This window comes from Rutidosis leptorrhynchoides, chromosome 3, assembly GCF_046630445.1.
Source record: "Rutidosis leptorrhynchoides isolate AG116_Rl617_1_P2 chromosome 3, CSIRO_AGI_Rlap_v1, whole genome shotgun sequence".
Lineage (NCBI taxonomy): Eukaryota > Viridiplantae > Streptophyta > Magnoliopsida > Asterales > Asteraceae > Rutidosis > Rutidosis leptorrhynchoides.
This window is the reverse complement of record NC_092335.1, coordinates 519864657-519936745: the sequence shown is the minus strand read 5'-3', so window position 1 is coordinate 519936745 and position 72089 is coordinate 519864657. Positions and strand designations below refer to the sequence as shown.

Here is a 72089-nt window from a genome sequence, read left to right as displayed (position 1 = left end):
ACCTAAAAAATAAAAATCTAAAAGTGCCAAATCAAACTAACAAAGCATAAAAACTAATAATACAAAAAAAAAGTATTCAAAAGCTACATCAAACCTGATTTTAGATGGAAATCGATTAAGAATTTGTCCACAACTTCATTAAACTGAAAAAGCATGAAGAAATCCTGTTATTGTGTATGTAAAAGATGGAATTAATGAAAAAAGTGAAATATGTAATGACCCTGGATTTTCCAACTATTATTTATTAATATTTATTATTATTACTTGTGTTTTTAATAAATGTATTCTTGTACATTTTACTTGTTATCGTAATTGACTTTACATGTCCCAACTTGTCTTTGTGACACACGTACTTTTCACGAATAATATTTTGAACATTATTTACATTCATAATTAATTATTATTAATTATTTTTAATTAACTAATGCAAGTAGTTAATTACTTGGGCTTTATTTATTTAATTGTTAAATACTTAGACTTGGGCTTGTATTAATGGACTTGGAAGCCCACCCTACTTCTCTTAATGGACTAGTTGTTAGCCCATCATTAAGCTAGTGACTTATTAAGGCTTAAACTTAGATTAATTAAGTTAATGGGGAGATAAAGTTGTCACAAGCATGCTAGTAACTCTTTCACATACATTTAACTTTAATCCATTCTAAGCATTCACCATCACCCATGCATGAAAGAAGCAAGTTGACCTTCCTCTTTGGGAGCCTTGGCCGTCGGTTTTGGAATGGGTGTGAGGGAGTTCCATTTCGAACTTTTTGTTACCTATTTGCTAGTCTTCATTTCATTTCACACACACACACACACAAAATACTTACACTTTTCTCTCCTTTCTTGTAAGTGATATGTTCTAGTTTTCTTCTTCTTTTTCCTTTAACAAAACTAAAGCTAGTCATCATCATTCTTCTTGTTTAGTTACTTGATTGTTGTTTGTTGTTGTTAAAGATCAAGTTTTCTAACTTGTATCTTCATGTAATCTTGGTTACTTCCATCTTTTTTTTGATGAAGAACCAAGAACAATAATCTAAACTTGTTAGTTTATGGTTCTACACTTAAATATTTTAAAAATCTAAAATTCATAAGCCTTGAGAGCTTACTTGTGTTCATGTGTTGTAAAATTGAAGTTTATTTTCTTAAGATCCAAACTTTGATTTGAATCTTCTTAAGTATGAAACAAACATGAACATAATACTTGTAGATTTAGTTTATTTCTTTCTTTTGTAAGTATTTAATTTCGTGATTTGTATTATTTTGGTCAAGTGTTACTAGTTAATCTTAATCTCATTTTTCTTGAAACTAAAGTTAAACTTTGTAAGTTCAAGAACATGGAAGTATAACTTTCTAGTTATAACTTCATACACTTATGTTGGATCTAAGTTTCTATAGCTTATGGTCTTCTAATTTTGTTGTAAACAAGAGCTTATAAGCTTAAATCCATTTTACAAGATTAAAATCTAAGTTGCATAGCTTATGGTTTTATTAAAGTAAGGATCCAAGTTTTATAACTTAGGATTTAACTTAAGAACACTAGATCTAGACTTTCTAGTCTAGGATCTTTAAGATCTAATTTCTACAACTTAAGATCTTGTTTATTTAGTTTACTTTCAAGTTTATAGTTTAATATTACTAGTAGAACTCATGTATGTGTCGGATCTAAGATCTTGATGTAACTTTGGTTCATCAAACCTACTTACAACCCTTAAATGAGTTTTGCTACTTATCTTAGATATACACTAGTGTTATGATGGTCAAACCTTGGTTAAGATGATGCAAACACATCAACGAGTTGTACACTTGAAGCTACAAGCATCAAGGATGAGAACCGTGATGAGCATCAAGCACCAAGAACCCACCGGAACACTTTACCTACTGTTTTCTGGAACTGATCAGTAACCTAGACTACTGGAAAATTTAATTTTCAGATTTTTCGGTTTGATTAGATGACTTTTCGTTTAAGACTCGTCTTAATCCGATTTACGGTTTAGGATTTATAGCCATCCGAAAGTCACTACACCCTTTTAACGTTGTGCTGAAATTTTTGACCTACTCGCACTTAAACCATCGCCACAGTCAAACAAAGATGAGTTTGGTTCTATAAATTGGTCAGCAACTATGGGACTCACATACGGAGCCATAGCCACTGATTACGCATCTTTTCGATTTACGTAGAGGTCGTAGCAGCTGATCAAAGTCAGCCTTTGCTTCGGTCTGTATTCTTGAATGAAACTTACTTTACTCTTTTTTGTTTGATAATGAATGATGATGATACTTAAGACCTAATTTACATACTTTTAAACCTTTGGAAATGATTTACTGACTTAGTAACTTTTGACTTAGGTTGAGGACCTTTTGGACAAACTACTTGCTTACTTTCCCGAATCAACTTTACTACTTTTCACTGTGAGTTATAGCATCCCTTTTTACTTTAACTATATTGGAACTGAGAATACTTGTGCATTTTATGTTTTACATACTAGGCACAAGTACTTAAACTTTATATATGTGTGGGTTATACAATGGCATAAACTTTCTCCTTAGCTCGGTAACGTTTAGTCATTGGTCTTTGAACCGGTGAACGCGAATCTTAGATATGGATCCATAGGGTTTGACATCCCCACTCGGGCTAGTCGCGCTAGAATTTAACGGGTGTTTAATACTTTGTAAACTTACGCACTCTCCAAGTGTACTTTTAGGGGGTGTTATTTACGTTAAGTTAGTTACCAAGTGCCCACGGTTATACATATACTTTTCATACTGTTTTGAAACACTAAAATCTCGTGGCCTACCTTACATTACTGTTATACTTAAACTATAGCTCACCAACATTCGTGTTGACGTTTTTAAGCATGTTTTCTCAGGTGCTTAGAGTTTGGTTGCTTCCGCTGTACTAGTCTTGCTGTAGACTCCCGCTGCTTTTAGAGATGTCTCCGCATGAAACATTTATCTTGCATTCAAACTATGTTACTTTTGAAACAATGAATTTGTAACGACCTATGAGTCACGTACTATTATTATTGCCTTCTATTCGTAGAAGCACACTATCTGTTGTAAAACTTTTAATGTTAGTTAAGACGTCACTCGGTTTTATGAATGCAAACTTATTTTAAAACAGCATATAGTGTTTGACCTTGTAATGATCCTGTTGTTGATGATCCGTATACGTTGATTTTGTACGGGGTGTTACATTTGGTATCAGAGCATTGGTTGTAGGGAATTAGGTTGCATTAGTGAGTCTAGACCGGACCGAGTAGGATTCACTAATAGGACTAATCTACAACTTGCTAGTTTACTTATTTCTGCGGAACTTGCTGCATGCTGCTGCTTACTTTTACTGCTATATGTCGTATACTGCTACTTGTTTTCACTACTGCATGCTACTATCTGCTTTCGATTGCATGATATTTGTCGTTATTACCATGCTACTTACTTCTATAGATGATCTAGACTGTCATAGTTACTTTGCCTAATACGTGCTTGCTTTATGACTCACTGACATGGAAAAAGTTATTTTTCCTTGTTCAGATGTAGGATGTCCCGCCCGTTATCATTTTGGAGAGCGACTCAGACTCATCCGCCACCTCGCCTGCTACTGCTGCTAACACACAGATCCCGTCCTCCTTACCCTCCAGTGACTCTGGCGCTTCATCCTCTGGGGACAGTAGCCATGCACACGACCCAGTGATCATCTCAGACGGACACGAGGATCCACCGGAGATTCCAGCTCCACTTATCCCAGGGCCTTCGGAGCCACAACACCATTCCGGTGGTGCTGTGATTCCTGGGGATCATGGAGAGGGTCCGTTCCGTAATGAGTGTTGAAATGTCCCGTTCTTATTGATTAAAAACGTTCCATATTAATTGATTTCGTTGCGAGGTTTTGACCTCTATATGAGACGTTTTTCAAAGACTGCATTCATTTTAAAACAAACCATAACCTTTATTTCATCAATAAAGGTTTAAAAAGCTTTACGTAGATTATCAAATAATGATAATCTAAAATATCCTGTTTACACACGACCATTACATAATGGTTTACAATACAAATATGTTACAACAAAATAAGTTTCTTGAATGCAGTTTTTACACAATATCATACAAGCATGGACTCCAAATCTCGTCCTTATTTAAGTATGTGACAGCGGAAGCTCTTAATAATCACCTGAGAATAAACATGCTTAAAACGTCAACAAAAATGTTGGTGAGTTATAGGTTTATAGTCGGAAAAATAAGTTACAAGTCGTTTTTGTAAAGGTAGTCATTTCAGTCGAAAGAACGACGTCTAGATGACCATTTTAGAAAACATACTTCCACTTTGAGTTTAACCATAATTTTTGGATATAGTTTCATGTTCATAATAAAAATCATTTTCTCAGAATAACAACTTTTAAATCAAAGTTTATCATAGTTTTTAATTAACTAACCCAAAACAGCCCGCGGTGTTACTACGACGGCGTAAATCCGATTTTACGGTGTTTTTCGTGTCTCCAGGTTTTAAATCATTAAGTTAGCATATCATATAGATATAGAACATGTGTTTAGTTGATTTTAAAAGTCAAGTTAGAAGGATTAACTTTTGTTTGCGAACAAGTTTAGAATTAACTAAACTATGTTCTAGTGATTACAAGTTTAAACCTTCGAATAAGATAGCTTTATATGTATGAATTGAATGATGTTATGAACATCATTACTACCTTAAGTTCCTTGGATAAACCTACTGGAAAAGTGAAAAATAGATCTAGCTTCAACAGATCCTTGGATGGCTCGAAGTTCTTGAAGCAGAATCATGACACAAAAACAAGTTCAAGTAAGATCATCACTTGAAATAAGATTGTTATAGTTATAGAAATTGAACCAAAGTTTGAATATGATTATTACCTTGTATTAGAATGATAACCTACTGTAAGAAACAAAGATTTCTTGAGGTTGGATGATCACCTTACAATATTGGAAGTGAGCTAGCAAACTTGAAAGTATTCTTGATTTTATGTAACTAGAACTTGTAGAATATATGAAGAACACTTAGAACTTGAAGATAGAACTTGAGAGAGATCAATTAGATGAAGAAAATTGAAGAATGAAAGTGTTTTTAGGTGTTTTTGGTCGTTGGTGTATGGATTAGATATAAAGGATATGTAATTTAGTTTTCATGTAAATAAGTCATGAATGATTACTCATATTTTTGTAATTTTATGAGATATTTCATGCTAGTTGCCAAATGATGGTTCCCACATGTGTTAGGTGACTCACATGGGCTGCTAAGAGCTGATCATTGGAGTGTATATACCAATAGTACATACATCTAAAAGCTGTGTATTGTACGAGTACGAATATGGGTGCCTACGAGTAGAATTGTTGATGAAAGTGAACGAGGATGTAATTGTAAGCATTTTTGTTAAGTAGAAGTATTTTGATAAGTGTATTGAAGTCTTTCAAAAGTGTATAAATACATATTAAAACACTACATGTATATACATTTTAACTGAGTCGTTAAGTCATCGTTAGTCGTTACATGTAAGTGTTGTTTTGAAACATTTAGGTTAACGATCTTGTTAAATGTTGTTAACCCAATGTTTATAATATCAAATGAGATTTTAAATTATTATATTATCATGATATTATCATGTATGAATATCTCTTAATATGATATATATATACATTAAATGTCTTTACAACGATAATCGTTACATATATGTCTCGTTTAAAAATCATTAAGTTAGTAGTCTTGTTTTTACATATGTAGTTCATTGTTAATATACTTAATGATATGTTTACTTATCATAGTATCATGTTAACTATATATATATATATATCCATATATATGTCATCATATAGTTTTTACAAGTTTTAACGTTCGTGAATCACCGGTCAACTTGGGTGGTCAATTGTCTATATGAAACATATTTCAATTAATCAAGTCTTAAAAAGTTTGATTGCTTAACATGTTGGAAACATTTAATCATGTAAATATCAATCTCAATTAATATATGTAAACATGGAAAAGTTCGGGTCACTACAGTACCTACCCGTTAAATAAATTTCGTCCCGAAATTTTAAACGGTTGAAGGTGTTGACGAATCTTCTAGAAATAGATGCGGGTATTTCTTCTTCATCTGATCTTCACGCTCCCAGGTGAACTTGGGTCCTCTACGAGCATTCCATCGAACCTTAACAATTGGTATCTTGTTTTGCTTAAGTCTTTTAACCTCACGATCCATTATTTCGACGGGTTCTTCGATGAATTGAAGTTTTTCGTTGATTTGGATTTCATCTAACGGAATAGTGAGATCTTCTTTAGCAAAACATTTCTTCAAATTCGATACGTGGAAAGTGTTATGTACAGCCGCGAGTTGTTGAGGTAAATCAAGTCGGTAAGCTACTGGTCCGACACGATCAATAATCTTGAATGGTCCAATATACCTTGGATTTAATTTCCCTCATTTACCAAATCGAACAACGCCTTTCCAAGGTGCAACTTTAAGCATGACCATCTCTCCAATTTCAAATTCTATATCTTTTCTTTTAATGTCAGCGTAGCTCTTTTGTCGACTTTGGGCGGTTTTCAACCGTTGTTGAATTTGGATGATCTTCTCGGTAGTTTCTTGTATAATCTCCGGACCCGTAATCTGTCTATCCCCCACTTCACTCCAACAAATCGGAGACCTGCACTTTCTACCATAAAGTGCTTCAAACGGCGCCATCTCAATGCTTGAATGGTAGCTGTTGTTGTAGGAAAATTCTGCTAACGGTAGATGTCGATCCCAACTGTTTCCGAAATCAATAACACATGCTCGTAGCATGTCTTCAAGCGTTTGTATCGTCCTTTCGCTCTGCCCATCAGTTTGTGGATGATAGGCAGTACTCATGTCTAGACGAGTTCCTAATGCTTGCTGTAATGTCTGCCAGAATCTTGAAATAAATCTGCCATCCCTATCAGAGATAATAGAGATTGGTATTCCATGTCTGGAGATGACTTCCTTCAAATACAGTCGTGCTAACTTCTCCATCTTGTCATCTTCTCTTATTGGCAGGAAGTGTGCTGATTTGGTGAGACGATCAACTATTACCCAAATAGTATCAAAACCACTTACAGTCCTTGGTAATTTAGTGATGAAATCCATGGTAATGTTTTCCCATTTCCATTCCGGGATTTCGGGTTGTTGAAGTAGACCGGATGGTTTCTGATGCTCAGCTTTGACCTTAGAACATGTCAAACATTCTCCTACGTATTTAGCAACATCGGCTTTCATACCCGGCCACCAAAAATGTTTCTTGAGATCCTTGTACATCTTCCCCGTTCCAGGATGTATTGAGTATCTGGTTTTACGAGCTTCTCTAAGTACCATTTCTCTCATATCTCCAAATTTTGGTACCCAAATCCTTTCAGCCCTATACCGGGTTCCGTCTTCCCGAATATTAAGATGCTTCTCCGATCCCTTGGGTATTTCATCCTTTAAATTTCCCTCTTTTAAAACTCCTTGTTGCGCCTCCTTTATTTGAGTAGTAAGGTTATTATGAATCATTATATTCATAGATTTTACTCGAATGGGTTCTCTGTCCTTCCTACTCAAGGCATCGGCTACCACATTTGCCTTCCCCGGGTGGTAACGAATCTCAAAGTCGTAATCATTCAATAATTCAATCCACCTACGCTGCCTCATATTCAGTTGTTTCTGATTAAATATGTGTTGAAGACTTTTGTGGTCGGTATATATAATACTTTTGACCCCATATAAGTAGTGCCTCCAAGTCTTTAATGCAAAAACAACCGCTCCTAATTCCAAATCATGCGTCGTATAATTTTGTTCGTGAATCTTCAATTGTCTAGACGCATAAGCAATCACCTTCGTTCGTTGCATTAATACACAACCGAGACCTTGCTTTGATGCGTCACAATAAATCACAAAATCATCATTCCCTTCAGGCAATGACAATATAGGTGCCGTAGTTAGCTTTTTCTTCAATAACTGAAACGCTTTCTCTTGTTCATCATTCCATTCAAATTTCTTCCCTTTATGCGTTAATGCAGTCAAGGGTTTTGCTATTCTGGAAAAGTCTTGGATGAACCTTCTGTAGTAACCAGCTAGTCCTAAAAACTGGCGTATGTGTTTCGGAGTTTTCGGGGTTTCCCACTTTTCAACAGTTTCTATCTTTGCCGGATCCACCTTAATACCTTCTTTGTTCACTATGTGACCGAGGAATTGAACTTCTTCCAACCAAAATGCACACTTTGAAAACTTAGCGTACAATTCTTCCTTCCTTAATACTTCTAACACCTTTCTCAAATGTTCACCGTGTTCTTGGTCATTCTTTGAGTAAATAAGTATGTCATCAATGAAAACAATGACAAACTTGTCAAGGTATGGTCCACACACTCGGTTCATAAGGTCCATGAACACAGCTGGTGCATTAGTTAAACCAAACGGCATGACCATAAACTCGTAATGACCGTAACGTGTTCTGAAAGCAGTCTTTGGAATATCATCTTCTTTCACCCGCATTTGATGATACCCGGAACATAAGTCAATCTTTGAATAAACAGACGAGCCTTGTAGTTGATCAAATAAGTCGTCGATTCTCGGCAGTGGGTAGCGATTCTTGATGGTAAGTTTGTTCAACTCTCGGTAGTCGATACACAACCTGAATGTACCATCTTTCTTCTTGACAAACAAAACAGGAGCTCCCCACGGTGATGTGCTTGGTCGAATGAAACCACGCTCTTAAAGTTCTTGTAATTGGCTTTGCAGTTCTTTCATCTCGCTGGGTGCGAGTCTGTAAGGAGCACGAGCTATTGGTGTAGCTCCTGGTACAAGATCTATTTGAAATTCAACGGATCGATGTGGGGGTAATCCCGGTAATTCTTTCGGAAATACATCGGGAAATTCTTTTGCGACGGGAAAATCATTGATGCTCTTTTCTTCAGTTTGTACTTTCTCGACGTGTGCTAGAACAGCATAGCAACCTTTTCTTATTAGTTTTTGTGCCTTCAAATTACTAATAAGATGTAGCTTCGTGTTGCCCTTTTCTCCGTACACCATTAAGGGTTTTCCTTTTTCTCGTATAATGCGAATTGCATTTTTGTAACAAACGATCTCTGCTTTCTCTTCTTTCAACCAGTCCATACCGATTATCACATCAAAACTCCCTAACTCTACTGGTATCAAATCAATCTTAAATGTTTCGCTAACCAGTTTAATTTCTCGATTCCGACATATATTATCTGCTGAAATTAATTTACCATTTGCTAATTCGAGTAAAAATTTACTATCCAAAGGCGTCAATGGACAACTTAATTTAGCACAAAAATCTCTACTCATATAGCTTCTATCCGCACCCGAATCAAATAAAACGTAAGCAGATTTATTGTCAATAAGAAACGTACCCGTAACAAGCTCCGGGTCTTCCTGTGCCTCTGCCGCATTAATATTGAAAACTCTTCCGCGGCCTTGTCCATTCGTGTTCTCCTGGTTCGGGCAATTTCTAATAATGTGGCCCGGTTTTCCACATTTATAACAAACTACATTGGCATAACTTGCTCCGACACTACTTGCTCCGCCATTACTCGTTCCGACACCATTTGTTCCTTTCGTTCTATTAACCCCTGGTCCGTAGACCTCACACTTCGCCGCGCTATGACCATTTCTTTTACACTTGTTGCAAAATTTGGTGCAGAACCCCGAGTGATACTTTTCACACCTTTGGCATAGCTGCTTCTGATTGTTGTTATTGTTGTTGCGGTTATTATTGTTGTTGGGATGATTGTTGTAGTTGTTGTTGTTGTTGTTGTTGTTGTTGTTGTTGTTGTTGGGCCGTTTGTTGTAGTTGCGATTGATGTTGCGATTGTTGGGATAATTGTTGCGATTATTGTTGTAATTGCTGTTGTTGTTGTATTGGTGATTCTTATCACCGTTTTCCTCCCACTTTCTTTTGACTTGCTTCACATTGGCCTCTTCAGCAGTCTGTTCTTTAATTCTTTCTTCAATCTGGTTCACTAGTTTGTGAGCCATTCTACATGCCTGTTGTATGGAGGCGGGCTCGTATGAACTTATATCTTCTTGGATTCTTTCCGGTAATCCTTTCACAAACGCGTTGATCTTCTCTTCCTCATCTTCGAATGCTCCCGGACACAATAGGCACAATTCTGTGAATCGTCTTTCGTACGTGGTAATATCAAATCCTTGGGTTCGTAACCCTCTAAGTTTTGTCTTGAGCTTATTGACCTCGGTTCTGGGACGGTATTTCTCGTTCATCAAGTGCTTGAATGCTGACCACGGTAGTGCGTACGCATCGTCTTGTCCCACTTGCTCTAGATAGGTATTCCACCATGTTAACGCAGAACCTATGAAGGTATGCGTAGCGTACTTCACTTTGTCCTCTTCAGTACACTTACTTATGGCAAACACCGATTCGACCTTCTCGGTCCACCGTTTCAATCCGATCGGTCCTTCGGTTCCATCAAATTCCAAAGGTTTGCAGGCAGTGAATTCTTTGTAGGTGCATCCTACACGATTTCCTGTACTGCTAGATCCAAGGTTATTGTTGGTATGTAGCGCAGCCTGTACTGCGGCTATGTTTGAAGCTAGAAAAGTACAGAATTCCTCTTCATTCATATTCACGGTGTGTCGAGTAGTCGGTGCCATTTCCTTCAAAATAGTCAAATGGAACAAGTTAATCATACAGAATATTAAGAGTAGTTAATAGTACTTCGTAGCATAATATGAACTTATTTATAAAAGCTTTTTCTTCATATTAGCATTTTATAAGTTTAAATTCGGGTAGTACCTACCCGTTAAGTTCATACTTAGTAGCTAATATACAATTCAACTACTACAATTCTATATGAAAAACTGATTATAATAATATTTCGCATTCAAACTTTTACACAATATTTTACAAACTTACAATACCGCTTATTTTACATATAGCATGAAATATAACACACAATAAATTTGATACAAGATGGTTGTGAAGATAATTCTAGCTAGTACACAAGTCGTTCAGCAAAGGCAATAAAGACACGTAATTCATACGTCCAGAAACAAGTCATGCATTCTAGTTTTACTAGGATTACTTCCCATCCTTGGTCTTGTGGAACATAACCGTTATGGCCGTTGATAAGACAGCGTGTTGTAACATCGTCAAAGGGACGAGGGTTACATAATGTCCAACAGTCCCGTAACAATCTAAAAACCTCATTTCTTACCCCAATTACCGACTCCGTCACTTGTGGGAACGTTTTGTTTAATAGTTGTAGCCCGATGTTCTTGTTCTCACTTTGGTGAGAAGCGAACATTACTAATCCGTAAGCATAACATGCTTCTTTATGTTGCATGTTAGCCGCTTTTTCTAAATCACGAAGTCCAATATTCAGATATATTGAGTCAAAATAATTTCTTAACCCATTGCGTAAAATAGCATTTGGGTTCCCCGCAATATATGCGTCAAAGTAAACACATCGTAACTTATGGATTTCCCAATGTGATATCCCCCATATTTCGAACGAACGCCTTTTATAAACCAAGGCATTCTTGGAACGTTCTTCGAATGTCTTACAAACTGATCTCGCCTTAAATAGTTGTGCCGAAGAATTCTGACCGACTCTAGACAAGATTTCATCAATCATGTCTCCGGATAGGTCTCTTAAAATATTGGGTTGTCTATCCATTTTGTGTTTTTATACTGTAAAATAGACAAGAGTTAGATTCATAAAAAAAAATACTTATTAATACAAACAATTTTTACATATATCATAAAGCATAAGCACACTATATTACATATATTACACCATACGAATACAACTATCTTATTCCGACTCGCTTGTTTTTTCTTCTTCGGTTTTGGTTCGTTTTTCCAAGTTTCTAGGGATATATGATGTTCCCCTAATACGAGCCGTCGTTTTCCACATTGGTTTAGAAAAACCTGGTGGTTTAGAGGTTCCCGGGTCATTGTTACAACTTAAGGACTTCGGGGGTTGACGATACATATAAAGTTCATCGGGGTCGGAATTAGATTTCTCTATTTTTATGCCCTTTCCCTTATTATTTTCTTTTGCCTTTTTAAATTCAGTTGGGGTAATTTCTATAACATCATCGGAATTCTCGTCGGAATCCGATTCATCGGAGAATTGGTAATCCTCCCAATATTTTGCTTCCTTGGCTGAAACACCATTGACCATAATTAACCTTGGTCGGTTGGTTGAGGATTTTCTTTTACTTAACAGTTTTATTATTTCCCCCACCGGTTCTATTTCTTCATCCGGTTCCGATTCTTCTTCCGGTTCCGATTCTTCTTCCGGTTCCGACTCTTCTTCCGGTTCCTCTTCGGGAACTTGTGAATCAGTCCACGAATCATTCCAATTTACATTTGACTCTTCATTATTATTAGGTGAGTCAATGGGACTTGTTCTAGAGGTAGACATCTATCACATAATATCAAACGCGTTAAGAGATTAATATATCACATAATATTCACATGTTAAAAATATATAGTTTCCAACAAAATTTGTTAAGCAATCATTTTTCAAGTAAACACGGTCGAAGTCCAGACTCACTAATGCATCCTAACAAACTAGATAAGACACACTAATGCAAAATTCTGGTTCTCTAAGACCAACGCTCGGATACCAACTGAAATGTCCCGTTCTTATTGATTAAAAACGTTCCATATTAATTGATTTCGTTGCGAGGTTTTGACCTCTATATGAGACGTTTTTCAAAGACTGCATTCATTTTAAAACAAACCATAACCTTTATTTCATCAATAAAGGTTTAAAAAGCTTTACGTAGATTATCAAATAATGATAATCTAAAATATCCTTTTTACACACGACCATTACATAATGGTTTATAATACAAATATGTTACAACAAAATAAGTTTCTTGAATGCAGTTTTTACACAATATCATACAAGCATGGACTCCAAATCTCGTCCTTATTTAAGTATGTGACAGCGGAAGCTCTTAATAATCACCTGAGAATAAACATGCTTAAAACGTCAACAAAAATGTTGGTGAGTTATAGGTTTATAGTCGGAAAAATAAGTTACAAGTCGTTTTTGTAAAGGTGGTCATTTCAGTCGAAAGAACGACGTCTAGATGACCATTTTAGAAAACATACTTCCACTTTGAGTTTAACCATAATTTTTGGATATAGTTTCATGTTCATAATAAAAATCATTTTCTCAGAATAACAACTTTTAAATCAAAGTTTATCATAGTTTTTAATTAACTAACCCAAAACAGCCCGCGGTGTTACTACGACGGCGTAAATCCGATTTTACGGTGTTTTTCGTGTCTCCAGGTTTTAAATCATTAAGTTAGCATATCATATAGATATAGAACATGTGTTTAGTTGATTTTAAAAGTCAAGTTAGAAGGATTAACTTTTGTTTGCGAACAAGTTTAGAATTAACTAAACTATGTTCTAGTGATTACAAGTTTAAACCTTCAAATAAGATAGCTTTATATGTATGAATTGAATGATGTTATGAACATCATTACTACCTTAAGTTCCTTGGATAAACCTACTGGAAAAGTGAAAAATAGATCTAGCTTCAACAGATCCTTGGATGGCTCGAAGTTCTTGAAGCAGAATCATGACACGAAAACAAGTTCAAGTAAGATCATCACTTGAAATAAGATTGTTATAGTTATAGAAATTGAACCAAAGTTTGAATATTATTATTACCTTGTATTAGAATGATAACCTACTGTAAGAAACAAAGATTTCTTGAGGTTGGATGATCACCTTACAAGATTGGAAGTGAGCTAGCAAACTTGAAAGTATTCTTGATTTTATGTAACTAGAACTTGTAGAATATATGAAGAACACTTAGAACTTGAAGATAGAACTTGAGAGAGATCAATTAGATGAAGAAAATTGAAGAATGAAAGTGTTTTTAGGTGTTTTTGGTCGTTGGTGTATGGATTAGATATAAAGGATATGTAATTTTGTTTTCATGTAAATAAGTCATGAATGATTACTCATATTTTTGTAATTTTATGAGATATTTCATGCTAGTTGCCAAATGATGGTTCCCACATGTGTTAGGTGACTCACATGGGCTGCTAAGAGCTGATCGTTGGAGTGTATATACCAATAGTACATACATCTAAAAGCTGTGTATTGTACGAGTACGAATATGGGTGCCTACGAGTAGAATTGTTGATGAAACTGAACGAGGATGTAATTGTAAGAATTTTTGTTAAGTAGAAGTATTTTGATAAGTGTATTGAAGTCTTTCAAAAGTGTATAAATACATATTAAAACACTACATGTATATACATTTTAACTGAGTCGTTAAGTCATCGTTAGTCGTTACATGTAAGTGTTGTTTTGAAACATTTAGGTTAACGATCTTGTTAAATGTTGTTAACCCAATGTTTATAATATCAAATGAGATTTTAAATTATTATATTATCATGATATTATCATGTATGAATATCTCTTATTATGATATATATATACATTAAATGTCTTTACAACGATAATCGTTACATATATGTCTCGTTTAAAAATCATTAAGTTAGTAGTCTTGTTTTTACATATGTAGTTCATTGTTAATATACTTAATGATATGTTTACTTATCATAGTATCATGTTAACTATATATATATCCATATATATGTCATCATATAGTTTTTACAAGTTTTAACGTTCGTGAATCACCGGTCAACTTGGGTGGTCAATTGTCTATATGAAACATATTTCAATTAATCAAGTCTTAACAAGTTTGATTGCTTAACATGTTGGAAACATTTAATCATGTAAATATCAATCTCAATTAATATATGTAAACATGGAAAAGTTCGGGTCACTACAAGTGTAACCATTGGGTTAGATGCCTTCCTGATGGACGTGTCGTGCCGATCCCGCCTTGCAGATACCGACTGATGACCATTGATCGAGCAGAGCCACCCTCAGATAGGTCAGACGACTCATCATCCGATGACTTCAGCGAGGATGATTCCGACGAGGATTCCGACGAGGACCCTGAGGAGACGCCCATGCAGCCGCCCTCTACCCCGCCAAAGAAGCGGTATCGTTTTGATGGTACTGTTATTCCAGGGGTTAACGGAGGAAGATCGTTCGTTAACGCACATGGACTGAAGGTTAGGGTCACCGCCGCAAGCGGGTTGTGCCTTAACCTGCCGATCCATTCGTGCGTAAGGCTTCCCGGTACGCAGCATCTACTTCTGGTGCTGGACCGTCTGCACCACCAGCTCCACCTGCACCATCAGCACCGCCTGCTCCACCAGCCTCTCCCTCTGTCGAGGAACTAACAAGGGAGGTGGATACCCTCCATGCTCGGGTAACTGAGCTTGAGGACCAGATGTCCCACATAATGGACATCCTTTACCCACCGTCACCATATGGCTTTTGCATTAGATTTCTTTTTGTAATCCCATTTTTAGTTTCATGTTTCACTCATGTATTGTACGAATCTTATGCGAATGTATGCAACTTTTTATTAATGAATGGAACTTAGTGTTGTTTAATCTTTGTACGGTGCTCTATTTACGTTAATGTATGATGATTTTGTGGTATCTGTATCTAGTTGCATTACTTAATTAACACGTGTTGTGTTAATTCCGTGTTAGTTACCATATACTGTATTATTAATATTTGAATGCTGGATTTTGACTTGAGTCAAAAAATTTATTTAGAAGATCAATGGCCAACGGAAGATCAACACCCACAGCAGCACAGATTGAAGAAATGATAGCCGAACGGGTGGCCGCAGCTATAGCAGAAATGAACCCCCAAGCTCCACCGGTTATCCAGCACAATCATAACGGGTGCACATACAAGGAATTCCAAAGTTGCAAGCCCCATAATTTTAGTGGTACTGAGGGGCCAGTTGGACTTACAAGGTGGTTTGAGAAATTGGAAGCTGTATTTCGTGTAAGTAACTGCTCAGAGACGAACAAAACCAAGTATGCCTCATGTACGCTGTCTGACAGCACCTTAACCTGGTGGAACACACTTGCTCAGGCTAAGGGTATCGACGAGGCATATGCTACCCCGTGGGAGGAATTTAAGGGGGCCATGATTGAAGAGTATTGCCCCAGGACAGAGATACAGAAAATGGAGGTTGAGTTCTGGGATTTGAAGGTTGTGAGAACCGATCTCAATGGTTATAACCGTAGGTACCTGGAATTAGCTTTGATGTGTCCCACGATGGTTACCCTGAAATTTAAGCGCATGAAAAGGTATTTGTGGGGACTTCCCAAGTCCATCCAAGGAAATGTCACCTCTTCAAAACCAGCTGACGTCCCAGAAGCTATGCGCATGGCGCACACCCTGATGAACCAAATTACCAGCAAAGAACCAGAAAAGGCTAAATCCGAATCAGGTAGTAGTGAGAAGCGTAAGTGGAACAACAACAAGGGGAGGGTCTTTGAACAAAACCCTGCTAAGAGGCACAACGACGGAAGGAACCCCAACCCGAACCCTAGCTCAAACTCTAACTACAAGGGTAGTCTGCCGCAGTGCAAGAGATGCTACAAGCATCACACCGGGTACTGCAACGTGGTTTGCGAAAAATGTAAAAGGACTGGGCATATTGGCAAAGACTGCAAGATCACCACCCTGAATGTGAAGACAAACCCTATGTGACAACCCGGAAATTTTTGACCAAATTTAAACTTTATCTTTAAATGATTTAATGTTTTCGACACGATAAGCAAAGTCTGTAATGTTGAGTCACGAAAGTTTTGGAACTATATTCATGTAATCAATTATTCTTTGACTGTTCTCGAAGATTCACGAACAATATATATATAACTTAATGTGCATATATATATATATATATATATATATATATATATATATATATATATATATATATATATATATATATATATATGATTTCAAGTTATTTAGTAAATGATAGTAACATTCGATTATTGATTCGATTGATATTTAGATAAGTTAACTAAAACGTTTAAGATGAACCAGAAAAACACTAATTTGCTACAGTATTTTCGAATTTCTACAGTACCCGAAAAGCTACAGTATTTTCGAAAATCACTATTTGCTACAGTAAAAAACTTTGCTACAGTAACTTTGCTACAGTAAAACACTATTTTAAAATGAAAATGTATATATGTATATGTATATACTACGAGACGATGATTTATAGAAGCAAATAACCAAAACACTTAATTGATTAAAGCTACACTTCGAGTGACATAGTTTATCAATGATTAAGTTTAATTTTTGATAAAGGTACACGTCGCGTAACGAAAAGTACTAGTTTTCTAAGCGTACGAAAATGCGTTCGAGAAACCGGAACCGGGACATAAGTCGAGTGACAACGTACGAGTCATTGGAACAAAAATTACAAGTCAACTATGCACATGAATTTAATATAATATATAATTAATTATATAAATTAAATATATTATATTTTTATTATTAAATTATGTCGACAAACAAAACGTTAAAACAATGTGAGCTGTAAATCCTCCCCATGCGATCGCATGGGAAAGGTGCTAGAAGGCCATGCGATCGCATGGCAGTCTGGTACTGGAAATGTCCTATAAATTCAATCGATTTTAGTTTGTGAGAAGCATACATCCTTCTATCTATCTCTCTGTAAACATATATAATTATATATATTATAATTAAAATTATTATATGATTATTATTATAAAGATTATTATTAATCTTAGTATTATTATTAAGCTGTATTATTATTATTAGTATATTACATAAAATACTACGACGAGGTCTTGATTGAGTTATTTCAAACTGTCACACCCTCCAGATAGGGCCTGGGGTATTTGTGTCTAATTATATCAAATCACAGTTGTATAAACGAGAACGACTCTACATGAGACGTTTTGATGAGTTGTACAGCGAAATATAAATATGTCTTTAATTGATATGATATGTAATGAAGACTCCAAGCATAGCAAGCAATCATCATCAAAGCAGTAGATATACAGCGGAAGCGCAATATTTAAGTACCTGAGAATAAACATGCTTAAAAAGTCAACACGAGGTTGAGTGAGTTCATAGGTTTGTCATAAATAATGATTTCAGTAATAGTGTTAAACCACAAGATTTGTTTTTCATAAGTAGATCACTCAGATCCAGTCAAGTTGATCTCCCGCAGGATCAAAAAGTTATGCCAGTGCGTGATATTTAGACTAAACGTTATTTACCCCGTGACAAGTTGTTCTGTCCTTGTCGTTTAATTTCATTATCAAGTAATACAAAGACTTAGTCAAATGTATCTGGGACGTTACTCCCGATAGGCCTATCCCCAATAATTAAGAATGCCGCAGCAATTAAAAATATCACTGTAGGGACTTAGTCGGACATAGCCGGGTATAGCATAGTTTAAACAGTTGGTACTGATATTTAGACTAGACTTTCAAGTTTGCCCCGTAACAAGTTATTGTTTATATTTGTCGGTTGGGGACTTGCTGGTCATAGCCCAACATATCACAGTTTAATAGTTGGTACTTGTATTTAGACTAGACTTTCAAGTTTGCCCAGTAACAAGTTATCGTTTATACTTGTCGATTGGGGACCTGCTGGTCATAGCCCATCATATCACAGTTTAATAGTTGATACGTGTAAAACAGTTATAAAAGTTGCGCATTATTCTCAGCCCAAAAATATATAAAAAGGGAGCAGATGAACTCACGATACGATAGTTTGTATGATATGCGTATGATAGCACTGAACAAGTACAGAGTTGAGTTGACTTCGGATTCAAGAACCTAGATCATTTGTATATTCATTAACACATATAATCGAAATCGAACAAACATATATTTTATTGTTAGTGATATAGCTTTTGTATTAGTAATTTATATATATTTTATTATTTAATTAAATGTATTTATTTTGTATATTTAAAAATACATAAAAAAATTTGTATAGTTAAGTTATGTATTTTAAATATATTTTTATATGTATATTATTTGTTTGTTAAAACATTAGTTATAATAATACTAAGATAATATTAGTAAAAATAATAATAATGATAGTATAAATTTTTAATATTAATGTTTTTAATATTAATGATAGTTTTCTTAATAATTCCTATAATTTTAATTCTAATAATAATACTTGTAGTTTTTAAATGAAAAATTTAATAACAATGATAATGAAAATAATCATTTTGATAATAATACCTCACATAACCATAATCTTAATCATAATAATTAAAGATATCAATAATACTATAATAATGATGTTAATACTAATGATATTAATAATTTTTGTAATATTTACAATAGTAATAGTAATAATGATATTAGTAGTTTTTAAATAAAATGAAAGGTTTAATAACAATGATAATGAAAATAATAATTTTTGATAATAATAATAATAATCATGATATAAATAATAATGATAATACTAATAATTATAATAATAATACTAGTAATACCAATAGTACTTTTAATACTAGTACTAGTAATAATTATAATATCAAGAATTATAATAACATTAGTAATAATAATAATTTAGGAATGGAAAAACTACCTTAAAAAGCTTTTCTAAAAAAATTGCCCACGACCGGGCTCGAACCCGAGACCTCACGGTTAACAGCAAACACCCAAGACCACTTCTCTATTTATGTTTTTTCTGAATTTATCCTATCCCAAATATATAAAACTCGTTCCCTTCTGTTCTACTCCTTCTTCTTCTTCACCTTATAATTTACCCAGGAACGAATCCAACTAATTAACGAGTTACTAATTAGTTTTAGGATTTAAGGTTTATACAGAATCGTTTAGTAATTGATTAGGTTATTTAAAACAAAAAAATAAAAAAAATAAAAAACGTACAGCTCGTTGTTACTCAACGATGAACTCAAAACCAAATCTCAATTTCCACATCGTTTTAAATATAAATTATAACATGAAATATATTAGAAAACATTCATTGAAACTTTAGAAAGTATCAATTTTACCTTAATCATAAAATATAATTCGAATTTCTTCAAAGAAAGATCGGTTGACTTTTTTATATTAAATCTTTGACTCGAAAATTTGAATTCGGTATTGGAAATTGGAATTTGAGATTTTGAACATAGTTTCACTAAGGGATTTCTAACAAAACTGCGTTTAAAGATTTTAAAATGGAAATCGATTATGTGGTTTGTGGAATTATGAACAAAACAGAGGTATACGATAATAATAATAAAAAAAATTATGTTTTGATATCTCCTTTGCATCAATCTACCAATATATATAAATGATAATGATGGTGTAAATCGGATGTGTAAAGCAGTAATGGAAATCCATTTAAAATCTCGATCAGCAGAAGAATATATAAAAATAAATAAAAGCTGATAGAAAAAATAAAAAATAATGCAAAGACAGTACCAGAATTAGGTCGAATCTGTTTTCTAGTGATATTTGGGTCGATCATAATGTAAAGAAGAATTAAAATCAAAAAGCAGATAAAGTTATAACCTAATTTTGTTATCTGCACTTTTTATTTTTAATTACTACTACAATTAAATAAATAATACTAATTAATAATTATTATATTAATAATAATACTAATAATAATAATTATATATATTAATTATAATAAAAAATACTAATAATTCATATAAATGATAATGATAATAATAATTTTTAATAATGATGTTAATAATAATTAATAATAATAATAATAATTGTATTAATGAAAATTTTAATAAGTTGTTTTATAATGGTATTAATAATATTGATATTAATGATAATGATATTTCATTATATTAATATAAATGTTAAGTACTAATACTAATACTAATACTAATAATATTAATAATATATTAGTAATTATATTAATGATAACGATAATTATTAATAATAATAATTATAATACTGTTAATCATAATGGTTGTAAATGATGTATATATACACGCATATATATTTTCATATCTTTTTTATAATCGTTTGTTCGTGAATCGTCGGAACTGGTCAAAGTTAGGTTTGAATTTAGTCGAAATTTTCTGGGTTGTTATAAAAACGGGTTTTATGAGCAGGATAGAGCTAAGGAAATTATGGGTTATAGCTATGAAGGTTATGGGTATGGTTCGTAGGTTTTGCTCGTGAATCAAACTAGTGTTTATCATCCCCGTTGCGTCTACTTGCTTGCCTGCAATATTGAATCACAATATTGATACGTGAGCATTCATATCTTATCTTTTATATATTAATTGTGTATCCATGTCTAGTGCTCGAGTATATATTTATGCATGCTTGTATGCTAAATTTCTTCGTTAAACAGTTTATGATGAATCACGAATTAAATATATATATATATATTACTGATAAAAGGTATATGATATGCATGTTTTTGGAAAGCTGGCGAAAAATCAATAACTTTTCATTTAGAAATCGTGTAATTTCGATGAACGAATTAAAAGATATGGTCAACTGAATTATGATTGACATTAATTGGAATTGCTTTTGAATCTGCAATTAATATTTAAACAACCTGTTTACGAGATTGATAAATTGGGTTTTTGAATACTACTAGCCGAGTAAATGGATTCTTAAATAAGGCATGTCTCGTTTTGTTGAACAATTGTCAAAATTGATTGTTTTATCATATTTTAAAACCTTATAAAAACCATAGTTTAATTTTACAAGAATTGGGAAACTATGTGAAATGTTAAAATGTTTCGATTGCCATGATCATTCAACTATAGTATTGAGTCAGATTGACTTTTTGAAATGACTTTTGATAACTTTTGTATGTCGATCTCGAGCATTAGGATTGTAATACACTATGACCTGACCTAGCTTAATAGACATTTATTGACCAGCATATGTTCTCTAGGTTGAGATCTATGGTTATTTGGTAATCCGAGTTCGGTCACATTTTGGTGAACGACTTTGTATGCTGCTAAGGTGAGTTTCATTTGCTCCCTTTTTAATTACTTTTGCAATCTATATTTTTGGGCTGAGAATACATGCACTTTATTTTAAACGCAATGGATACAAGTACATACTAAATTCTACACTGAGTTTGAACCGAAAATCCCTTAGCTTTGGTAACTACTAACTGCCGATTATAAGAACTGGTAGGCGCGAGTAGTAGTATATGGATCCATAGGGCTTGATATCCCCGTCCGAGCTAGAGCACTAGCCTTTTAACGGACGTATGCTATTTGAGAAGCGTACACATTGGTTTGCGTGTATTATTAAGATGATTATACAAAGGGTATAAATTATATATACGTTAAGTTTAGTTACTAGGGTGCTCAATTTTGTAGAATATTTTGATAAACGTTTTTGGATGAAACAACTGAAAACTTGTGATTCACCTTTATATACAGATTATACGAAACATTAAAACTATGAACTCACCAACCTTTGTGTTGACACTTGTTAGCATGTTTATTCTCAGGTTCCTAGAAGTCTTCCGCTGTTTGCTTATATATTAGACAAGCTACGTGCATGGAGTCTTACATGGTATATTTTTCAAGGAAACGTTGCATTCACCAAATCATCACCATGTATCTTATTTTGACTGCATCGTCAACGGAAGTATTATTGTAAACCATTATTTACGGTGATTGTCTATATGTAGAAATCATCTGATGTCGAAACCTTGGATTAAAATATTCATTTATGGTATGCCTTTTCAAAAGAATGCAATGTTTATAAAACATATCATATAGAGGTCAAATACCTCGCAATGAAATCGATGAATGACGTATTTGTCCATATGGATTTGGAGCGATCGTCACACCCTACTGGACCGAGAAAGTGCTATGAGTGTGGACAACCGGGGCACTTCAAAAATGAGTGTCCCAACAAGCGAAAGGACGGCGGACCACCGTGTGGAAGAGCTTTCAACGTAAACGCAAGGGATGCCCGTAAAAACCCCAACTTAGTTACAGGTATATTCACTATCAACAATCTATTAGCTTCTGTTCTGTTTGATAAGGGCTGACATTATCTGTGGAGATAAAGCTCTTCGTATACCACACGGAGACGGTGAGCCACTGATTATTTACGGAGAGAGATGTAGCTCGAAACTGAATCTCATTAATTACATGAAAGTCCAAAAGATCATGAAGAAAGGACGTCTTGCTGTTTTAGCACATGTGAAAACGTTAGAAACCGAGGTAAAGAGCGTGAATGAGGTATGAATTGTGAACGAATTTCCCGATGTCTTTCCGGAAGAATTGCCTGGATTATCGCCATCGAGAGCAGTGGAGTTTCAGATCGATTTAGTGCCAGGGGCTGCACCTGTAGCTCGCGCACCTTATCGACTCGCACCTTCCGAAATGCAAGAGTTGCAGAGCCAATTACAAGAACTGCTAGACCGTAGATTTATCCAACCAAGTTTCTCGCCTTGGGGCGCACCTGTTTTATTTGTGAAAAAGAAGGACGGATCCTTCCGCATGTGTATCGACTACCGTGAACTTAACAAATTGACGATCAAGAATCGGTATCCTCTTCCTCGAATTGACGATCTTTTTGATTAACTACAAGGATCGAGCGTTTACTCTAATATCGATTTGCGATCCGGTTATCACCAGTTGAGGGTGAAAGAGAGCGATGTGATGAAGACTGCATTCAGAACTCGTTATGGTCATTATGAGTTTCTCGTGATGCCATTCGGTTTAACCAACGCACCTGCCATGTTTATGGATCTCATGAATCGTGTATGCAAGCCATACCTGGATAAGTTCATTATCGTCTTCATAGATGATATCCTCATCTACTCCAAAAGCGAAGAAGAACATGAGCAACATCTTCGTCTAGTGTTGGAACTCTTGAGACTAGAGCAACTTTATGCAAAATTCTCCAAGTGTAAGTTTTGGTTGAAGGAAGTCCAATTTCTGGGTCACGTTGTGAGTGATCAAGGTATCAAGGTTGATCCCGCAAAGATCGAAGCTATCAGCAAGTGGGAAACCCCCACTACTCCGACTCATATCCGCCAATTTTTAGGCCTCGCTGGTTACTACCGAAGATTTATTGAAGGTTTCTCTCTGATTGCGCGTCCTTTGACCGCGCTGACTCACAAAGGGAAGAAGTTCATTTGGAAACCCGAACAGGAATCAATATTTCTAACCTTGAAAAAGAAGTTAACCACCGCACCTATCTTATCACTTCCTGAAGGCAGTGACGATTTGTCATTTATTGCGATGCTTCGAAAAGTGGTTTTGGTTGTGTACTGATGCAACGAACAAAGGTTATCGCTTACGCCTCTCGTCAACTGTAGATTCACGAGCGAAATTACACAACGCACGATCTCGAGCTTAGAGCCATTGTCTTTGCATTAAAGTTGTGGAGACACTACCTTTATGGAACAAAGAGCACTATTTTTACCGATCATAAAAGCCTCCAACACATCTTTGATCAGAAGCAACTGAATATGAGACAGCGTCGATGGATCGAGATGCTGAACGACTATGATTGTGAGCTTCGTTACCATCCTGGAAAGGCCAATGTTGTAGCCAACGCTTTAAGCCGAAAAGAGAGGATGGCACCTCTTCGTGTTCGGGCCCTGAACATCACCATTCATTCAAATCTCAATAGCAAGATCCGAGTAGCTCAAGATGAGGCTCTCAAGGAGGAGAATATTTCTCATGAACACTTGAACATTCTCGTCTCTCGATTCGAGGTTAAGGAAACTGGACTCCGATGCTATGCCGGAAGGATTTGGGTACCTCGTTATGGGGATCTACGGAGCCTTATATTAGATAAAGATCACAAGTCGAGATATTCGATTCATCCAGGAGCCGGTAAAATGTACCACGATCTCAAGGAACAGTACTGGTGGCCTAATCTTAAGAAGGACGTTGCAACTTATGTTGGGAAGTGTTTGACTTGCTTGAAAGTTAAGGCCGAACATCAAAGGCCATCTGGGTTACTTCAACAACTGGAAATCCCGCAATGGAAGTGGGAAAGGATAACAATGGATTTCATCACGAAGCTACCAAAGACGGTGGGCGGATACGATACCATCTGGGTTATCGTTGATCGTCTTACCAAATCTGCACACTTCTTAGCCATGAAGGAAACGGATACGATGGAAAGACTCGCTCAACTATACATAAAAGAGGTTGTATCTCGTCATGGTATGCCCTTATCGATTATCTCAGATCGCGATCCCCGTTTTGCTTCCAGATTTTGGCGTTCTTTGCAAGAAGCCTTGGGGACTCGTCTCGACATGAACACTGCGTATCACCCACAGACTGACAGACAAAGCGAACGCACGATTCAGACTTTGGAGGACATGTTGCGTGCTTGTGTTATTGATTTTGGAAAGGCTTGGGAAAGGCATTTGCCGCTAGCCGAATTTTCTTACAACAACAGTTATCATTCGAGTATTAATGCCGCACCTTTCAAACCTTGGTTAAGATGATTCAAACACATCAACGAGTTGTACACTTGAAGCTACAAGCATCAAGGATGAGAACCGTGATGAGCATCAAGCACCAAGAACCCACCAGAACACTTTACCTACTGTTTTCTGGAACTGATCAGTAACCTGGGCTACTGGAAAAGTTAATTTCCAGATTGTTCGGTTCTAGTATATGACTTTTCGTTTAAGACTCGTCTTAATCCGATTTACGGTTTAGGATTTATAGCCATCCGAAAGTCACTACACCCTTTTAACGTTGTGCTGAAATTTCTGACCTACTCGCACTTAAACCGTCGCCACAGTTAAACGAAGATGAGTTTGCTTCTAGAAATTGGTCAGCAACTATGGGACTCACATACGGAGCCATAGCCACTGATTACGCATCTTTTCGATTTACGTAGAGGTCGTAGCAGCTGATCAAAGTCAGCCTTTGCTTCGGTCTCTATTCTTGAATGAAACTTACTTTACTATTTTTTGTTTGATGATGAATGATGATGATACTTAAGACCTAATTTACATACTTTTAAACCTTTGGAAACGATTTACTAACTTAGTAACTTTTGACTTAGGTTGAGGACCTTTTGGACAAACTACTTGCTTACTTTCCCGAATCAACTTTACTACTTTTCACTGTGAGTTATAGCATCCCTTTTTACTTTAACTATTTTGGGACTGAGAATACTTGCGCATTTTATGTTTTACATACTAGGCACGAGTACTTAAACTTTATATATGTGTGGGTTATACAATGGCATAAACTTTCTCCTTAGCTCGGTAACATTTAGTCATTGGTCTTTGAACCGGTGAACGCGAATCTTAGATATGGATTCATAGGGTTTGACATCCCCACTCGGGCTAGTCGCGCTAGCATTTAACGGGTGTTTAATACTTCGTAAACTTACGCACTCACCAAGTGTACTTTTAGGGGGTGTTATTTACGTTAAGTTAGTTACCAAGTGCCCACGGTTATACATATACTTTTCATACTGTTTTGAAACACTGAAATCTCGTGGCCTACCTTACATTACTGTTATACTTAAACTATAGCTCACCAACATTCGTGTTGACGTTTTTAAGCATGTTTTCTCAGGTGCTTAGAGTTTGGTTGCTTCCGCTATACTAGTCTTGTTGTAGACTCCCGCTGCTTTTAGAGATGTCTCCGCATGAAACATTTATCTTGCATTCAAACTATGTTACTTTTGAAACAATGAATTTGTAACGACCTATGGGTCACATACTATTATTATTGCCTTCTATTCGTAGAAGCACACTATCGGTTGTAAAACTTTTAATGTTGGTTAAGACGTCACTCCGTTTTATGAATGCAAACTTATTTTAAAACAGCATATAGTGTTTGACCTTGTAATGATCCCGTTGTTGATGATCCGTATACGTTGATTTTGTACGGGGCGTCATAAAATATCCGAGCAACGGTTCGTAAAAAATAGTATTCAAAAGCTACATTAAACCTGGTTTTAGATGGAAATCGATTAAGAATTTGTCCACAACTTCATTAAACTGAAAAAGCATGAAGAAATCCTGTTATTGTCTATGTAGAAGATGGAATTAATGAAAGCCGTGAAATATCTGAGCGACGGTTCGTAGATTCGATGACGATGGTTTTCAAATCTTAATTGAACTCTGCTATTGTATTGGTCAAGATTTCACAATGAATTTGACATTCAGATGTGTTGGTACCTCTGACGAACTCTGATGGCAATCATCTGTAGATTAACCTAAAAACATCGATTCAAGAAACAATTAAAAATTAAAGAACCTTGCATTGAAATTGAAATTGAATCGATACTTGAAACTGCATCATGAATTTTAAACCTTGCGATGAATTGAAATTGCATCGTGATTTTATTTTTTTAGAAACCTAATTTCATGGATAATATGAGTTGAGCGTATGGAATTGATATGAATGGAGGAGAAGAAGCGGATCTGAGATGGGGATCGAAATTAAGAGAGAAAAGATTTTAAATTAGGGTTACAATATTAAAAATATAAATACGGATATTTTTTTTTAAAGAAAAATTTATGACATCATCTAGAGTGCTTAGATTTTTTTCTTTTTCATTTTTATTTTTTTTAACAAAAGAAATTGCTATATATATATATATATATATATATATAAATATAATATTGTATCAATATTATCTTAAACATAGGCTATTTTAAACACTCCTGCATCTTTTTTCAATATAATGTTATAAGATTTTCTATTTAGTCGTGAGTTGTCATAAGAATACGTAAAAATTAGTTGTACAATATGTTAATTGAAAGAAATTATTTTTAAGAAAGTGAGTAGTTATTCTCAATATACAAACAAACAAAGTATATAGATACAAAGCAATTGAAATTGTTAATAGAAAAATCCCAACATTATATCATGTATATAGTAAACGTAAAGTTGTATATAGTAGTTGGTTATTCATTTTATAGCGTCGATTAGCTTATACTCCGTAGTATAAGTGTTTTAAGCATGTTAACGACAATCTTAACCGCCGTAGTTAGCAACATTCATAATTCATAATTTATACTCAGTATTATAATAATAAATGTACTATGTTGTGACGATCGCTCCAAATCCATATGGACGAACACGTCATTCATCGATTTCATTGGTATTTGACCTCTATATGATACATTTTGTAAATATTGCATTCTTTTGAAAAGGCACACCATAAATGAATATTTAAATCAAAAGTTTTCGACATCTGATGATTTCTACATATAGACAATCACCGTAAATAAGTTTACAATAGTACTTCCATTGACAATGCAGTCAAAATAAGATACATGGTGATGATTTGGTGAATGCAACGTTTCCTTGATAAATATGCCATGTAAGACTCCATGCACATAGCTCGTCTAACATATAAGCAAATAGCGGAAGACTTCTAGGAACCTGAGAATAAACATGCTAACAAGTGTCAACACAAAGGTTGGTGAGTTCATAGTTTTAGTGTTTCGCATAATCTGTATATAAAAGTGGATCACAAGATTTCAGTTGTTTCATCCAGAAATGTTTATCAAAATATTCTACGAAATTGAGCACCCTGGTAACTAAACTTAACGTATATATAATTTGTACCCTTTGTATAATCATCTTAATAATACACGCAAACCAACGTGTACGATTCTCAAATAGCATACGTCCGTTAAAAGGCTAGTGCTCTAGCTCGGACGGGGATATCAAGCCCTATGGATCCATATACTACTACTCGCGCCCACCAGTTCTTATAACTGGCAGTTAACAGTTACCAAAGCTAAGGGATTTTCGGTTCAAACTCAGTGTAGAATTTAGTATGCACTTGTATCCATTGCGTTTAAAATAAAGTGCATGTATTCTCAGCTCAAAAATATAGATTTCAAAAGCAATTAAAAAGGGAGCAATGAAACTTACGCAAAATCAGTTTTAGCATTTGTATTCATTTAGTAATACAATTATAAAAGCATTGCATGTATTCTCAGCCCAAAAACGTAAAGATTAAAAGGGATCATATGAAACTCACCTTAGCAGCATATAAAGTCGTTCACCAAAATGTGATCGAAACTCGGATTACCAAATAACCGTAGATCTCAACCTAGAGAACATATGTTGGTCAATAAATGTCTATCAAGCTAGGTCAGGTCATAGTGTATCACAATCCTAATGCTCGAGATTGACATACAAAAGTTATCCAAAGTCGTTTCAAAAAGTCAATTTTGACACTAGTTCAATAAAACGAGACATACCTTATATAAGGAGTCATTTACTCGGTTGGTAATATTCAAAAATCCATTTTATCAATCTCGTAAACAAGTTATTTAAATCTTAATTGTAGATTCAAAAGAAATTTCAATTAACGTCAATCATAATTCAGTTGATCATATCTTTTAATCCGTTCATCGAAACTATTCGGTATCTAAATGAAAAGTTATTGATTTTTCGCTAGCTTTCCAAAAACATGTATATCATATACCTTTTACCAGTAATATATATATTTAATTCGTGATTCATTATAAACTGTTTAACGACGAAATTTAGCATACGCCCATATAAATATACATACTCGAGCACTAGACATTATACACTATTAATTTATAGAAGATAAAATATAAATGCTTACGTATTAATATTGAGATTCAATATTGTAGGACAGTACGTAGACGTAATGGAGATGATAAATACTAGGTTTGATTCACAAATATACCCCCGAACATTACCCATAACCTCCTTGGCAATAACCCATAATTTCCTTAGCTCTATCCCGCTCGAAAACATATTTTAAAAGTGACACGCTCATGACCTCGTCGTAGTATTTTATGTATAAATAATAATACTCATACTACTAATAATAATATTAGGATTAATAATAATAATAATAATAATAATAATAATAATAATAATAATAATAATAATAATAATAATAATAATAATAATAATAATAATAATAATAATAATTACATATATAGAGAGAGTTTAACGAGATTGAGAGATAAATGATTTAGAGAATTAGGATACGAGTTCATTTTATACAACTAGCCTAACATTCCCATCCATGTACTAGCATGAACTATGCAGCCAGCTCATATCCACTCAATTGAGGCTGCCGACACCCGAATCCTTACATTACTTATGATATATAGATTTATAATTTATTTAATATATATTATATTTAATCTTTAGAATTAATTAAATATTATATTATATTTACGTTCATGGTAAAATTATAATTTTTACAAAAATGACACGGGCGTGGTCTCACGACTCATGTACCACTTTCGGTTTTTCGAGCGCACTTTCGTACGTTTAGAAAATTAGCCTTTTACGTTACGCGACGTGTACCTTTTACAAAAATTAGACTTAGACAACAATGAAACATTTTATAAGGTATGTAACTTATATATTTGAGCGTTGTGGTCATTTGCTTCTATAAATCAGTGGCTCGTTGTTTATCAAAATATATTATTTTAAATCATGACGTTTTATGACTAAGTTAAAATATATATATATTTTTATTTATAATTGTAAATTTGTACGTAATATATATGTTTGAAATATTTATCTAATGATATAAAGATAAAGTTTAAATTTGTTCAGAAATTTCCGGGTCGTCACATTACCTACCCGTTAAAGAAATTTCGTCCCGAAATTTGATCGTGGTCGTCATGGCTAATCATAAGAATGTTTTTATGACGAATATGAGTTGGTATATAGAGTTTTATCACTATTGAGTAATATAGATAAAACGATTCGATTAATTGAAGAGTACGAGTGAAGTTATCACAAAAGAGTGAAATGAATAAATGTAGATTCGACATATCTTTAGATAGGATCGATTTTCGGATTTCAAGGGATTTAGAGAAAATCTTCGTAATAATATTTGATTCTTCGATAATTAAGGAAATTAGGATCTTCTTTGATTAAATGCGATAACCTATTTCGATTGCTCTTTCGGATATTTTACTATAAATTCACCCCCCTTTGTTTCTTTATTTCCACAGCTCACCTTTTATTCTTCCTCCCTCAACTCATACTTTAAAGTATTCATCAATATGCTTCATCCAGTTCTGATTCTTGATATACTCCTAACTTTCATATCTGTCATTCTTCTTTTTCATCTCCCGCCAGAAGAATATATTCACTTCTACTATACTCTTGGTTTTATAGTATTTTTAGTCCTCCCTTGTCTTTATATTGCTATATGCATCGATATATATGGTTTATAATTTCTGGGTGGTTGTTGGGTTTTATATCTTCCCTTATATTTCGATGTCTCTGCTTCTGTCTTTCCATAATCATTGACATCCACAGTTAATACTCTCTCCAATTTACTGTGATTTATACTCCCATTGATATTTTGAAGCTTCATGCTTTTGTTTTATCTTCCCGACTTTAAATTAAGTGAATAATGGTCCATAATACGTAGATATTAATTTCGGAATGAACATAATTAATGTTATAAGAAAGAAATTGTAATGGCACAATCTTGATTTGTCAAATTACCAGAATATCCGAAAAAATAGAACTATCAAGAAGATATGTTCTTAATGTGTTTGGAGATGAGGTAGAATGTAAGAGTCGTGTAACATGGCACATGATGACGTTATGATCTGTGAATTATCACGTTCCATTTAGAAACTCAGCATGACTTACTGTAATATAATCACATTGATCAAGTGTCATTATATTATACTAACTCATGCTTCAGCTCCCAACACTACTTCAAAAACATTCATATTCGAATTTTTTTTTTCTTTTCAGAATTTAGAAACTAACACAGTTTCTTTTATGTTGCAGATATTACAGAAAGATAAATGATCTCAGATAAGAATAGTTGTGAAAATACCTCCAGAAATATGGAGAATATGTATAATGGAAGATACGATGATATCTTAGAATATGTAAGATAAGATGATGATGAAGAATATTTGTCTGTGAAGGTTTAGAATAAGAAGTAACGTGTTTGCTAATGATTTCAGCAGACACTGAATCATTTGGACCCTTTGAAGGCAGGTTCAGTCTTTGTGATTTATCCACATCCTCTTTCATACTTTGCTCAATCCGTTTTCCAATTCCAAACCTTCTCTCTTTTTCTGAGTTTTACCAACACACTATTCTTTATCATCAATCTTTTGATTGTTAGGGTCGTTTACAGTTTTTGCTGCTTCATCAGCATTTCGAGAACTAGTTCATAGTTGAGATGTTTTTCAGAAACTTCACATTCGAAGTCTGTAAGTCTTGAAGATAGACGTTATATGTATATATAACTACTGAAGTAGAAACGCTGCGAGATTTCAAAATACTGATTGCTGATTTTCAGTAATTGGTATGGCAATTCTTGCTGCAAGATGCGGATGAGTAAAGATGGTGTTTCAAGGAATAAATATAGTGACTTTTCGGAGAGGCTTAAAAATCAATGAAGTTGTTGGTAAATTTACTGCTAATGTGGTGGAACATGAAAGGTTCCCCAGTAACAAAAACGTAGATGCCAAAGTTACAAGTCTAAAAGGTCGTCGTTGACTGGTTGAATGGTTGATAATACTGGATACTTTGAAAAGTAATTGCAAGGTTATTTTCGGTAAAAACAATGTTAAAGGATCTTGCATAGTTTTGAAGTCAAAGTATAGCTTTGAAAGATGTAGAGATTTAAGAATGATGTCACTGGTTCAGAGTTATGACTTGGATTCTGATCCGTCAATAATATGTAATTGAATTTGTATGAAAACAATTGTATATCGTTGTGAGCATTGTTAATAATTTTTGAATCAAAATTGAAGAATGTATAGTGTAACATATTAATTGTGAACTTAAATATTTCTCGAGTAGTACGTACCCGTTAAAGATTTCACAATTAATACTTTGTACAAAAGAATTTTTATTACCGTCTTTATGAAAATATATGTATGTATATTTTCTTCAGATTTAATACAGATTTAATGAGTTAATATCATATTAAGCTCATTTGATTTTCGGCTTGACTTAGAAATGATTAATCTCTAAAACATTAAAGATTACATAATCTTTGCGGAGTATTTCGCTAATGTAATCGATACTTCATTATTTATTCTTATTTCTCGGTGAAGGATGTTGATGCTTGTGGAATTTTTGTGAACCTCACAAGGCACAGATGATGTTTTCTGGAAAGTTTCGAGTACATCGAAAATGAAAATGTAAAATCAATTATGTAATTGAATAATACACTTGGTTTATTATGAAATAGAATTCATTAAGTTGAAACAGAGATTGTAGTTAACAATGGTTAAGTTGTTAAGGAAGGATGTACATCATTGCATATTAGTAATATGAACTAACCGAGTAGTACCTACTAGTTAAGATTCACACGTAATAGCTTAGTACGAAAAGATTTATTTTGATTTCAAAATTCATATATATTAAATATACATAAAATTTCTTTAGGGGAAATGATTTAATACTTCATCGGTTATTGTTGCTGGTATTTCTTGGTAACTACGATACGTATGAAGTTGATGTTCAAGGTACATATTGTGATGTTGAGGCTTGCGGTGCGGATGTTGTTGGTGGTGGTAGTGGTACTGTTGGTGTTGTTGTCGGTGGTACTGTTGATGCCTGTGATTCTGCTGGTGCTTGTAACCTTTGCACCATATCCTCCAAAGCTACTACCCGAGCACGAAGCTCGTTGACTTCTTCTACTACACCTGGATGATTGGCGGTTCGGACAAGCGGATGAATAAGATCCAGGATTTGAGAGAGTATATGATCATGACGAGATATTCTGGAGATGAGAGAGAAAATGGTATTACGAACAGGTTCGCCGGTAAGTGCTTCAGGTTCTTCGCCAAGAGGGCAATGTGGTGGATGGAAGGGATCGCCTTCTTCTTGTCTCCAATAATTAAGTAGACTACGAACCCATCCCCAATTCATCCAGAATAGATGATGGCTAATTGGTTGATCTATTCCGGTTACACTGTCTTCGGAATTCAGGTGAATATCCATATCGGAATAGCTGTCAGAGTTTAAGGAATTTGAACTAGATACGGGATCCATCTTGTATAATTAGGGAGATGATTTTTGATATGAATTAGATTATAGAATTTTGTTTGGTATTCTTCAATACATAATTTACATATGTATATATAATACCAAATTCCATAAATCACGGAGAAATTTTCGGAAGATGTCAGGAAAAGTTTACAGTAACAGATACGCTAAGATATGAATTTTGTCTATACACTATTCATGCAATCAATGCAGTAAAACGTGTCTAGACTAGGAATGATAAGCATGTAATTTCCGACAAGAAATGATAAGCAAAACTTTTGACATGCAGACACGGTCAAAGTCCAGACTTACTAGTGCATCCTAACAACTATCAGTTAGACACACTCATGCAAGACCTGGTTCGCTAGGACCAACGCTCTGATACCAACTGTGACGATCGCTCCAAATCCATATGGACGGACACGTCATTCATCGATTTCATTGCGAGGTATTTGACCTCTATATGATACATTTTGTAAATATTGCATTCTTTTGAAAAGGCACACCATAAATGAATATTTAAATCAAAAGTTTTCGACATCTGATTATTTCTACATATAGACAATCACCGTAAATAAGTTTACAATAGTACTTCCATTGACAATGCAGTCAAAATAAGATACATGGTGATGATTTGGTGAATGCAACGTTTCCTTGATAAATATGCCATGTAAGACTCCATGCACATAGCTCGTCTAACATATAAGCAAATAGCGGAAGACTTCTAGGAACCTGAGAATAAACATGCTAACAAGTGTCAACACAAAGGTTGGTGAGTTCATAGTTTTAGTGTTTCACATAATCTGTATATAAAAGTGGATCACAAGATTTCAGTTGTTTCATCCAGAAACGTTTATCAAAATATTCTACGAAATTGAGCACCCTTGAAATGTCCCGTTCTTATTGATTAAAAACGTTCCATATTAATTGATTTCGTTGCGAGGTTTTGACCTCTATATGAGACGTTTTTCAAAGACTGCATTCATTTTTAAAACAAACCATAACCTTTATTTCATAAATAAAGGTTTAAAAAGCTTTACGTAGATTATCAAATAATGATAATCTAAAATATCCTGTTTACACACGACCATTACATAATGGTTTACAATACAAATATGTTACATCGAAATCAGTTTCTTGAATGCAGTTTTTACACAATATCATACAAACATGGACTCCAAATCTTGTCCTTATTTTAGTATGCAACAGCGGAAGCTCTTAGTAATCACCTGAGAATAAACATGCTTTAAACGTCAACAAAAATGTTGGTGAGTTATAGGTTTAACCTATATATATCAAATCGTAACAATAGACCACAAGATTTCATATTTCAATACACATCCCATACATAGAGATAAAAATCATTCATATGGTGAACACCTGGTAACCGACAATAACAAGATGCATATATAAGAATATCCCCATCATTCCGGGACACCCTTCGGATATGATATAAATTTCGAAGTACTAAAGCATCCGGTACTTTGGATGGGGTTTGTTAGGCCCAATAGATCTATCTTTAGGATTCGCGTCAATTAGGGTGTCTGTTCCCTAATTCTTAGATTACCAGACTTAATAAAAAGGGGCATATTCGATTTCGATAATTCAACCATAGAATGTAGTTTCACGTACTTGTGTCTATTTTGTAAATCATTTATAAAACCTGCATGTATTCTCATCCCAAAAATATTAGATTTTAAAAGTGGGACTATAACTCACTTTCACAGATTTTTACTTCGTCGGGAAGTAAGACTTGGCCACTGTTGATTCACGAACCTATAACAATATATACATATATATTAAAGTATGTTCAAAATATATTTACAACACTTTTAATATATTTTGATGTTTTAAGTTTATTAAGTCAGCTGTCCTCGTTAGTAACCTACAACTAGTTGTCCACAGTTAGATGTACAGAAATAAATCGATAAATATTATCTTGAATCAATCCACGACCCAGTGTATACGTATCTCAGTATTGATCACAACTCAAACTATATATATTTTGGAATCAACCTCAACCCTGTATAGCTAACTCCAACATTCACATATAGAGTGTCTATGGTTGTTCCGAAATATATATAGATGTGTCGACATGATAGGTCGAAACATTGTATACGTGTCTACGGTATCTCAAGATTACATAATATACAATACAAGTTGATTAAGTTATGGTTGGAATAGATTTGTTACCAATTTTCACGTAGCTAAAATGAGAAAAATTATCCAATCTTGTTTTACCCATAACTTCTTCATTTTAAATCCGTTTTGAGTGAATCAAATTGCTATGGTTTCATATTGAACTCTATTTTATGAATCTAAACAGAAAAAGTATAGGTTTATAGTCGGAAAAATAAGTTACAAGTCGTTTTTGTAAAGGTAGTCATTTCAGTCGAAAGAACGACGTCTAGATGACCATTTTAGAAAACATACTTCCACTTTGAGTTTAACCATAATTTTTGGATATAGTTTCATGTTCATAATAAAAATCATTTTCTCAGAATAACAACTTTTAAATCAAAGTTTATCATAGTTTTTAATTAACTAACCCAAAACAGCCCGCGGTGTTACTACGACGGCGTAAATCCGGTTTTACGGTGTTTTTCGTGTTTCCAGGTTTTAAATCATTAAGTTAGCATATCATATAGATATATAACATGTGTTTAGTTGATTTTAAAAGTCAAGTTAGAAGGATTAACTTTTGTTTGCGAACAAGTTTAGAATTAACTAAACTATGTTCTAGTGATTACAAGTTTAAACCTTCGAATAAGATAGCTTTATATGTATGAATCGAATGATGTTATGAACATCATTACTACCTTAAGTTCCTTGGATAAACCTACTGGAAAATAGAAAAATGGATCTAGCTTCAACGGATCCTTGGATGGCTCGAAGTTCTTGAAGCAGAATCATGACACGAAAACAAGTTCAAGTAAGATCATCACTTGAAATAAGATTGTTATAGTTATAGAAATTGAACCAAAGTTTGAATATGATTATTACCTTGTATTAGAATGATAACCTACTGTAAGAAACAAAGATTTCTTGAGGTTGGATGATCACCTTACAAGATTGGAAGTGAGCTAGCAAACTTGAAAGTATTCTTGATTTTATGAAACTAGAACTTTTGGAATTTATGAAGAACACTTAGAACTTGAAGATAGAACTTGAGAGAGATCAATTAGTTGAAGAAAATTGAAGAATGAAAGTGTTTGTAGGTGTTTTTGGTCGTTGGTGTATGGATTAGATATAAAGGATATGTAATTTTGTTTTCATGTAAATAAGTCATGAATGATTACTCATATTTTTGTAATTTTATGAGATATTTCATGCTAGTTGCCAAATGATGGTTCCCACATGTGTTAGGTGACTCACATGGGCTGCTAAGAGCTGATCATTGGAGTGTATATACCAATAGTACATACATCTAAAAGCTGTGTATTGTACGAGTACGAATACGGGTGCATACGAGTAGAATTGTTGATGAAACTGAACGAGGATGTAATTGTAAGCATTTTTGTTAAGTAGAAGTATTTTGATAAGTGTATTGAAGTCTTTCAAAAGTGTATAAATACATATTAAAACACTACATGTATATACATTTTAACTGAGTCGTTAAGTCATCGTTAGTCGTTACATGTAAGTGTTGTTTTTAAACCTTTAGGTTAACGGTCTTGTTAAATGTTGTTAACCCAATGTTTATAATATCAAATGAGATTTTAAATTATTATATTATCATGATATTATCATGTATGAATATCTCTTAATATGATATATATACATTAAATGTCTTTACAACGATAATCGTTACATATATGTCTCGTTTAAAAATCATTAAGTTAGTAGTCTTGTTTTTACATATGTAGTTCATTGTTAATATACTTAATGATATGTTTACTTATCATAGTATCATGTTAACTATATATATATCCATATATATGTCATCATATAGTTTTTACAAGTTTTAACGTTCGTGAATCACCGGTCAACTTGGGTGGTCAATTGTCTATATGAAACATATTTCAATTAATCAAGTCTTAACAAGTTTGATTGTTTAACATGTTGGAAACATTTAATCATGTAAATATCAATCTCAATTAATATATATAAACATGGAAAAGTTCGGGTCACTACAGTACCTACCCGTTAAATAAATTTCGTCCCGAAATTTTAAGCTGTTGAAGGTGTTGACGAATCTTCTGGAAATAGATGCGGGTATTTCTTCTTCATCTGATCTTCACGCTCCCAGGTGAACTCGGGTCCTCTACGAGCATTCCATCGAACCTTAACAATTGGTATCTTGTTTTGCTTAAGTCTTTTAACCTCACGATCCATTATTTCGACGGGTTCTTCGATGAATTGAAGTTTTTCGTTGATTTGGATTTCATCTAACGGAATAGTGAGATCTTCTTTAGCAAAACATTTCTTTAAATTCGAGACGTGGAAAGTGTTATGTACAGCCGCGAGTTGTTGAGGTAACTCAAGTCGGTAAGCTACTGGTCCGACACGATCAATAATCTTGAATGGTCCAATATACCTTGGATTTAATTTCCCTCGTTTACCAAATCGAACAACGCCTTTCCAAGGTGCAACTTTAAGCATGACCATCTCTCCAATTTCAAATTCTATATCTTTTCTTTTAATGTCAGCGTAGCTCTTTTGTCGACTTTGGGCGGTTTTCAACCGTTGTTGAATTTGGATGATCTTCTCGGTAGTTTCTTGTATAATCTCTGGACCCGTAATCTGTCTATCCCCCACTTCACTCCAACAAATCGGAGACCTGCACTTTCTACCATAAAGTGCTTCAAACGGCGCCATCTCAATGCTTGAATGGTAGCTGTTGTTGTAGGAAAATTCTGCTAACGGTAGATGTCGATCCCAACTGTTTCCGAAATCAATAACACATGCTCGTAGCATGTCTTCAAGCGTTTGTATCGTCCTTTCGCTCTGCCCATCAGTTTGTGGATGATAGGCAGTACTCATGTCTAGACGAGTTCCTAATGCTTGCTGTAATGTCTGCCAGAATCTTGAAATAAATCTGCCATCCCTATCAGAGATAATAGAGATTGGTATTCCATGTCTGGAGACGACTTCCTTCAAATACAGTCGTGCTAACTTCTCCATCTTGTCATCTTCTCTTATTGGTAGGAAGTGTGCTGATTTGGTGAGACGATCAACTATTACCCAAATAGTATCAAAACCACTTGCAGTCCTTGGCAATTTAGTGATGAAATCCATGGTAATGTTTTCCCATTTCCATTCCGGGATTTCGGGTTGTTGAAGTAGACCTGATGGTTTCTGATGCTCAGCTTTGACCTTAGAACACGTCAAACATTCTCCTACGTATTTAGCAACATCGGCTTTCATACCCGGCCACCAAAAATGTTTCTTGAGATCCTTGTACATCTTCCCCGTTCCAGGATGTATTGAGTATCTGGTTTTATGAGCTTCTCTAAGTACCATTTCTCTCATATCTCCAAATTTTGGTACCCAAATCCTTTCAGCCCTATACCGGGTTCCGTCTTCCCGAATATTAAGATGCTTCTCCGATCCTTTGGGTATTTCATCCTTTAAATTTCCCTCTTTTAAAACTCCTTGTTGCGCCTCCTTTATTTGAGTAGTAAGGTTATTATGAATCATTATATTCATAGATTTTACTCGAATGGGTTCTCTGTCCTTCCTGCTCAAGGCATCGGCTACCACATTTGCCTTCCCCGGGTGGTAACGAATCTCAAAGTCATAATCATTCAACAATTCAATCCACCTACGCTGCCTCATATTCAGTTGTTTCTGATTAAATATGTGTTGAAGACTTTTATGGTCGGTATATATAATACTTTTGACCCCATATAATTAGTGCCTCCAAGTCTTTAATGCAAAAACAACCGCGCCTAATTCCAAATCATGTGTCGTATAATTTTGTTCGTGAATCTTCAATTGTCTAGACGCATAAGCAATCACCTTCGTTCGTTGCATTAATACACAACCGAGACCTTGCTTTGATGCGTCACAATAAATCACAAAATCATCATTCCCTTCAGGCAATGACAATATAGGTGCCGTAGTTAGCTTTTTCTTCAATAACTGAAACGCTTTCTCTTGTTCATCATTCCATTCAAATTTCTTCCCTTTATGCGTTAATGCAGTCAAGGGTTTTGCTATTCTAGAAAAGTCTTGGATGAACCTTCTGTAGTAACCAGCTAGTCCTAAAAACTGGCGTATGTGTTTCGGAGTTTTCGGGGTTTCCCACTTTTCAACAGTTTCTATCTTTGCCGGATCCACCTTAATACCTTCTTTGTTCACTATGTGACCGAGGAATTGAACTTCTTCCAACCAAAATGCACACTTTGAAAACTTAGCGTACAATTCTTCCTTCCTCAATACTTCTAACACCTTTCTCAAATGTTCATCGTGTTCTTGGTCATTCTTTGAGTAAATAAGTATGTCATCAATGAAAACAATGACAAACTTGTCAAGGTATGGTCCACACACTCGGTTCATAAGGTCCATGAACACAGCTGGTGCATTAGTTAAACCAAACGGCATGACCATAAACTCGTAATGACCGTAACATGTTCTGAAAGCAGTCTTTGGAATATCATCTTCTTTCACCCGCATTTGATGATACCCGGAACGTAAGTCAATCTTTGAATAAACATACGAGCCTTGTAGTTGATCAAATAAGTCGTCGATTCTCGGTAGTGGGTAGCGGTTCTTGATGGTAAGCTTGTTCAACTCTCGGTAGTCGATACACAACCTGAATGTACCATCTTTCTTCTTGACAAACAAAACAGGAGCTCCCCACGGTGATGTGCTTGGTCGAATGAAACCACGCTCTAAAAGTTCTTGTAATTGGCTTTGCAGTTCTTTCTTCTCGCTGGGTGCGAGTCTGTAAGGAGCACGAGCTATTGGTGCAGCTCCTGGTACAAGATCTATTTGAAATTCAACAGATCGATGTGGGGGTAATCCCGGTAATTCTTTCGGAAATACATCGGGAAATTCTTTTGCAATGGGAACATCATTGATGCTCTTTTCTTCAGTTTGTACTTTCTCGACGTGTGCTAGAACAGCATAGCAACCTTTTCTTATTAGTTTTTGTGCCTTCAAATTACTAATAAGATGTAGCTTCGTGTTGCCCTTTTCTCCGTACACCATTAAGGGTTTTCCTTTTTCTCGTATAATGCGAATTGCATTTTTGTAACAAACGATCTCTGCTTTCACTTCTTTCAACCAGTCCATACCGATTATCACATCAAAACTCCCTAACTCTACTGGTATCAAATCAATCTTAAATGTTTCGCTAACCAGTTTAATTTCTCGATTCCGACATATATTATCTGCTGAAATTAATTTACCATTTGCTAATTCGAGTAAAAATTTACTATCCAAAGGTGTCAATGGACAACTTAATTTAGCACAAAAATCTCTACTCATATAGCTTCTATCCGCACCCGAATCAAATAAAACGTAAGCAGATTTATTGTCAATAAGAAACGTACCCGTAACAAGCTCCGGGTCTTCCTGTGCCTCTGCCGCATTAATATTGAAAACTCTTCCGCGGCCTTGTCCATTCGTGTTCTCCTGGTTCGAGCAATTTCTAATAATGTGGCCCGGTTTTCCACATTTATAACAAACTACATTGGCATAACTTGCTCCGACACTACTTGCTCTGCCATTACTCGTTCCGACACCATTTGTTCCTTTCGTTCTATTAACCCCTGGTCCGTAGACCTCACACTTCGCCGCGCTATGACCATTTCTTTTACACTTGTTGCAAAATTTGGTGCAGAACCCCGAGTGATACTTTTCACACCTTTGGCATAGCTGCTTCTGATTGTTGTTGCTGTTGCGGTTATTATTGTTGTTGGGATGATTGTTGTAGTTGCTGTTGTTGTTGTTGTTGTTGTTGTTGTTGGGCCGTTTGTTGTAGTTGCGATTGATGTTGCGATTGTTGGGATAATTGTTGCGATTATTGTTGTAATTGCTGTTGTTGCTGTATTGGTGATTCTTATCACCATTTTCCTCCCACTTTCTTTTGACTTGCTTCACATTGGCCTCTTCAGCAGTCTGTTCTTTAATTCTTTCTTCAATCTGGTTCACTAGTTTGTGAGCCATTCTACATGCCTGTTGTATGGAGGCAGGCTCGTGTGAACTTATATCTTCTTGGATTCTTTCCGGTAATCCTTTCACAAACGCGTCGATCTTCTCTTCCTCATCTTCGAATGCTCCCGGACACAATAGGCACAATTATGTGAATCGTCTTTCGTACGTGGTAATATCAAATCCTTGGGTTCGTAACCCTCTAAGTTCTGTCTTGAGCTTATTGACCTCGGTTCTGGGACGGTACTTCTCGTTCATCAAGTGCTTGAATGCTGACCACGGTAGTGCGTACGCATCGTCTTGTCCCACTTGCTCTAGATAGGTATTCCACCATGTTAACGCAGAACCTGTGAAGGTATGCGTAGCGTACTTCACTTTGTCCTCTTCAGTACACTTACTTATGGCAAACACCGATTCGACCTTCTCGGTCCACCGTTTCAATCCGATCGGTCCTTCGGTTCCATCAAATTCCAAAGGTTTGCAGGCAGTGAATTCTTTGTAGGTGCATCCTATACGATTTCCTGTACTGCTAGATCCAAGGTTATTGTTGGTATGTAGCGTAGCCTGTACTGCGGCTATGTTTAAAGCTAGAAAAGTACGGAATTCCTCTTCATTCATATTCACGGTGTGTCGAGTAGTCGGTGCCATTTCCTTCAAAATAGTCAAATGGAACAAGTTAATCATACAGAATATTAAGAGTAGTTAATAGTATTTCGTAGCATAATATGAACTCATTTATAAAAGCTTTTTCTTCATATTAGCGTTTTATAAGTTTAAATTCGGGTAGTACCTACCCGTTAAGTTCATACTTAGTAGCTAATATACAATTCAACTACTACAATTCTATATGAAAAACTGATTATAATAATATTTCGCGTTCAAACTTTTATACAATATTTTACAAACTTACAATACCGCTTATTTTACATAAAGCATGAAATATAGCACACAATAACTTTGATACAAGATAGTTGTGAAGATAATTCTAGCTAGTACACAAGTCGTTCAGCAAAGGCAATAAAGACACGTAATTCATACGTCCAGAAACAAGTCATGCATTCTGGTTTTACTAGGACTACTTCCCATCCTTGGTCTTGTGGAACATAACCGTTATGGCCGTTGATAAGACAGCGTGTTGTAACGTCGTCAAAGGGACGAGGGTTACGTAATGTCCAACAGTCCCGTAACAATCTAAAAACCTCATTTCTTACCCCAATTACCGACTCCGTCACTTGTGGAAACGTTTTGTTTAATAGTTGTAGCCCGATGTTCTTGTTCTCACTTTGGTGAGAAGCGAACATTACTAATCCGTAAGCATAACATGCTTCTTTATGTTGCATGTTAGCCGCTTTTTCTAAATCACGAAGTCCAATATTCGGATATATTGAGTCAAAATAATTTCTTAACCCGTTGCGTAAAATAGCATTTGGGTTCCCCGCAATATATGCGTCAAAGTAAACACATCGTAACTTATGGGTTTCCCAATGTGATATCCCCCATCTTTCAAACGAAAGTCTCTTATAAACCAAGACATTCTTGGAACGTTCTTCGAATATCTTACAAACTGATCTCGCCTTAAATAGTTGTGCCGAAGAATTCTGGCCGACTCTAGACAAGATTTCATCAATCATGTCTCCGGGTAGGTCTCTTAAAATATTGGGTTGTCTATCCATTTTGTGTTTTTAAACTGTAAAATAGACAAGAGTTAGATTCATAAAAAAATACTTATTAATACAAGCAATTTTTACATATATCATAAAGCATAAGAACACTATATTACATATATTACACCACATGAATACAACTATCTTATTCCGACTCGCTCGTTTCTTCTTCTTCGGTTTTGGTTCGTTTTGCCAAGTTTCTAGGGATATATGATGTTCCCCTAATACGAGCCGTCGTTGTCCACATTGGTTTAGAAAAACCTGGTGGTTTAGAGGTTCCCGGGTCATTGTTACAACTTAAGGACTTCGGGGGTTGACGATACATATAAAGTTCATCGGGGTTGGAATTAGATTTCTCTATTTTTATGCCCTTTCCCTTATTATTTTCTTTTGCCTTTTTAAATTCAGTTGGGGTAATTTCTATAACATCATCGGAATTCTCGTCGGAATCCGATTCATCGGAGAATTGGTAATCCTCCCAATATTTTGCTTCCTTGGCGGAAACACCATTGACCATAATTAACTTTGGTCGGTTGGTTGAGGATTTTCTTTTACTTAACCGTTTTATTATTTCCCCCACCGGTTCTATTTCTTCATCCGGTTCCGATTCTTCTTCCGGTTCCGATTCTTCTTCCGGTTCCGACTCTTCTTCCGGTTCCTCTTCGGGAACTTGTGAATCAGTCCACAAATCATTCCAATTTACATTTGACTCTTCATTATTATTAGGTGAGTCAATGGGACTTGTTCTAGAGGTAGACATCTATCACATAATATCAAACACGTTAAGAGATTAATATATCACATAATATTCATATGTTAAAAATATATAGTTTCCAACAAAAATGTTAAGCAATCATTTTTAAAGAAAACACGGTCGAAGTCCAGACTCACTAATGCATCCTAACAAACTCGATAAGACACACTAATGCAAATTTTCTGGTTCTCTAAGACCAACGCTCTGATACCAACTGAAATGTCCCGTTCTTATTGATTAAAAACGTTCCATATTAATTGATTTCGTTGCGAGGTTTTGACCTCTATATGAGACGTTTTTCAAAGACTGCATTCATTTTTAAAACAAACCATAACCTTTATTTCATAAATAAAGGTTTAAAAAGCTTTACGTAGATTATCAAATAATGATAATCTAAAATATCCTGTTTACACACGACCATTACATAATGGTTTACAATACAAATATGTTACATCGAAATCAGTTTCTTGAATGCAGTTTTTACACAATATCATACAAACATGGACTCCAAATCTTGTCCTTATTTTAGTATGCAACAGCGGAAGCTCTTAGTAATCACCTGAGAATAAACATGCTTTAAACGTCAACAAAAATGTTGGTGAGTTATAGGTTTAACCTATATATATCAAATCGTAACAATAGACCACAAGATTTCATATTTCAATACACATCCCATACATAGAGATAAAAATCATTCATATGGTGAACACCTGGTAACCGACAATAACAAGATGCATATATAAGAATATCCCCATCATTCCGGGACACCCTTCGGATATGATATAAATTTCGAAGTACTAAAGCATCCGGTACTTTGGATGGGGTTTGTTAGGCCCAATAGATCTATCTTTAGGATTCGCGTCAATTAGGGTGTCTGTTCCCTAATTCTTAGATTACCAGACTTAATAAAAAGGGGCATATTCGATTTCGATAATTCAACCATAGAATGTAGTTTCACGTACTTGTGTCTATTTTGTAAATCATTTATAAAACCTGCATGTATTCTCATCCCAAAAATATTAGATTTTAAAAGTGGGACTATAACTCACTTTCACAGATTTTTACTTCGTCGGGAAGTAAGACTTGGCCACTGTTGATTCACGAACCTATAACAATATATACATATATATTAAAGTATGTTCAAAATATATTTACAACACTTTTAATATATTTTGATGTTTTAAGTTTATTAAGTCAGCTGTCCTCGTTAGTAACCTACAACTAGTTGTCCACAGTTAGATGTACAGAAATAAATCGATAAATATTATCTTGAATCAATCCACGACCCAGTGTATACGTATCTTAGTATTGATCACAACTCAAACTATATATATTTTGGAATCAACCTCAACCCTGTATAGCTAACTCCAACATTCACATATAGAGTGTCTATGGTTGTTCCGAAATATATATAGATGTGTCGACATGATAGGTCGAAACATTGTATACGTGTCTACGGTATCTCAAGATTACATAATATACAATACAAGTTGATTAAGTTATGGTTGGAATAGATTTGTTACCAATTTTCACGTAGCTAAAATGAGAAAAATTATCCAATCTTGTTTTACCCATAACTTCTTCATTTTAAATCCGTTTTGAGTGAATCAAATTGCTATGGTTTCATATTGAACTCTATTTTATGAATCTAAACAGAAAAAGTATAGGTTTATAGTCGGAAAAATAAGTTACAAGTCGTTTTTGTAAAGGTAGTCATTTCAGTCGAAAGAACGACGTCTAGATGACCATTTTAGAAAACATACTTCCACTTTGAGTTTAACCATAATTTTTGGATATAGTTTCATGTTCATAATAAAAATCATTTTCTCAGAATAACAACTTTTAAATCAAAGTTTATCATAGTTTTTAATTAACTAACCCAAAACAGCCCGCGGTGTTACTACGACGGCGTAAATCCGGTTTTACGGTGTTTTTCGTGTTTCCAGGTTTTAAATCATTAAGTTAGCATATCATATAGATATAGAACATGTGTTTAGTTGATTTTAAAAGTCAAGTTAGAAGGATTAACTTTTGTTTGCGAACAAGTTTAGAATTAACTAAACTATGTTCTAGTGATTACAAGTTTAAACCTTCGAATAAGATAGCTTTATATGTATGAATCGAATGATGTTATGAACATCATTACTACCTTAAGTTCCTTGGATAAACCTACTGGAAAATAGAAAAATGGATCTAGCTTCAACGGATCCTTGGATGGCTCGAAGTTCTTGAAGCAGAATCATGACACGAAAACAAGTTCAAGTAAGATCATCACTTGAAATAAGATTGTTATAGTTATAGAAATTGAACCAAAGTTTGAATATGATTATTACCTTGTATTAGAATGATAACCTACTGTAAGAAACAAAGATTTCTTGAGGTTGGATGATCACCTTACAAGATTGGAAGTGAGCTAGCAAACTTGAAAGTATTCTTGATTTTATGAAACTAGAACTTTTGGAATTTATGAAGAACACTTAGAACTTGAAGATAGAACTTGAGAGAGATCAATTAGTTGAAGAAAATTGAAGAATGAAAGTGTTTGTAGGTGTTTTTGGTCGTTGGTGTATGGATTAGATATAAAGGATATGTAATTTTGTTTTCATGTAAATAAGTCATGAATGATTACTCATATTTTTGTAATTTTATGAGATATTTCATGCTAGTTGCCAAATGATGGTTCCCACATGTGTTAGGTGACTCACATGGGCTGCTAAGAGCTGATCATTGGAGTGTATATACCAATAGTACATACATCTAAAAGCTGTGTATTGTACGAGTACGAATACGGGTGCATACGAGTAGAATTGTTGATGAAACTGAACGAGGATGTAATTGTAAGCATTTTTGTTAAGTAGAAGTATTTTGATAAGTGTATTGAAGTCTTTCAAAAGTGTATAAATACATATTAAAACACTACATGTATATACATTTTAACTGAGTCGTTAAGTCATCGTTAGTCGTTACATGTAAGTGTTGTTTTTAAACCTTTAGGTTAACGGTCTTGTTAAATGTTGTTAACCCAATGTTTATAATATCAAATGAGATTTTAAATTATTATATTATCATGATATTATCATGTATGAATATCTCTTAATATGATATATATACATTAAATGTCTTTACAACAATAATCGTTACATATATGTCTCGTTTAAAAATCATTAAGTTAGTAGTCTTGTTTTTACATATGTAGTTCATTGTTAATATACTTAATGATATGTTTACTTATCATAGTATCATGTTAACTATATATATATCCATATATATGTCATCATATAGTTTTTACAAGTTTTAACGTTCGTGAATCACCGGTCAACTTGGGTGGTCAATTGTCTATATGAAACATATTTCAATTAATCAAGTCTTAACAAGTTTGATTGCTTAACATGTTGGAAACATTTAATCATGTAAATATCAATCTCAATTAATATATATAAACATGGAAAAGTTCGGGTCACTACAACCCTGGTAACTAAACTTAACGTATATATAATTTGTACCCTTTGTATAATCATCTTAATAATACACGCAAACCAACGTGTACGATTCTCAAATAGCATACGTCCGTTAAAAGGCTAGTGCTCTAGCTCGGACGGGGATATCAAGCCCTATGGATCCATATACTACTACTCGCGCCCACCAGTTCTTATAACTGGCAGTTAACAGTTACCAAAGCTAAGGGATTTTCGGTTCAAACTCAGTGTAGAATTTAGTATGTACTTGTATCCATTGCGTTTAAAATAAAGTGCATGTATTCTCAGCTCAAAAATATAGATTTCAAAAGCAATTAAAAAGGGAGCAATGAAACTCACGCAAAATCAGTTTTAGCATTTGTATTCATTTAGTAATACAATTATAAAAGCATTGCATGTATTCTCAGCCCAAAAACGTAAAGATTAAAAGGGATCATATGAAACTCACCTTAGCAGCATATAAAGTCGTTCACCAAAATGTGATCGAAACTCGGATTACCAAATAACCGTAGATCTCAACCTAGAGAACATATGTTGGTCAATAAATGTCTATCAAGCTAGGTCAGGTCATAGTGTATCACAATCCTAATGCTCGAGATTGACATACAAAAGTTATCCAAAGTCGTTTCAAAAAGTCAATTTTGACACTAGTTCAATAAAACGAGACATACCTTATATAAGGAGTCATTTACTCGGTTGGTAATATTCAAAAATCCATTTTATCAATCTCGTAAACAAGTTATTTAAATCTTAATTGCAGATTCAAAAGAAATTTCAATTAACGTCAATCATAATTCAGTTGATCATATCTTTTAATCCGTTCATCGAAACTATTCGGTATCTAAATGAAAAGTTATTGATTTTTCGCTAGCTTTCCAAAAACATGTATATCATATACCTTTTACCAGTAATATATATATTTAATTCGTGATTCATTATAAACTGTTTAACGACGAAATTTAGCATACGCCCATATAAATATACATACTCGAGCACTAGACATTATACACTATTAATTTATAGAAGATAAAATATAAATGCTTACGTATTAATATTGAGATTCAATATTGTAGGACAGTACGTAGACGTAATGGAGATGATAAATACTAGGTTTGATTCACAAATATACCCCCGAACATTACCCATAACCTCCTTGGCAATAACCCATAATTTCCTTAGCTCTATCCCGCTCGAAAACATATTTTGAAAGTGACACGCTCATGACCTCGTCGTAGTATTTTATGTATAAATAATAATACTCATACTACTAATAATAATATTAGGATTAATAATAATATAATAATAATAATAATAATAATAATAATAATAATAATAATAATAATAATAATAATAATAATAATAATAATAATAATAATAATAATAATAATAATAATTACATATATAGAGAGAGTTTAACGAGATTGAGAGATAAATGATTTAGAGAATTAGGATACGAGTTCATTTTATACAACTAGCCTAACATTTCCATCCATGCACTAGCATGAACTATGCAGCCAGCTCATATCCACTCAATTGAGGCTGCCGACACCCGAATCCTTACATTACTTATGATATATAGATTTATAATTTATTTAATATATATTATATTTAATCTTTATAATTAATTAAATATTATATTATATTTACGTTCATGGTAAAATTATAATTTTTACAAAAATGACACGGGCGTGGTCTCACGACTCATGTACCACTTTCGGTTTTTCGAGCGCACTTTCATACGTTTAGAAAATTAGCCTTTTACGTTACGCGACGTGTACCTTTTACAAAAATTAGACTTAGACAACAATGAAACATTTTATAAGGTATGTAACTTATATATTTGAGCGTTGTGGTCATTTGCTTCTATAAATCAGTGGCTCGTTGTTTATCAAAATATATTATTTTAAATCATGACGTTTTATGACTAAGTTAAAATATATATATATTTTTATTTAGAATTGTAAATTTGTACGTAATATATATGTTTGAAATATTTATCTAATGATATAAAGATAAAGTTTAAATTTGTTCAGAAATTTCCGGGTCGTCACATATGTACTATTATATATTCAAGATAAATGTGTGTTTGTTTGTCTCATAATTAAATAGTTAAACTCTAAATGCTAAATAGTTCAAAATTAAATGCGTATATCTATGACATTCGAATGACAAATGATGTTGAACAGTTCAACAATATATGTTGAACCATTCAAAGTTAAATTATTCTTTTAATTATTCAACACATCAATTTCTCTTATCATATTTCTTAATTTATACACAGAAAACAAACAATATTATTATTACTATTAATATTATTATTATTATTATTATTATTATTATTATTATTATTATTATTATTATTATTATTTAAAATCCATGAAAATTTGATTATACCACTTTCATGGCGTCTCTTTTAATTTATTTATATTTATATTTTATTTTATTTATTATTATTATTATTATTATTATTATTATTATTATTAATTATTATTTTATTTGTTTATTATTATTATTATTATTTTTATTATTATAATTATTATTATTGTTATTAGTATTATTATTATTATTATTAGTATTATTATTATTAATTTTTTCACTTGTTTTGGCCGGAGGTCTTTTTGGAAGCAATCTCTTTATCCGTCGAACATGGATAGGGAAGACTTTCTCCAATCTCTACTCTGAGTGGTGGAATGACTTTTCTTTTTTCAAAGATAGAGGGAAGATTGTCTACACTTTACATTCTCATATACTTCGCATGTGCGGGATTGAGTATTGTTTTTGTTGTTGTTGTTAATTATTTTTTTGAAAAAAGGTAAGACTTTGATTTTATCATATTCTCAAAATTTATTCAGAATTATTATCAAATATTTTATTATCGTCCTTAATTAAATTCTATCAATGCAATTGAATTATCAATTATCCAAATTTTAAACCTTTTAACGATTAAATATTCTCTTTTATAAATAAATAAACACATACACTATTTGATAATGCCAGTGAGTAATTATATTCCACAAACATGGACATTTTCGGATATTTGCTCCATTTTTTTTAAATATCTCCAAATTTTTCAATCTTCCCGCCCGTTACACACACACACACACTAAAACACATCCTCTCTCACACACTGACAAATCAGCAGTGTGTATACTCACTCGCTCATTGTTCCTTTGTTCTCTGCTCTAAAAATTCATTTCCCCCCAAAATGATTTCGTCTTCAACACCTCAAATTATCTACTAAGTCACTTTCTAGGGTTTATAATACATCTGTTAATCATAAAAATGCCTGACTTAGGTAACCTAGTGAGTATGCCTTCTACTACTTCTTCTTCTTCGTTATCACTTGCCCCAACTCGTTGCTCTAATTCAAGTCCAATTGTATCCACCAAAAAAATTGAGCTGAATCCTGCGAATAAATTAGTAAACCAGCAAGACGAAAAAGTTAATATCGAGAATTTGGTTGAATCGAAGAGTTTGAATGATTATTTAACCGATTGGAAAATGAAGAATGTTGAATTAGGGTTTCCGGAATCGAAATTGTTCCTTCCGTTTCTTGTTGGAGCTCCGAAACTGGTAAAATTCTGGATTTTTTTTTTTTTTTTTTTTTTTTTTTTTTTTTAATGTTGTATTATAATATTTCACTGAATTTAGTAATATAGTTGCCATAGTTTTATTACATAATTATATCTTGCATATCTATGTATGTAAATGTATAGGTGTTATTGAATGTTTTTTTCGTATCGTTTGTAGTAGCTTTGGTACGGATATCATCAGTTCAATGCAGGGTTCTAGTAAGCATTTATTGGATATTGGATTTTATACTATGAAACTAAATAAATGTAACTTAGCATATGATGTTCACCTAAAAGGACCAGTTTTGTCCAGATTAAATCGACGATAAATCTATATTTAGGAAGATTTATGTGAGTCTGTTATGTACAAAAATCTTTCGCCATTCCCTTAACGTGATGGGCACCATTCAGCCATGGTTACCATTATGGTAACCTTCGCCCTATGCATCACAAATGTGAGCCCCTCCGCTATATACTTCTATGTAAATTATTTGTTGTTTGATGGGGTTTATTTATGGGAATTGTTTAGTTGTGATGAGTAGTGTTTAGCTATGCCTATAGGTTAGTTATGAGTTAAATATAGTATGTGCTGTTGATGTGTGGCTGATGTGGCAACTAAGAAGTTGATTATGTTAGTTATGATAGGGAGTGGTCTAAAGAAATTTAAAGTGCCTTCACATATATTGTCATATGATTTTTAGAAAGAGATCGGAGGCTACACTTCAAGAACTGATTATCCTTTTCTTTTCTAATTTGATTTGCTTTTTACAAATTGGGTCACAATGTAAATGATATTTAATGTATTTAGAAACAATGATTTGCTTTGAATCTGACCATAAATATTGATATAACCATATCAGGCTGAATGTCTTGTCTGTGAGAGTGTAATCTACCCAGGAGATGAGGTATCATGTGGTTATCATCAATGTAAAGGTTCTTATCACCTTCAATGTGCAAAGGACTGGCTTGGATTTCAACCATCATCAAAAGCATTCAAGTGTCCTCAACACGTAAAGCTCTTCCTTTTTTGTTTTGTGTCACTTTGCGTTTCTTTTTTGTTTATATATAAACATTTAATTTCTTTAGATAACTTACCATTCTTCTTTTACTTGAGTGTACCTGATAACATTTTGAATTGTACAATGAATATGCCTATTTTGATTTGTACAATGAATATGCCTATTGAATAACAACTTAGTGATATTTCATTGAGCGTGCATTTATATTCGATAGGTGTCTCTAAATTTTGTCTTGAGAGAAATACCAAAAAAACTTTTTTACTTATGTATAAGTTAGTAATGGTGTGGCTAACATTCTTCTTTTAATAGGCGTGCTATCTATGCCATAAGAAACATCAGTTATGGCGCTGTTCAAAATGTCATTTAGCATCACATGAAAAGTGTGCTGCATATCCGGAATATATGTTGCGTTCTAATGTTCTTCCTTGGCAAATGGTCTGTTGGAGGCATGTTCTTGATTGGCCACCATTAAAGGTCAATCTCTTCCTTCTTCAGCATGGTTATAAGCTCTTATGAATGATTTGTTTTTATCAACCTTTTGGGGCTAGTAGCTTTGTTTCTTAACTATTTAATCAGCAATTTTAATCTTATAACTTATCAAGTAGCCCACTTGACATAGCAGCACTATTTTTTGTTTTCATTTTAGGTTTTCTTGGTTAATTCTCAATTTTAATTGTTTAGGCTGAGTGACAGGACTGATATAACTTGTTGAATAAGCAGCCTGCAGTTCCAACGAATAGTATAGAGGTAATATTTCTAGCATGCATTATACATGTATATACATGTATACAATGAACGTGAAGTAACTAATGGTTCCATGAATCATTCTACAACAACAACAACAACAATACCCAATCCAACGAAAGTGGGGTATGGGGAAGGTGAGTGTAGACAATCATTCCTCGTACCCTAGATTAGAAGGAAGTCACTACTCCACCCGCGGGTATAGAACCCGCGCCTAGATAAGGTCGTCCCTCCCTCTACTCTAGCGCAAAAGAGATTGCTTCCCAAAGGACCTCCGGCCCGAAGAGCTCATAAGAACGAAATAGAGAGGGCAAATGATACGTACCTGTACGAGTAATGAGCGCCTAGCAAGAAGCAACCATACACAGTAACCATAAAAGGGACACATATAGCAGTAATGCACAACAGTAGGGCAAAGAGCATGAATAAAATAGTGCACATAACCATTTAATTTTAGGTAGACATACAGACAAACAAGATATATACATATACATATACATATACATATACGCACCCACACAGACACACACATCGATATATATATACCACACGAAAGCATGAAAAAAAAAAAAAAAAAAAAAAAAAACTCATGCTTAAACATAAATACATATAGATACATTCGTAGATATATATACCTAGGTACAGATACAAGACAGACAAACCTACATACACCAATACATGCACTTAGATACATAGATACATATATATATAGATACAAACATATACATCGGTACATATATATAGCCTAAAAACATATACATAGATACAAAGGCATATAAACCATGTAGAGGGGTATAAATAGTGTGGTTATTGAATATCTGGTTATAGTTATATATGTAGTTGTATAATAAAAGTAACTAACACAATGAAAAAAAAAAAAAAAAAAAAAAAAAAAAACCTACTCAATAATTCTAATTCTACTCCTCCACAGGCTCCTATCAGAAGTCATGTCCTCCGTCAGTAGGAGCTCTTTCATGTCAAGCTTCAATCTATCCTCCATCCTACGTCTAGGTCTACCCCTTCTCCTTACGCCGCCAACGGCGAGGGTCTCGACTCTCCTAACTGTGGCTAAAAGTGGGCGCCTCCTAACATGCCCAAACCATCTAAGTCGTCCTTCCCTAAGTTTGTTGGTGATGTTCCCAACTTCCAATTTCTCCCTAAAAACTCCATTTGGTATCATATCTAGCATGGTCTTACCACACGTCCATCTAAGCATCCTCATTTCTGCCACCTCCATCCTCCTCTCTTGGGCCTTCGTCATTGGCCAACACTCTGATCCGTACAACATGGCTGGTCTAATTGCCACCTTAAAGAATTTACCTTTCAGTTTAAGTGGGACCTTCTTGTCGCACAACACCCCTTTCGCAGCCCTCCACTTCAACCATCCTACTCGTATACGATGCGTCACATCCTCATCTATCCTTCCCGAAATGTGAAGCATCGAGCCTAAATATCTAAAGGACTCTTGCGGGGGTAGAATCTGATCCCCAATTCTGATATCCACTATATCGTCGTGTTCCTCTTCGCCCCCCTTGAAATCGCATCTAAGGTACTCCGATTTAAGTCTGCTAATCCGTAGGCCATTTGATTCTAAGGCGATCCTCCATTGCTCTAGCCTCCTGTTAAGCTCATCCTGAGAATCCGAAACTAATACAATATCGTCGGCGAAAATCAGGCACCATGGGATGTTGTCTTGTATCCTATGAGTCAACTCGTCTAGGATCAAAGCGAAAAGATAAGGGCTAAGGGCAGATCCCTGATGTAAACCAACCTCTACCGGGAAAAACTCTGTAGAGGAACTTTTGTTGTTAATTGAAGATAAGGGTTCCATGAATCATTCTATTGTTGTTAATTGAAGATCTTTTGCTACTTATGTTAAAAATAGGAACTTTTTATCCGTTTACCTTTACCATATACGGGCGAGGAGTTCAAATACGATCTCACAATGAAAGACACAATGGAGAACAAAGTGGAGCTACCTTCATATGTGCATATCAGGCGCAGTATCCTTTGCATACTTCTCATTTTACCTTTGTTCTTTGTTTTATTTACATTTTTCATATGATTATAAGGAAACTGATTTAGTACTTAAATTGCTTTTAATGTTCTCAACTAAAATTAGATATCTATGTTGTAAAGAAAAAGCGTGAGGACACTGATAGATTATCTGGATGCACTGATTGCGAATCTGGCAAATGCTCTGATGATTGTGTATGCAGGTAACAATTACATCACATAACTAATAAGCCAGCATATATATGGTAACAGCATAATGGAAATTCAACTGTCAAACTCGGTCAAAACTGGTCAACTCAGTCAAACTTGGTCAAACTTGGCCAAAACTCAGGATTACTCGGACAAATCGGCCAAAACCAGGAAAATAGTCAAAATTGGTCAAAATTCGGCCAAAATTGTTCAAAGTCAAACTTAGTCAACATCCGAGTACTCGCCGAGTAGTGATTTTTGCAACGTTGTTTACAATCGTATAGTAATTAATTAGACTACTTCCAAATGTATGGTGTTCAAATCATGATTATGAGAGAGTTGGTAGGGTTTGATTTGATTATAAATCTTGTGATAATTGTTAAGCTCAAATGTTTCTATTGACTGTAAGCTGAGTTCGTATTTTGTTAGCTTTTGCATTATTTCAATATGTTAATCATTTGAGTTTTATCAGTAAAATGTACTGCTATAAGTTCCTGTTGATGTTTATATATACTTTTATCAACAATTTTATCCATATATTACCTTTGATTAAACAGGTCTCAGTGTATAAGCTGTTCAAAAGCTTGTCGATGTTCCGAATTGTGCACAAACAAGCCCTTCAGAAAAGACAAAAAGATCAAAATTGTTTTGGTAACTTTATTAAAGCTGCTAGTTTAATCTATGTCTTGCTTATAATTACAATATGAGATGACTGTTTAAACCCATTCACTTATGAATGGGTCAACGTTTTAACCCATTCACTTTTAAATGGGTCATTTGGGTTGTTTCTCTATATTTAACAGGTTAAGTGCTTGAAAAGTGTTTATCCTGAAATAGCTCACTTTGCTAAAAGGTTTTTTTTTTTTTTTTTTTTTTTGACAGCAAAAGTCTCATTATCTAAAAAATCAGGTTATGATTGAAATGATGTAACTTTTGCAATCATCATATTTTATTTATAACATAACAGGCTTTTAAAAAATTCTGTTATGACTCTACACAACTCAACCCGTACCAAAAACTTTCATGTTTTAACCCAAACCTGTTTTAACCCGAACCTTTTTATAATTTACTGATTTGTAGACTGAGCATTGTGGTTGGGGTGTAGAGGCTGTTCAATCTATCAAAAAGGGTGAATTCGTTATAGAATATGTTGGTGAAGGTAACTGTTTTACACTTTTAATCTTCTAGTTGGATTATTATTTTGGTGAATTTGTAAGAAAACATAGTTTTAACTGATTCGTTAACTTATGATTTCAGTTATTAATGATGCTTTGTGTGAAAAGCGGCTATGGGACATGAAGCATCAGGGCATTAAGAACTTTTATATGTGCGAAATTCGAAAAGATTTCACGATTGACGCTACGTTTAAAGGAAACACCTCTCGTTTTTTAAACCATAGCTGTGATCCTAACTGTAATCTTGAAAAATGGTAAGCATCATATACATATACATCATTATTGTTTTTCATATTCTTGTTATTGTGTGAAATATCATATCATTACATATGATTGTTAGATACCAAAGCAATTTTTGGATTAATTTTCATACGGTGGTTTCTTAAAATTTTAGGAATGTTGATGGTGAGGTTCGTGTTGGTGTCTTCGCTGCCAGATCTATTGAAGTCGGGGAACCACTGACTTATGATTATAGGTATGATGCTTGTTTCTTTATTTTATTTATTTATTTGTTGTTGCTGTTTTGGGTTCATTTTCAACATGATCTTTGTAGAAATGCACACTAACGCAATACAAAAAAAAAACAAAAACAGAACCATATGTTGACTTAAAAAGTTTGCAATAAGAGGTGGCAAAAATGGTTATGGATCCAACCCAACAAGCTATTTGTTTTGACTACGGGTGTAAATGAGCCGAGCTACCCATGAACTACTCGAGCTCGACTCATTTAAAGCTTGATTTTAGCTGAGCTTAAACGAACTCGAGCTCAAGCTTGAACATATTTTTGAGTTGGTTTATTAAAGAGCTCGAGTTCGAGTTTCTTATATCGAGCTTCAACAAGTACATGAGCCTAAATGAGCCTTTTATTTATGTACATTATATTATAATTTTATCTAATATACAATATATAATACATAATATATAATTATATAAAAATAGCTATTTCATACATAAACGAGCCGATCTCGAGCCGAGCTTGAGCTTGTAAAAATTTCAAATCAGCCGAGCTCGAGCTTAATATATCAAGTTCGAAACGAGCCCAGCTAGAGCTTTTTGAATTTTTTACGAGCCGAGCTCGAGCTTTTTGAATTTTTTACGAGCCGAGCTTGAATACTACTCGGCTCGTTTACGTTCCTCGTTTTGACCCTGCCTAACTTTATTGTGCTTTAAAACATTTTTTATACTGGAATTGTAGGTTTGTTCAATTTGGGCCCGAGGTAAAGTGCCAATGCGGTGCTGCAAATTGTCAAGGTTATCTCGGTACAAAAAAGAAGACAGCCAAGTTAACCCTGCTCGACTGGGGTGCCAAGCGGCAAAGAACAGCAACAGCTACCTTAAGGATCATCAAAACATGATAACACATGGTCTCTACATCTAACATGTTGTATATCAGGTTTTTAGTATTCCATTACAATGGAATAAAAACTAGTTAAAAAGCGTATAGAGAAAAAATAGTTACATTTGTTTCTGTGGTGGTCCTAGCCTTCTTTTGTGACCTCTCTTATAGACCGTTGACTCCTTTTCGAGACCAAAATTATACTCAGAGCCAGCTGATATTAATTGATATCGAGACCATACAAACATACAGTTTATGAACTTCGTCTCGTTATTACTATATGGTCTTTTTTAATACAATCTTGAATATCGATCATATCGAGAATCATACAACTTATGAAATGTGTTTTGTTTTGTTCTTAACATACATTTTAAGTCATCAACTTAAAACATTCATGTAGGTTAGATAAATTACGGTTTGTTGGTTATCTTGGAAGCAATCTCTTTATTATCAGTTAGTGGGACGACTTACTATCAGTTAGCTAATGAAATGTGTTTTGTTTTGTTCTTAACATACACTTTAAGACATCAACTTAAAACATTCATATTATTTAGTGGGACAACTTTATATGCCTTAGTAGTGTTGTTATAATGTTATATGTTTGTTGGATAAAAATGTGTTTATCAGAAGGTAAAAGAATGTCTAATTGAATTATTAATTGCACTTTTGATTTAGTCTAATATAAGACACATTAACTAATTGATTATCAGGTTTCTACACATTCATACATGATAAGTTTATTATCAACCACCAAACAAATATGTTTTTTTTTCCTTTGGTATTAAAATTTGTACTAAACTTTTTTAAAGCATCTTGCCATTTTCGGAACTAGTACGTGTGCCATCAGCTAAATATCTTTAACTGATGTATCTGATGAGATTCGAATATGAGTATTTAAAGAAAAATTGAATGACAACAACAAACACGACATTTGAAATGATCATTTATTTGCTTGATTTATAATGACAAGTTGACAACCGCATAAATTCATCAAACATTTAGAAGGCAACATTTTTTTTAGGGGAGGTTCTTCAACTTTTCTCACAACCTACTGACATTATTGTACATACTTCTAATTTAATTTTCAATAATATTAACATATATTTTGATAAATATTAACGATTTTAGATTATCTCACAAAACAATAACACCACCACCCAATTCCGCACTTGCGAGGTATGAGAGAGGCTAGATGTAGATAATCTTTCCTCTGGCCTAATATAAAAAAGATGTCTTTTCTCCACCTACGTATAGAGATGTGATCGTTACATATGGTCTAATAAAACGCCTTCTCTACTCGAGTACTCGCTAGGATCTATTTGTTTGGTAGAAACATAAAATATACAATCAAAACAAAATAACCCAAAATAGTAATGTGTACATTTATAATGAGAAGGAAGTATTAATTTTGATTGTTTATTTAACCGTAAAGTCATGAAGATGTTGCTTAATCTTTATATGATTTCCGATCAAATTTAAAACTTAATCTTTATATGATTTCGACAAGATAAGCAAAGTCTGTAATATTGATTCTCAAAATTTTTGAACTAATGTTATATATTCAGTTAACCTTTGACTATTGACCGACGATTCACGAATACCTATTTGTAAATAAATATATATATATATATATATATATATATATATATATATATATATATATATATATATATATATATATATATATATATATATATATACATATATATATATACAATAAGTTGGAATATTAAAATTAATTATAAATAACTTGCAATGTGTATTTAAAAACTGATTTATGTATATTAAATAAAGATATATACATATATATAATTTCAAGTTATTTAGTAAACGATAGTATGATTCGATTATTGATTCGATTGATATTTAGATAAGTTAACTAAAACGTTTAAGATGAACAAGTAAAACACTAATTTGCTACAGTATTTTCGAATTGCTACAGTACCCGAAAAGCTACAATGTTTTCAAAAACCACTATTTGCTACAGTAAAAAATATTTTGTTACAGTAAAACACTATTTCAAAATGAAAATGTATGTATATTTTACAAATGTTATAAAATATAATATTAACTTAGATATAAAACTTTTTGATTTAAAACAATATTATTAAATATACTTTGATAAATAACGAGAAAATGATTTAAAGAAGCAAATAACCAAAACACTCGAAAGTTCAAGATACACTTTGAGTAATATGGTTTATTGATAATTTAAGACTATATTTTGACAAAGGTACGAATCACGAAACGTAAAGTACAAGTTTTCTAAGCGTACGGAAGGACTTTCGAGAAACCGGAACCGGGACATAAGTCGAGAGTCAACGTACAAGTTATCGGAAATAAAATTACAAGTCACCTATATAATACAATATATATATAATTAATATAAATTATTAAATAATATGTCGACAAGCTAGGAGTTAAACAAAGTTGAGCTGACATGGAGGCCCATGCGATCGCATGGCCTTTTGCCTTGATCCCCATGCGATCGCATGGGGGGCGGCTGGCAAAAACTTTGTAAGATCCTATTTTCCTAGTTGTTTGGGACGCCGTTCAAAATAGTGGGACGCTGTCCCAGTGTGAAGGACTGGACGCCGTCCAGTAATTTGGACGCCGTCCAGATGAACTGGCGGGCCAGTTGTTGTTTTTAGATATTTAAAATGGGTATTTTGGTAATTTCACAAGGGGGACGACTTAAAGGTCCCAAGATCAGTTTGGTGAGCCTCGTTACTCCATTTTCAACTACTCTTTCATTTCCACTTCAAGTTTAGAGAGAGAGGAGGTTTTTAGAGTGAGAAAGCTCAATCTAAAGAGGAAGAAGCTTGTTTCGGGTTAAAGCTCGAGTGTTAATGTTGTTCATCTAGTCTCTAGCTACATTTTGATTGTTGTGGTAAGTCTTAACCTTGATTTCCTTATTTTAATTGTTTAAGGGTTAGGGTTTGGGTTAGAGATGAACATAAAACCCATTTGTTAGTGATTTGGGGGGGTTTTTGGGGTAAGTTTGGGTCATGAGTACTCAAAGATGACTAACCTAGGGTTTTGAAATGTTAAATTGTGTTTATGAGTCTTAAATGTTAGTAAACCACTAGCGCACTTAGTGATTAAAGTGAATGGGTGTATATGGGTATGATAGTGACCCAAATAAGTGTGTTAACCTTGAAATAGGTCAAATGAGTCTTTGATAACCTAGGTGGGTTAATGGGTGCGAAAGTATGATAACCTTGTGTTAAAAGGTGTATTAAGACCATAATCGAATTGTTAGTAAGGGTTTGACGAAATCCCGACCTAGTGTTAGAATGAATGATGCAAATGGGTCACGTTTGCACTATGGGCCAAATGGCACTTGTAAGGCGAATAAGTTGGTTGACCAACTTGGATGAGTGTTTGATATATGTGCATAATGTAATAGGTACGTTACCTTGAAGTGCGAGCTTGGTTTATCAATTCACCGAAGACAGAAGGTGAGTGAAATAATTATGCGTGTACGTATATAATGTATTTATTTGTGTAGCGTGGAATGTGGAATTGTCGCGGTGTTCAAGACACCACATTCTACGTAACGAGTGGAATTGTCGCGGTGTTCAAGACACCACTCGTTGATTTGATTGACATGTGGAATAGTCGCGGTGTTTAAGACAACACATTGTCATGGGAGTGGAATTGTCGCGGTGTTCAAGACACCACTCATTTGGTTTGATTGACATGTGGAATTGTCGCGGTGTTCAAGACACCACATTGTCATGGGGGTGAAATTATCGCGGTGTTCAAGACATCACCCAGGGGATTAGTGATTACGCGTCGTATGTACACTAATGGATGTTATGAACTCTGATGGTCTCTAGCGAGTACCGTTCCCTTGTACGATTGGTTAACCATGGTTATGTGAATTTTGTATTAGCGTATTTAATTGTGAACTATATGCTTTTGATGTCGCCAGCTTATTATGAATTGCGGTTATTGGTTCATGCATAATGTTTGCATAGTTATCGAATTGCTAGCTTGTATACGGTATTGTGTAAGTGATTGCAAGTAAGTAGGTTATATATGTATATGTATAATTATTTCATTCACTAAGCTTTAGCTTACCCTCTCGTTGTTTACCTTTTTAGGCTCCGGCGTGGACAAGGGCAAAGGTATTCGTTTGGAATAGTAGTGGCTCTCGGGGGTTTAGCTTTTTGGAAGTTCGACCAAGAATTGGGTAGTTTAACTCCAAACACCATGCTCTAGTGTCATTTGGAAATTAAACTAGAACGGTCGAAACTTGTATTTTTGAACGAAACTCGTAAAACGTCCAATGTGGGCCCGATGTTGTAAAACTTGATTTTATTGTGGAAATCTCTTAGTTTAACTTATATTGACATGTTGTGAAAGGTTTTCATTTAAAAGTGTCGGGAGCGGGTTTTTCGCTCACGTAAGTGGGACACCCAAATCAGTAGCTGCCAGTTCATTTGGAGGCCGTCTAGACCTTCTGGACGCCGTCCAAGGCTTCTTTGCTGAACGCCGTCCAGAAGTCTGGACGCCTTCCAGATGTATTGAATCATAATTTTTTTTTAGTGTGTTTTTAAGATAACGAAGTCGGGTAGTTACAAGTGGTATCAGAGCATGGTCTAAGGGATTTAGGCAACTTGAGATAGGTGCCTAGACTTAGACTTGTATTGTGTATGCGCTTTATGCGGGACTTGTAGGAGACGGGCGGACCGGGGATCAGTTAGTGCCTAGGTTTAGGCGAGCTAACTATGCGCTAATTGTTTTGTGTTGTGTTTTTGCAATCATCAAGCGAGATGGACGTTGTACTACCGAGTTAATACGACGTGCTCGCATAACAATGATTAGCTACCATTGTTACGGGTTCAAGTTGTGTCAAACAAGTGATGTACGACGATTGTTGAGCAAGATGGGGTGGTGAGGTGAATATGTATATGTGTCATGTCTTTTCGTTCGTTGTTTAACCTATTTCCGTTTTATAGAATGAAGATGTGAAATGGATACGACACCAATGAAGGAGGTACGAGTGAGGATGTTGAGTTCACGGCCAAAGTCGAGGCCATCTTTAAACGTCAAAAAGCTGAGTTTCTCGAAGACGTTAAGAAGATGTTTCTAGATACGATCGACGAGCAACTAGTCAATGTGGTTAAGGAACAAGTTAAGCTTGTTCTACAAGAAGATAATGTGGGGAGACGGGACTTCTTTTATAAGAATTTCAAGGATTCTCAACCTCCCACCTTCGATGGTGAATGAGACCCTCTTAAGAGTGCCCGTTGGATCTCCGATATGGAGGGGGCTTTCCGTACTTGTGAATGCCCTCTCGATAAGAAGACAAGGTACGGGTGTAGTATGTTACGGGGCGATGCCAAGTTGTGGTGGGACGCGAAAATCCGACTTTATGGTGAAGAACAATGCATGGATTTCACGTGGGATGAGTTCAAGGCGGAGTTTTTCAATGAGTACCGAACTTCGGCCGATCTTACTAGACATAAGGACGAGTTGCGTGCCTTGAGGCAAGGATTGATGGATTTGAACACTCTCAAATCCGTTTTCTTGTCAAAGACCCAATTTTGCCCGGAGTATGTCAGGAACGATAAAATGTTGAAGGAAGACTTCTATCGAATCTTGAACGACAACTATCAAGAAAAGATTAGTGTGAACGTGGTGAAAAGCTTTGATGAGTTGTTTGATATGGCCAAAGGTTTTGAGTCACTCGCTTTGAGAAAGAGTGGCTTTACTTTTGGTAAGAGGAAGTTCGAAGCTACTAGTCATTCGAGCAAGAAGAGTAAAGGTGTAACCGAGAGTGTCGGTAGTGTGAAGAAAGGTGCTTCCAGAGTTTTTCCTTTTTCTTGTCACAATTGTGGGCGAAGGGGACATATGGCCCGTGATTGTACCAAACCATATACTACAACCAAACTCACTTATTATAATTGTGGTAAAGAAGGGCATCGAAGGCCGGAGTGTCCCGATTTGAACACCGATTGTGACGACCAGGGAATTTCTGACTAAAATTTAAACTTAATCTTTATATGATTTTGACACGATAAGCAAAGTATGTAATGTGGAGTTAGAAAATTTTGGAAACTATGTTCATGTGTTCATTTAACCCTTGACTACTCCCGACGATTCACGAGCAATTGTTTGTAAATAAATACGTATATATGTAAATGTAAGATATATAAAAATTGGAATATATAAAAGTTATAGACATATATATAATACTTATATATTCTCTTGTCATATGCAAACACATATGATATAATGTATTTACATTAAGATGTTTAAATATTAAATATTTAACATGTGTTACCATATAAGATATATTGTATAATTATAATATATAATGTTAATATATTAAGTGTAATTATAAGTTAGAAATATAAGTGTTATACAAAATTATTATTACTCTCATTATTATTAGTACTATTATTAATTTTAATATTTAAATCAGTATTGTTAGTAGTATTATTTTCAGTATATAAAATATAGATATAAAGTTTGATATATATAAATTGTTATAGTATCATTATTATTATTAATACCATTAGCATTATTATAATTAATATTAATATTATTAATAATCTTATTATGATAAATTTTATAATTATTATTATCATTTTTATTAATATTATTATTATTATTATATTAACAGTATTATTATTATAATTATAATTATTAATTGTTAATTAATAAGATTAATTAATATACAGATAAATAGATATATACAAGTACATAAAATCTGAATGATATATAAAATCGGATATATACAGCGACATATACAGCTTTCATATATACAAATATATTAAACAGATATATAAATTATATAAATAAATACATATACTATATATATATATACATAAATACGGCTTATATCTAAATAAATATAGATAAATCATGTATTCCACTTTATAGCCTAATCTGTGCATATCACGATCGGAACTATTGTAAATTTTATTCCCTGTCAAATCTGAAAGATATGTGAATCCGTAATTGTACAATTCCATTTCAAATCATTATCTGCTTTTTAATTTTTGTTCTTTTCTCTTTGTCTGGGTGAAAACGCTGTCAAACAAACAACTGGTATACAAATTGATTAGTTTCACTGTTAATTAACTTATTCAACTTTCCATCACAATTATCAATTGTGACAACCATTATCGTGAGATTTAAACAGAAATTGAGAGAAACCCACACTCCTTCCTCTGTTCACGTCACATATCATCGAAAGCTCAAAACCACACATGTAGCCACCATCTTTAATCATCAATCCATTAAACCATCTAACATCTTTATTCTCTACTAAAATCATTGGGTTTCAATCTTCACAACCTTCTTGAATAACCACCGTGGATAACCATCAATAGCTCGATATATATATATATATATATATATATATATATATATATATATATATATATATATATATATATATATATATATATATATATATATATATATATATATATATATATATATATATATACTCACGTATGTAATCATCTATCTTTCGTTTTTGTTTATTAACTGAGGGCACCATCGACCACCTCTCGATCTCATCTTTTAATTAGAACCATTCACCAACACCATCATCAAATCCTTATCAACAAATGCCATTAGTTATTTGTATTCGAAAACCAAAACAACAACATAAATGTACCTGCTTTCGATTCCATCTTACTTTTGGTTCGAACCAAACTCAAGCCGGATATTTCTCTCTTTCCTCCACGAAGAACAATCCATAACACCACCCATAACATTGAAAAACCATCACCCCACAACCTAGCCATCAAGTACCTCCCTTGCCGTTACGCTACTGCTAATTACCGTTTAGTTGCTACAAAACTCGCTGCTACAGCAGCTTGCCTGTTTCCTAATTCATTCCTGAACAAATACAGCTATCTCCATATCTCTCTCATATGTTTCTCTCTCTTCTCTCTCTCTTAAGATGGAATTGAGGACGGTAAGTTCTGCTATTAATACTGCAACTTTACACCAACCATCTCGCTGTAAAGTGAACTTAGATAAAGGAAAAATGTTAGAATGATGATAAAGAGGCTGCACGTTCTTTTCTGTTCAGAATGCACGCGTCTTTTTTTTTTTTTAAGTAGTCGACACTCATTAATCTAATAAACCCTTTTGTTTATTAAAAAGATAAGGAATGGGATTGTGTTTAAGAAAAGTGTCGGTGTACAAGGGGGTTGTTGGGCCATAATGCCTATAATTTATCTTGGCCCTTTAAACTCTTCTATTTTGGACGTATAAACAGGTTGGGCCTGAAAACGTTTTCTTGCTGCTTAATTCGAGTTAGGTTACAGAAATGAGTGAATGATGATAGTTAATAGATATGATGATGGTGTTACTGTACAACTAGGATAGATTAATGATGATGATGGACATTAAGGGTTATGATAATGAGGATGCACAATGGCTATGATCGATGAGGACATGATGATAAGATCTTGAATGATGAAAATGATGATTATGGGTGACGATGAGATGGGTAATATGATGCATGATATTATTGATAATGATAATACAGATCATGATGAAATAACACGTAAATAATGATGATGATGATTGTTATGCTAATGATATAGATGATGTTAAGATGATGAAGAAGCATGATGTTATGAATTCTGATAATCGATGTTGAAGTAGAAGGAAACGCAAATTTTGAATTAAATACATATAGGTTATGTATTAAGTCAGAAATAAGAGGAACGGAGGAGTGGTCTAGGGAATTATCGGATTAGCAAGAGGTCTCGGGTTCGAGCCCAGGCTGCGACATTAATTTGGAAGCTATTTTTTTAAGGTAGTATACTTATTATTCCTATTATTATTAAAAATTATTATTATTATTATTATTATTATTATTATTATTATAAGTATTATTATTACTAATATCAATATTATTATTATTATTATCATTGTCATTATTATTTTACTACTAATATCATTATTATTATTATTATTATTATTATTAACTATAACTTTATTTTTAAATGAATCTTGTATATAAAATATAACTATATTTTTATGATCTCAAACTAAAAAAAAAAATAGATATTATAAGTTAGATACAAACATTAGATATATAGAAGCATATATAATAAGTATACTACTTTTACTAATAAAATACTTTTTGTTCATTTACGTTTTAATATAACTCGAATTTATTAAAAGCGTTATCATTATTATTATCAAGTATTACCTATATCATTATTATAAAGATAATTTTTATTATGAAAAATAAAAGTTTAAATAACGTTGTTAAGATTATAAGTATATAAATAAAGATTATAAATATACAAACTAAATATATGAGATATATAATTTAAGATATAATATATAAATATTGTTCAACTACAATTATATGTGTTAATATATATATAAATGATATAGGTTCGTGAATCTGAGGCCAACCCTGCATTGTTCAATATAGTCATATGTATTTTTACTACAAAATACATTAGGTGAGTTCATTTGAATCCCTTTTACTCTTTATATTTTTGGACTGAGAATACATGCGTTACTTTTATAAATGTTTTACGGAATAGACACAAGTAATCGAAAACTACATTCTATGGTTGGATTATCGAATCGAATATCACCCTTTATAGTCTGGTAATCTAAGAATTAGGGAACAGACACCCTAATTGACGCGAACTCTAAAGATAGATCTATCAGGCCCAACAAGCCCCATCCAAAGTACCGGATGCTTTAGTACTTCGAAATTTATATCATGTCCGAAGGAGGATCCCGGAATGATGGGGATATTCTTATATACATTTTGTGAATGTCGGTTACCAGGTGTTCAATCCATATGAATGATATTTTTGTCTCTATGCATGGGACGTATGTTTACGAGAAATGGAAATATGAAATCTTGTGGTCTATTAAAATTATGGAATGATTCTTTATGATAAACTAATGAACTCACCAACTTTTTGGTTGACACTTTAAAGCATGTTTATTCTCAGGTATGAAAGAAGTCTTCCGCTGTACAATTGCTCATTTTAAAGATATTACTTGGAGTCATTCATGACATATTTCAAAAGACGTTGCATTCGAGTCGTTGAGTTCATCAAGATTATTATTAAGTCAATTATATTTGGATATATTATGAAATGGTATGCATGTCTATCAACTGTCGATGTAAATGAAAGTTTGTCTTTTAAAAACGAATGCAATGTTTGTAAAATGTATCATATAGAGGTCAAGTACCTCGCGATGTAATCAACTGTTGGGAATTGTTTATAATCGATATGGACTTCATCCGGATGGATTAGGACGGGTCTTCACAGTTGGTATCAGAGCGGTGGTCTTAGCGAACCAGGTCTGCATTAGTGTGTATAACTGATAAGTCGTTAGGATGCATTAGTGAGTCTGGACTTCGACCGTGTCTGCATGTCAAAAGTTTTGCTTATCATTTCGTGTCGGAAATCATCTGTTTATCATCCTTAGGAAATTACCTACTTATCATTCTTAGTCTAGACACATCTTACTGCCTCTATTGCATACACAGTGTATAGATAAATTCATATCTTAGCGTATCTGTTATTGTTACCTTTGTCTGATAGTTTCCGTAGATTCCTCCGTAACTTATGGGATTTTAGTATTATATATGCGTATGTAAATTATGTATTGTAGGGTACTAATCTACATCCTATGATCTATTTTTTTTATCGAAAATAATTCATCTGATCGTACAAGATGAATCCCTCAACCAGTTCGAGTCCCTCAGATTCTGATAGTTATTCCGATAGTTATTCCGACAGCTATTCCGATATGGATTTCCACTCGAACTCCGAAAGCAGTATAACTAGAATGAATCAACCAATCATCCATCCCCAATTCATCTGATGGGTTCGTAGTCGACTTAATCAATGGAGACGCGAATAAGGCGATCCCTTCCACCAACCGAATTTACCTCTTGGCGATGAACCTGAAGCACTTATCAGCGAACCAGCCGAAATCATTATTTTCACCCTCATTTCCCGAATATCTCACCACGATTATATTCTATCCACAATTCTAAACCTTATCCATCCACTAGTTCCGGCTGACAATCATCCCGGAATAATGGAAGGAGTCAACGAGCTTCGCACCCGAGTTGTAGCCTTGGAAAAATATGGTGCAAAACGTACCAGCTTCAGCAACATCACCGGCACCAACAGTACCATCAGTAACAGCACCAGTACCATCAACAATCCATGCCTCAACATCCCATTCAGTATCTCGAGTACAATCATCGTTCTACGTATCGTTCTACATCATTTATTTTCGTACGACATGGCGATTATGTAATCTCTAATGTTTTAGAGATTATATATCCTTGTTCTAACGGTAAATCAAATGAGTATCATATTGACTCATTAAATCCATGGTTACATCTGAAGAAAAATATATGTAAGTATATTTTCATAAAGATTGTAATTAAAAACTCTTTCGTACAAACTGTTAATGGTGAAAATATTTTAACGGGTAGGTAATACCCGAGGAAAATTTAGTTTTCACATTAGTAAGTTACAGTGTACATTCTTTGAATCTAATTCAACAGTCAATTACAACCCTACTTACATTCATCGATATACGTATCCGTTCACCACAGAATAACCATATTCATCCAATTTCATATTTATATTTTGATTTATCAGAATCCAACAAGTGGCATAATGAAGAAAACATTAGACAAAATAAAATTTGTTAGAAATAAACAAATTAACTACGAGAAATTTTGTTAAGAATCCACGCTAACAAAATCCTAGCTAACTGTTCCTAGCTAACTGCTAATTCCGTATTACATTTTAATTATCGCAATTTATTTTATCGCAATTTAATTCTCGCAATTTTATTTATTGTCATTTAATTCCTGCTATTTACTTTACGCACTTTATTTATCGTCATTTAATTTCTGTTATTTATTTTTACGCACTTTAAATATCGGGACACGTATACAAGGTTTTGACATATCATATCGACGCATCTATATATATTATTTGGAATCACCATAGACACTCTATATGCAGTAATGATCGAGTTCTCTATACAGGGTTGAGGTTGATTCTACAATAATATATATACTTTGAGTTATGATCGAGTCTGAGACATGTACACGGATCACGATACGTATTAATAAATTCGAATATTATATATTAAATTATGTATGAATTATTAGACTGATAACTGTGGACTATCGACCGTGGACTAATGACATTGGACAATTAAAATGAATTAAAATATTGATTATAACATATGAAACTAAATAATTCTTCAAGTTTGCCACTTGATCTCATCTTAAATCTCATTTGTATCTCGACGATTACAATCTGCGTTCAAACCTTTCATGATTCTTGAAAACATCTCAATCGAGAGGATGAACCAACCGCACTTCATCCACGGAAGGAAAGATTTATGCATATAGTCATGCACCTGAAAACACTCGGAACCTGTGTAAACGTTTAACACGTATCTGTGCTAGCTCCTTTGGCGTTGTTATTATCGAAAATAACTTTGTAATTCTTTTCAAATTAGTCAATTTTGTCACAGCTCCAACAAGTCAACTTCGACTTTTCGTTCTAAACAACCTTATTATAACCTTGATATATATACGTGCTCTTTTATTATTGCCGGGTAACCTTTTATATTCCATCATAGTACCAGCAGACGTACCAGCAACCTCGTTGCTCCTTGGTATAAATCTCTCTGACAAGTCACTATATTTATCTATTGAAGTCTCATCATGTACTCATTCGCATCTTGTAACAAAAATTGCCAAACCAATTACCGGGAATCAGCAAATCTGTATTGTGAGTCTCGTAACGTTTCCACATCAACAGTTATATGTATCCATATAATATTTATCTCTTAAAACTATGATCTTATATTCTGAAATTCTGAAAAGCACCCAGTCTGCGAATTAATACTCTGAATTTTGAAAAGTTGAATGAAGCAACAAAAACTGTAAACGACCTCAACAGCCAAAAGTTGATGATAAAGAATTGTATGTTGGCAAAGCTCAGAAAAAGTTTGAAACTGAAAAATTGATTGAGCAAACTACGAAGGAATCTCTGAATAAATCACAAGGACTAAACTTGTACATTAAGAATCCTGATGATTCTGTTTCTGATGAAATCTTTAGCGAATATCTTGCTTCTAACTCTAAACTCTTGCGGACAAATTTTCTTCACCATCCTTCGATATTAGAAATTCCAAGATATCATCGTATCTTTCATTATAAATATCCTCCATATTTCTGAAGATATTTTCATAACTATTCTTATCTGAAATCATTAATCTCTTAGTGCTATCAGTGTTACATCATATAGAAACTATTAGTTTCTATATTCTGTAAACTTTCGAGCTTAAAATATGAATGTTATTGAAGTAATGTTGGGAACTGATGCATGAGTTAGTGTAATATAATGACACTTGATCAACGTGATTATATTACAGTAAGTCATGCTGAGTTTCTAAATGGAACATGATGATTCACAGATTATAACGTCATCATGTGTCATGTTACATAACTCTTTCATTCTGATTAACTTCTGAACATATCAAGAAAATATATTCTTGATAGTTCTATTCTCAGTGATTCTGGTAATTTGACAAATCAAATCGTGCTAGTACATCCTTTCTTATTTAGAACATGATGTTTATTCGAAATTCCATACTTATGAATTCTGGACCGTTACTCGCTTTACTAGAGGTCGGGAGCATAATAACAAGGCAAAGAGCTCCAAAATATAAGAGAAAATATTAAGCCCAATAACAACACGGAGGTTCCAAACTGTGGATATTAATAAGAATAGCAACATAAAGACACGGTAGAACTAAGAATAGTATCACCCCAAGGTAATAGTAGAAGTAACCAAATCTTTCTAGTGGAAGATTGAAAAGAAGGATGACATAAATGATAATTAGAAAAATATCAAGGATTAGAATAGGATTAAGCATTTTCACAATCTTTTGAATGTATGAACTAAGAAAGAAAGAATAGGAATAGTGAAAATAAAGGAACGCAAGAGTTTAATTTATAATGGAAATATCAGACAGAGTAATCGAAGCAGATCACCGTATTTAATTAGAGAAATCTTAATTTCTTTATTCGCCGAAGAATCCGATCTTATAGATTTCCTAGATTTTCTTTTAAATCTCTTGAATTCCGGAATTCAACCTTGACTCTGTCAAAAGTTAA

At 33.9% G+C, this 72089-nt stretch overlaps 1 protein-coding gene across 1 annotated transcript; it reads left to right on the top strand.

The window, feature by feature from the left end:
* The first annotated feature begins 16092 nt into the window (after nt 1–16092).
* Nucleotides 16093–58089, top strand: LOC139901881 (histone-lysine N-methyltransferase ASHR3-like). Its single transcript, XM_071884551.1, has 12 exons — nt 16093–16150; nt 51107–51426; nt 52286–52435; nt 52754–52918; nt 53165–53191; nt 55074–55191; nt 55311–55407; nt 55951–56044; nt 56474–56552; nt 56651–56822; nt 56963–57043; nt 57764–58089. Exons 1-12 carry the CDS (start codon nt 16093–16095, stop codon nt 57921–57923), a joined length of 1521 nt encoding a protein of 506 aa, XP_071740652.1. The 3' UTR covers nt 57924–58089.
* The last annotated feature ends 14000 nt before the right edge of the window (nt 58090–72089 follow it).

Coding starts and splice junctions, on each gene's coding strand:
- LOC139901881 (XM_071884551.1), top strand. CDS start 16,093: ATGGAGGTTGAGTTCTGGGATTTGAAGGTTGTGAGAACCGATCTCAAT. Junction 51,427..52,285: donor TTGTTGGAGCTCCGAAACTG/GTAAAATTCTGG, acceptor TAACCATATCAG/GCTGAATGTCTTGTCTGTGA. Junction 56,045..56,473: donor AAAAGATCAAAATTGTTTTG/GTAACTTTATTA, acceptor ACTGATTTGTAG/ACTGAGCATTGTGGTTGGGG.